Source organism: Moschus berezovskii, chromosome 20 (genome assembly GCF_049115385.1).
Source record: "Moschus berezovskii isolate FMDL1 chromosome 20, NW_MosBer_1.0, whole genome shotgun sequence".
Taxonomy (NCBI): Eukaryota; Metazoa; Chordata; class Mammalia; order Artiodactyla; family Moschidae; genus Moschus; species Moschus berezovskii.
In genome coordinates, this window is record NC_142479.1 from 31,488,020 (window position 1) to 31,560,108 (window position 72,089).

Sequence of the window (72,089 nt, forward strand, 5' to 3'; positions counted from 1 at the left end):
ACGTAGGCATCACTGGCGTCCCACCTCACATGGCCCTCCTGTCTCCAGCCAGGGTCCAGGCTGCCCACAGGGGCTCACAGGCAACCATACCATGGATCTTCTGTGACAGCTTCCAAAGCCACTCTGCGCCTACCTCAGGTGGCCTCGGCTTCGGCTGTCTGATGCCCCACCACTGCTCCCCATGAAGAGGGCCAGCCGTGTCTCTGGGGTGTTTGCTGCCACGCTCACATTGCTCTCCTTCACTTCACTCCTGTAGCCCGTTCAATCTGCGGCCACTCACTTCGTCCTCCCATCATTACTCCACTGTTCTCACTGAGAGAGGGCCCTCTCCTGACCAGAGGGTTGTTTTTTTTTCCAGCTTTATTGAGATATAACTGACATGTGACGACCTTGTGTAATAGTTTAAGGTGTACAATGTGTGGACTTGATGCACTTATATGTTGCAAAATGATAGATGCCATTAATGATTAAAAACTCCATCACCTCATAAAATTCCCACTTTTTTAAATGTTGAGAACATTTAAGATACATTCTCCTTGAAACTTTTAAGTTTATAATAAAGTATTACTAGCTGTAATCACCATGTTATACACTAGACCCCACAGGACATATTTATCTTATAATTGAAACTTTGTACTGTTTATCTCCCCTTTTAACCCACACCCCAGCCCCTGGTAACCACCACTCTACTATCTCTACGAATTCAGCGTTTTCAGATTTCTCAGGTAAGTGATATCATATATAGTTATTTGTCCTTCTCTGTCTGACTTACTTCACTTAGCATAATGCCCTCAAGGTCCACACATGCTGCTGCAAACGGCAGGATTTCTTTCTTTCCCATGACTGAATAATATTCCATTGTATATTTATATATATCTCATCGTCTTTAACTATTCATCCATTGACAAGACACTTAAGTCAATTCCATATCTTGCCTATTGCAAATAATGCTGCAGTGAACAAGGGAGTACAGGTATCTCTGCCATATCCTGATTTCAATTCCTTTGGATATATACCCAGAAGTGGGGTTGCTGGGGTCACATGATAACTCTAATTTTTTAAAACAAATCTCCACGCTGTTCTCCATGGTGGCTGTACCAGTTTACATTCCCATCCATCCTTGCTAACACTTAGCTCCTCTGACCAGAGTTGTAATTCTTTTATCAGAATCCTGAACAAGATGGCCTGGCTCTTGCAATGTCATGCTGCTGCTGCTAAATCGTGTCAGTTGTGTCCAACTCTGTGCGACCCCACAGTCGGCAGCCCACCGGCTCTGCCGTCCCTGGGATTCTCCAGGCAAGAACACTGTTGCATTTCCTTCTCCAATGCATGAAAGTGAAAAGTGAAAGTGAAGTCGTTCAGTCGTGTCCGACTCTTCACGACCCCATGGACTGCAGCCTACCAGGCTCCTCCATCCATGGGATTTTCTAGGCAAGAGTACTGGAATTGGTTGCCATTGCCTTCTCCACTTGGATTGTCATCAGTTCAGTTCAGTTCAGTCGCTCAGTTGTGTCCGACTCTTTGCGACCCCATGAATCACAGCACGCCAGGCCTCCCTGTCCATCACCAACTCCCGGAGTTCACTCAAACTCATGTCCATCGAGTCAGTGATACCATCCATCCATCTCATTCTCTGTCGTCCCCTTCTCCTCCTGCCTCCAATCCCTCCCAGCATCAGAGTCTTTTCCAATGAGTCAACTCTTCACGAGGTGGCAAAAGTATTGGAGTTTCAGCTTTAGCATCAGTCCTTCTAATGAACACCCAGGACTGATCTCCTTTAGAATGGACTGGTTGGATCTCCTTGCAGTCCAAGGGACTCTCAAGAGTCTTCTCCAGCACCACAGTTCAAAAGCATCAATTCTTCAGCAATCAGCTTTCTTCATAGTCCAACTCTCACATCCATACATGATCACGGGAAAAACCAGAGCCTTGACTAGATGGACCTTTGTTGGCAAAGTAATGTCTCTGACTTTTAATATACTATCTAGGTTGGTCATAACTTTCCTTCCAAGGAGTAAGCGTCTTTTAAGTTTATGGCTGCAATCAGCATCTGCAGTGATTTTGGAGCCCCAAAAAATAAAGTCTGACACTGTTTTCACTGTTTCCCCATCTATTTCCCATGAAGTGATGGGACCAGATGCCATGATCTTAGTTTTCTGAATGCTGAGCTTTAAGCCAACTTTTTCACTCTCCTCTTTCACTTTTCTCAAGAGGCTTTTGAGTTCTTCTTCAATTTCTGCCATAAGGGTGGTGTCATCTGCATATCTGAGGTTATTGATATTTCTCCCGGCAATCTTGATTCCAGCTTGTACTTCTTCCAGCCCAGCATTCCTCATGATGTACTCTGCATATAAGTTAAATAAGCAGGGTGACAATATACAGCCTTGACGTACTCCTTTTCTTATTTGGAACCAGTCTGTTGTTCCATGTCCAGTTCTAACTGTTGCTTCCTGACCTGCATACAGGTTTCTCAAGAGGCAGGTCAGGTGGTCTTGTATTCCCATCTCTTTCAGAATGTTCCACAGTTTATTGTGATCCACACAGTCAAAGGCTTTGGCATAGTCAATGAAGCAGAAATAGATGGTTTTCTGGAACTCTCTTGCTTTCTCCATGATCCAGCGGATATTGGCAATTTGATCTCTGGTTCCTCTGCCTTTTCTAAAACCAGCTTGAACATCTGGAAGTTCACGGTTCACATATTGCTGAAGCCTGACTTGAAGAATTTTGAGCATGACTTTACTAGCATGTGAGATGAGTGCAATTGTGCAGTAGTTTGAGCATTCTTTGGCATTGCCTTTCTTTGGGATTGGAATGAAGACTGACCTTTTCCAGTCCTGTGGCCACTGCTGAGTTTTCCAAATTTGCTGGCATATTGAGTGCAGCACTTTCACAGCATCATCTTTCAGGATTTGAAATAGCTCCACTGGAATTCCATCACCTCCACTAGCTTTGTTGGTAGTGATGCTTTCTAAGGCCCACTTGACTTCACATTCCAAGATGTCTGGCTCTAGGTGAGTGATCACGCCATCGTGATTATCTTGGTCATGAAGATCTTTTTTGTACAGTTCTTCTGTGAATTCTTGCCACCTCTTAATATCTTCTGCTTCTGTTAGGTCCATACCATTTCTGTCCTTTATCAAGCCCATCTTTGCATGAAATGTTCCCTTGGTATCTCTAATGTTCTTGAAGAGATCTCTTGTTTTTCCTATTCTGTTGTTTTCCTCTATTTCTTTGCATTGATCGCTGAGGAAGGCTTTCTTATCTCTCCTTGCTATTCTTTGGAACTCTGCATTCAGATGCTTGTATCTTTCCTTTTCTCCTTTGCTTTTCACTTCTCTTCTTTTCACAGCTGTTTGTAAGGCCTTCTCAGACAGCCATTTTGCTTTTTGCATTTCTTTTCCATGGGGATGGTCTTGGTCCCTGTCTCCTGTACAATGTCACGAACCTCCATCCATAGTTCATCAGGCACTCTATCTATCAGATCTAGTCCCTTAAATCTATTTCTCACTTCCACTGTATAATCATAAGGATTGTCATTCAGTTCAGTTCAGTTCAGTCGCTCAGTCGTGTCCAACTCTCCGCGACCCCATGAATCACAGCACGCCAGGCCTCCCTGTCCATCACCAACTCCCGGAGTTCACTCAAACTCATGTCCACAGAGTCAGTGATGCCATCCAGCCATCTCATTCTCCGTCGTCCCCTTCTCCTCCCGCCCCCAACCCTTCCCAGCATCAGAGTCTTTTCCAGTAAGTCAACTCATCGCATGAGGTGGCCAAAGTATTGCAGTTTCAGCTTTAGCATCAGTCCTTCCAATGAACAGTCATAGTGCACTCTAATTATCAAGTCTTTGATTTTTACTCTCAGTCTCTAAGACTGATGAGAATAGCTTGAGTTGAGTCAGGGGAACATTTACAGTGTTGCACCTCAGTGTTGCTTCCAAAATTGTCCTCCCTTCAACCAGGGTCTGCCTTAGAGCATTTTGTTTCTATCTTCCCCAAATTTAAATTTTCAGCTCACTGGGTGTGGTGGATGGTCTGCAAAGGTGGCCACCATCAATCTCTCTCTCCACTGTATGTGCATGCTCCTCCTTCCATCAAGATGTAAAGTCTAGAACTACGCTGGTGGCCCAGTGGTTAAGATTCCACTGTTCCAGTACCTTCATTGCAGCAGATCCCTGGTTGGGGACTATTGGTAAGATCCCACATGCTGCACATGGTGCAGCCAAAAAAAAAAAACAGACATAGAGTCGAGTTCCTCTTTCCCTGGATCAGGGCTAGCCCTGTGATGTGCTCGAACCATCAGAATGAGGCAGAAGTGTCACTCCAGTCCAGACTTTGAGGACATGATACAGGTGAAGCTCTCACGCTCTCTGAGGAAGGCAGCCACCACACAGTAAAGAAATGCATGGTCTTCTGAATGACAGACCATGTGGAGAGAAGCCACAAAGAGGAAGACCAGGGTGCCAGACGTGTAAGTGAAATCTTCCCAAACCTTTCAGCTCAGCCCAGCCATCATCCAAACACAGCACAGAGTGACCCAGCTGTCATTACTTGCCACCACCCAACCAAGCCCTGCCTGGATTCCTGACAGACAGAATAATGAGAAATAATAAAGTCATTGCCATTCTGAGCCACTAAATTTTGAGGTAACTTGTTACCCAGCGATAGATAAGAAAAACATGGAAAGATAATCCTTCAGGTATTCAAGAGGTGGCTTTTGCCCTTTTCCTTGCTTCAGCGTCTCAGCCCACAGCCAGACCTGTGTTTCAACTTGTCTTCATGCTTCCCAGAAGGGCTTGAAGATCTTTGTGCAAACAGAAGCCCTGGTCACTTCTGAAATGTGCCCTGACATGCCAGCCCCCACATGTGACATGAAAAGATGACTCCTTCTCTCTCCTTAGATTTCTTTTCTGTTATAAGTTTTTAGGAAGTTAAAATGAGTTTGCTTTCCCTAATCAGTGAAATAATGTATGTGTGTGCTAAGTTGCTTCAGTCGTGTCTGACTCTGTGCGACCCTGTGGACTATAGCTCACCAGGCTCCTCTGTCCATGGGATTCTCCAGGCAAGAATCCTGGAGTAGGTTGCCATGCCCTTCTCCAGGGGATCTTCTTAACCCAGGGATTGAACCCGTGTCTCTTACATCTTCTGCATTGGCAGGCAGGTTCTTTACCACTAGTGCCACCTGGGAAGCCCAGGAAATAATGTACAGAGAGAAATCAAACTGGCTCCAGACAACCTCCAGAGCAAGGAGACCCTATGCAATTAACAATCATACCAGCTACATTTACTTAGTGTTAGCCGTGTACCAGGCTCCAGGTTAAGTATGTTACATGCAGTATCTCACTGAATCCTCAGAACAACACTGGGAGACAGCTATTATTTTTGTCTCCATTATACAAATGAGAAAATCGTGGCTTAGTAACATTGAGTAACTTTCCTAAAGTCACATAGCTATTAGTCCATCTTTTAACAAGATCAGACGTCTTCTTCTGGGCTGTGGTAGCCATATACACATCACAGAGACACCTCAGCTCAGTCCTTTCAGGCACAGAAAATGCCAAGGACAAGACCTCAGCACTCCCCGATCCTTTTCATTCCCTGGCATATGTAAAAAGGGACACTATAAGTATGGCACGCTGGGATAATAGGTTGAGGTTGCTTCAAGTGAAGGTGACAAGCCTAGGGCACTCCAGCTGGGAAACTCAGTTAAACTTTTTGTAATCCAAAGTAACTTCATTTCCTCAAGTCTTTTTGTATCTCTTAGACTTCTAAGAGGGGATGAGAATTTTTTATAAAGTTTTTTAATATAACAATGTAGATAGGTTATCACCTCAGAGCCTTTGGAAGAGCAGCCTTCAGTCTCTAGAAAGGGCCCAACCTGGGAGATGTGAGTTCTTGAGATGTGACCCTTAGCCTCTGTAAGCTTGTTTCTCTCTGAAGAAAGGGGAGAACCATCTCACAGGATTATAAACTGAGCACAGTTGAGTGCAGAAGGCATGAGGACTGGCCCTTGTTCCCAGTAGAAAAATTTAGCTTTGGACACCACTGTAAAGAGAAGACAACTGTTTTCCTTCAACAGAAACTCATCAAGCAGGGTCAGTTCAGTTCACTTGCTCAGTCGTATCCGACTCTTTGCGACCCCATAAACCGCAGCACGCCAGGCCTCCCTGCCCATCACCAACTCCCAGAGTTCACTCAAACTCATGTCCATCAAGTCGGTGATGCCATCCAACCATCTCATCCTCTGTTGCCCCCTTTTCCTCCTGCCCTCAATCCCTCCCAGCATCAGGGTCTTTTCCAATGAGTCAGCTCTTCGCATGAGGTGGCCAAAGTATTGGAGTTTCAGCTTCAACATCAGTTCTTCCAAAGAACACCCAGGACTGATCTCCTTTAGGATGGGCTGGTTTGATTCCTTGCGGTCCAGGGGACTCTCGAGAGTCTTCTCCAGCACCACAGTTTAAAAGCATCAATTCTTCGGTGATCAGCTTTCTTTATAGTCCAACTCTCACATCCACACATGACCACTGGAAAAACCAGAGCCTTGACTAGATGGACCATTGTTGGCAAAGTAATGTCTCTGCTTTTTAATATGCTGTCTAGGTTGGTCATAACCTTCCTTCCAAGGAATAAGCATCTTTTAATTTCATGGCTGCAATCAGCATCTGCAGTGATTTTGGAGCCCAGAAAAATAAAGTCAGCCACTGTTTCCCCATCTATTTCCCATGAAGTGATGGGACCAGATGCCATGATCTTAGTTTTCTGAACGTTGAGCTTTAAGCTAACTTTTTCACTCTCCTCTTTCACTTTCAAGAGGCTCTTTAGTTCTTCTTCACTTTCTGCCATAAGGGTGGTGTCATACGCATATCTGAGGTTATTGATATTTCTCCCGGCAATCTTGATTCCAGCTTGTGCTTCCTCCAGCCCAGCGTTTCTCATGATGTACTCTGCATATAAGTTAAATAAGTAGGGTGGCAATATACAGCCTTGACGTACTCCTTTTCCTATTTGGAACCAGTCTGTTGTTCCATGTCCAGTTCTAACTGTTGCTTCCTGACCTGCATACAGATTTCTCAAGAGGCAGGTCAGATGGTCTGGTATTCCCATCTCTTTCAGAATTTTCCACAGTTTATTGTCATCCACAGTCAAAGGCTTTGGCATAGTCAATAAAGCAGAAATATGTGTTTTTCTGGAACTCTCTTGCTTTTTCGATGATCCAGCAGATGTTGGCAATTTGATCTCTGGTGTCTCTGCCTTTTCTAAAGCCAGCTTGAACATCTGGAAGTTCACGGTTCACGTATTGCTGAGGCCTGGCTTGAAGAATTTTAAGCATTACTTTACTAGCGTAAGGTATCAAGGAGGGTATCTTCTAGAAATTAATGATAGACTGGGTGGTACCTTTCAGATGCACTGGGATTTATTCAGTTTTCTCCTGGCATCTAATTTCATTTTCTTTTTAGGAGTTTTATTGAGATGTAATTCACACACCACAGAATTCACTCATTTAAAGTACACAATTCAGTGGTTTCTGACATACTTACAGAGTTGTACAATCATGGTCTAATTTTAAAATATTTTCATCACTCTATAAAGAAACCCCGTACCAATTAGCAGTCACTCTCGCTCCTCCCAACACCCATGTCCCAAGCCTCTAAGTTAATCTACTTTATGTCTCCATAGATTTGCCTATTATGAACATTTCACATGAATGGAATCATACAACTTTGCATTTTGTGACTAGCTTCTTTCATTTAGCATAGCATTTGCAAGGTTCACCCATGTTGCAGGGTGTATCTGGGCTTCATTCCTTATTACTATTGTATAACTACACTACATTTATTTATCTATTCATCAGTTGATGGATATTTGGGTTGTTTGCTTTTCTTTTTGCTATTATGAATAAAACCATGACCATTCATGTACATGAATGTGGATGTATGTCATTTCCCTTGGGTATATACAGAGGAGTAGAATCACTGAGTCATATGGTAACTGCACGTTTAACATTCTGGAAAACTTCTGAACTGTTTTCCAAAGCAGCTGCAATGTTTGACATTCCCACCAGCAGTATATTGAAGTTCCAAGCTCCTCAAACAGTGGTTTCTAACACAGCCAATTATGTACAAGGGCCCAGACCAAAGAGATGAAATCAACAGCATAGCTAAGATGAAAAATCAGGTAAGAATGTTTATTTACACACATGCCCAGAGGTTGGAGGTTGAGCCTAGAAAGACAGGTTGGCCCCCTGAACAAATCTTATCACTCCAATTCAAGAATTTTAAATATTTACGGTAACAGGAAGGTGCAAACATCAGAAAAACATATTTTAAAAGTGATTAACCATTTCTCAGCCAGCAAATGTTACGTGTTTGTAAATGCGGGCTAATGTCTACAAACAGGAAACTTATAGGGAAAAAAACTTACTTAGTTTAATTAACAACTAGATTCCTGTGGATAGTCACAGGTGCCCAAAATGAAATCTCTCCTTACATCTCCAGAAACCACACAGATCAATAAGAAGAGGAAATTAAACCACCCATAACCCAACCTTGATGGAATTACAGATGGAATTTTTGATATATAAAAGGTGCTTAATGTTTGTTGAACCAATGAATTAAATAAGTAAGAAAATGTGATTGGGATCCAGATTAAGGCCCTAAACGAAAGTACCCACCAACACCCGGCAAGGAAATTACAGCTTCCCTGGTGACTCAGATGGTCAAGAATCTACCTGCAATGCAGGAGACCTGGGTTGGATCCCTGGGTTGGGAAGATCCCCTGGAGAAGGGAACGGCTACCCACCCCAGTATTCTGACCTGGAGAATTCCATGGACAGAGGAGCCTGTCAGGCTACAGTCCATGGGGTGGCAAAGAGTTGGACATGCCTGAGTGACTTTCACTTTCACCAACGCCTTGCACAGTGTAGCGGCTTCACAGACATTTGTTGCATGCATTGAAGTCATGATCCTTGCCTCTGGAACTCATTGGTAGAGCAGCGAGGCCTTTAATTCCATAAATACCCAGTCTGAGTCCAGGGGTCTACATGGATAGCAGTGGGTACCAGAGGGGCATGCCCTTGAGAAGGCACTTAGCTCCATTCAAGGTCGTGCTCAGTTGCTTCAGTTGTGTCCAACTCTTTGCGACCCTATGGACTATAGTCCACCAGGCTTCCCTGTCCATTGGGACTCTCCAGGCAATACTGGAGTGGGTTGCCATGCCCTCCTCCAGGAGATCTTCCCAACCTAGGGACAGAACCCACATCTCTTATGTCTCCTGCATTGGCAAGCAGGGTCTTTACCACTAGTGCCATCAAGGTCAGGTTTCTCCAAATCATCAGAATCTATTTCTACCTCCTAACTGCTATCAATGGCTGTCAATACCATGGAGACACAGCATCTGTGGAGAGTGGATCCCTTCTCATTGACATTTGGGGAGGTAAGCTGTTCTCGTTCAGCTTTGAGCAATGAATGCACAAGAGAAGCTTCATTAGACCTCTGAAACTGACTAAGGCTCATAACCTTCTTGAGGTTGGCTGAGCCTCAGACCCCATGCCTGTTCATTTCAGCCACTGGACCAAAGCAGGCCTCTTGAATCACCAGTCTCACCTGCTCCCATTCCCAAACAAATGTGGGTTTTCTTACCCCCACTGCTGACCTCCCTCCTGCCCTGTTCATGCTGTTATGTGGTACCCTTGTCCCTTGCAATTAGATTCCTCACCCTCCTCAGCACCCTAACCTGTTCGTGCCACATATCCTTGCTCATACGTCTCATCCTATCTGGCATGCTCTTCCTGCCTCTCCTATTCACCTGAAAAAAACACTCTTTCCTCTATGAAGACTGAGCTTAAGCATGACGAAGGTGTTTTTTGCTTCCCCTCACATCATGTCTTCCAAGATTTTCTTCATGTTAAATGCTGAATGCAAAGCAATCAGATGACACTCGTTCTTTAAAAAAAAAACAGAATACAATCTTAGGCAAAGTAACAAAGCCATGGTATCAAGAAAGGAGGTAAAAATCCTCTTAGTATTCTGCTTTATTCAGATTACACACAGAGACAGTGATCTTCAAAGTGCAGTCCATGGACTCCACGTGCAGTCCAAAGAATCCCCAAAATCCTTTCAGGAGATTCTTGAAGTCAAAACTACTTCCACAGTAGTAATAAGACTTTATTTGAGCATCAGTGATAAGAACACACACACATACACACATACCAGTGGTTAGCCAAGAAATAATCACCACCTCCCAGCATCCCCCATTATTCAGTTCAGTTCAGTCGCTCAGTTGTGTCCAACTCTTTGGGACCCCATGAATCGCAGCACGCCAGGTCTCCCTGCCCATCACCAACTCCCGGAGTTCACTCAAACTCATGTTCATCGAGTTGGTGATGCCATCCAGCCATCTCATCCTCTGTTGTCCCCTTCTCCTCCTGCCTCCAATCCCTCCCAGCATCCGGGTCTTTTCCAATGAGTCAACTCTTTGCATGAGGCGGCCAAAGTATTGGAGTTTCAGCTTCAGCATCAGTCCTTCCAATGAACACCAGGACTGATCTCCTTTAGGATGGACTGGTTGGATCTCCTTGCAGTCCAAGGGACTCTTAAGAATCTTCTCCAACAGCACAGTTCAAAAGCATCAATTCTTCGGTGCTCCCCATTATTAGAAAGCAAGAAACACTCCCAACAAAAGAAGCACATCAGTTTGCCTGGATTATCATTCTTCCATTCAACAAATACTTAAAAGTTCACCACTTGGGCAGCAGGCACACAGCTGGCCCAGAAGATTTTGCACTGACCAGTGTATGGTCCCTGCCCTCAAGGGGTTCACTCTCAGACAGGAGACAATTACATAAAGAGATGGCTGCAGGACCATCTCTTCAGTCCACGATGTCTCAACCACACAGAACAGCATGGGACTTCCTCAGCAAGCGGTGCTATTCCGAGCCTTTGGTGAAACTGCCTGTCTGCCAGGCACCTCCTGCTACTCCCCCACCCCAAGCTAGAAAAGGTGGGCCGCCTCCTCTGACAGCGGGTTTCCCACTGGGGCAGATCCCACCTGGAAGAGAGATGCCTCAACCTTCATGCAAGTTCTGAAATTTTATCTTTACCTAGGACTGGACATTTCAATTAATGAATTAAAACATGAAAGAATGCTCCCTCCTGGCAGCTTCCTGTCTGCCTGCCTCTAACCCTTAATATCAAACATGACAGCACACAGCAAGGAACATGCACCAGGGATCTGATGCATTTCCTTCCTGATCTGCCACAAAAGCTGAGCACACACAAGCTTATCTGAGTCACTGTAAGTCACGTGACTGCAAGCTCATCCTCTGGCTGGGAGTCCTAGGGGGACACTCATCACTGGAGTGGTCTCTCCTTGCATCTTCTCGCTGCTCCGCCCACTCCAGCCGGTCACCCCAACGTTCCCTGCTTGCCCTCCCCACTTCCTCCCTCTCACCCTTCCTTCCCTCTCTCCTGCTGCTGTCCTTCCCCTCTTAAATCTAGAGGGTTTGGTACATTCACAGACCCCACTCAGTAATTCTATGACCTTGGAAAGGGCTCAATCTCTTGAAAAGGAGCTCTCTTCTCCCTGGCTCCCCAGGCCGGGCCCTGGGTGAAGCAATTGGCATACATTAGGGCTTATGACTCCTCACTGCAGCCCCGTGAGGTAGGAACGGTCATTACTGCCTGGACAGATGGGGAAACCGGGACTGAAGGAGGCGAGGGAAGTTACCCAAGAGCACTTTGTGTGGAGCTGGGACGTGACCCAGGTCTGCCTTCTCCATGGACTTCAGGCTCACGACCACCCTCACGACCGCTTGCGTGCTCCTCCTCCCTCGCCTTCTAAGATGGAGCCAAAGTAGGCAAGGGCTGGTCACACAGATCACAGGTTCACCGCAGCATGAACCCATTGGCGTCTACTGCAGCTGACCTGGCATCTTTTGTTTCGGCACTCTGAGACACGACAGATCCCACGAAGACAAGGACCAGGGTCTCTGTCTCTCCGGGCTGGGAGGGTCGGTGTCAAAAGAGCAGCTGCTGGGCGGACCGCCAGGCATAGTGTGACTGTGAGGGCTCAGGGCCTAGGGTGACAAGAAGAGACAGAAGAAGCCCACAGAGAACTAAGAGCTGGTGTGGAGGGAACCAGAGAGACGCGTGAGCACCGGGAGAGCATCAGAGGCTGGCTTCCTCAGAAGGACATTTACTGGTCCCACCACGTACCATGTCTTGTGTCAGACTCTTTGATTTCATCTTATCTAACCTGCCTCTTGAGAAACCTATATGCAAGTCAGGAAGCAACAGTTAGAACTGGACATGGAACAACAGACTGGTTCCAAATAAGAAAAGGAGTACGTCAAGGCTGTATATTGTCACCCTGCTTATTTAACTTAAATGCAGAGTACATCATGAGAAACGCTGGGCTGGAAGAAGCACAAGCTGGAATCAAGATTTCCAGGAGAAATATCAATAACCTCAGATATGCGTATGACACCACCGTTATGGCAGAAAGTGAAGAAGAACTCAAAAGCCTCTTGATGAAAGTGAAAGAGGAGAGTGAAAAAGTTGGCTTGAAGCTCAACATTCAGAAAACTAAGATCATGGTATCTGGTCCCATCACTTCATGGCAAATAGAAGAGGAAACAGTGGAAACAGTGTCAGACTTTATTTTCTTGGGCTCCAAAATCACTGCGGATGCTGATTGCAGCCATGATATTAAAAAACGCTTACTCCTTGGAAGGAAAGTTATGACCAACCTAGACAGCATATTAAAAAGCAGAGACATTACTTTGCCAACAAAGGTCCATCTAGTCAAGGCTCTGGTTTTTCCAGTGGTCATGTACAGATGTGAGAGTTGGACTGTAAAGAAAGCTGAGCGCCAAAGAATTGATGCTTTTGAACTGTGGTGTTGGAGAAGACTCTTGAGAGTCCCTTGGACTGCAAGGAGATCCAACCAGTCCATCCTAAAGGAGATCAGTCCTGGGTGTTCATTGGAAGGACTGATGCTGAAGCTGAAACTCCGATACTTTGGCCACCTCATGCGAAGAGCTGACTCACTGGAAATGACTCTGATGCTGGGAGGGATTGGGGGTGGGAGGAGAAGGGGACGGCTGAGGATGAGATGGCTGGATGGCATCACCGACTCGATGGACCTGAGTTGAGTGAACTCCGGGAGTTGGTGGTGGACAGGGAGGCCTGGTGTGCAGCGGTTCATGGGGTTGCAAAGAGTCAGACGCGACTGAGCAACTGAACTGAACTGAATCCTAACGAAGGAAGAAGTGGACTTGAAACCAATACCCTTGAAAAGCCACCGAGCTGAGCTTCAAATCCAGATCAGCCTGATTGTAAAGCCCACGCCCTGTCCTCTGCACAGGCTGCTGTGTGAGGGGACACCAGCTCTGCCTCTCAAAGGATGACGTCCAGAGTAAATGAATCACTTTCAGAGCAAAGTGAGAAAACACCTTCTCCCCAAAGCTCACCTCATCACCAGCTGGAAAAGCAAATGGGAAGGACGCTGGGGACACAAATGTGGCAGGAAGCGCAGTCTGAGCAAATGACAGCTTCTCCTATCGCTGATTTCCTCTCCCAGACAATCAGGCCAGCGGATATCCCAGTATGGCTGCTGCTGCTGCTAGAGCCAGGCAAAGCGAGGGCTCTCCACGTCAGCGTCTCCAAGGCAGCTGCACTCTTTATGCCCTGGAGTCTCAGTTTTGTTTTTTATACTGTAAGACAGAGAGATCATTAGGAGTGGGTGAGGGAAACCGGCAGGGAGGGGAGGACCGGGAAATCCTGAGAACTGTGGTCACTAGGCCTCAGCCGCCTCCTGCAGGGGCTTCACGGAGGCGGCAGGACCCTGTCAGCAGGCCCCAGATGGTCAAGTCTCTAGTTGGTACCAATGGAAAAGGAATCTGATGGAGTTGGGGAGAGAGGACAAGAATGACACCAGGAACACTGGAACTGAAAGCTGTAGTGGGTCTGGCCTTCTCTTGAAGCTGAGTCTTCTTCAGAGGGGCAAAAAAGAATCTCAGGCTCCACCAGAAGACAACACTCAGAAACCATCTGGTCTGATCCCTGAGTTTGAAAAACGAACCCTAGAGCCCACACCTGGAGGATCTGATTCAGAAGGACAGGAAGGCGGGGTGTGCTCCAGCTCTCAGGCTGTTTTAATACCAAAGTGTGAGGACCAGCAAGCCTGTCTATATTCTGACTCCCTTCCTGCCTCCACCAAAACAGATACTTGAATGTTTCCTCAGTAACCCGGCCTCACCCACCCAGCTTTCCTCTCTGAGACGTCACAAGGCTGCTGTAGGTTTTGGCACTATTGTTGCCCGGAGACACCTCTCTTCCGTCTTCCTGTAGCCCCATCTTAGCTTATTCAGCACTGTTAGGCAGAAGTTTGCCTTTAGGGACTGAGGATGTGCACCCCTTTGCAGAAACTGCAACGGGAAGGGCATCTGCCATCCCCTTTGGTCTTCTGGAGGAGGGGAGCTGCTGGTCGGGGGTGGGGGGTGGGGGGAAACACTCATCAGTCTCAACTGTGGGGCTGGGGCAACCCCTAGTGGTCACGTAGATTATAGCCCTCAACTCCCAACTTGTAGGTGGAAACAGGAGCCAAGGGCTTACCTTGTTCAGGATCCAGTTGGCATCTTCAATGGCTCTCTTAATAATCTGCTGGATCCTCTCAGGGTTGTCCTCATCCGAATGAACCCGGAAACTCTAGGGGTTTAAGTATAAGACACAATGACTTGGCAAAAATCAGGACTGGCAGCTTCGGAGCTGCAGTCGAGGGCCAGGCACACGGTGGGCATGGGGTACTCGGCATTGCTCTTACCCCTCCACACACAGTTATGACGATCCCGCCCTGAGGTGAGCAAACAGGCTCCAAAACTCTAACTCACCATTAGGCAACAGCAGCAGCATCTGAATCCTGGACTGTCTGACTACACAGCCTGTGCTCCTACCAGCAGGGCAGCCGTGAAAGGGAAGACTGGCCCTGAGTTACCCCCAAATCAAGCTAGGTCCAAAGGTTATCAGGCAGCAGGGGCCTAAGGGACACTTCCATCCCTCTGCTGCTCCCAGGAAGCCTGCTGTCAGCAGGCTGAGCTCACCGCATGCCTTCTCCCTGTGGAAGAACAGAGTTTCTCTGGTCCCCTGCTGGAAAGCCAGGCAGGGAAGGAAGAAGAGTGGGGAGAGGGGCTTTGGAAAATCCAGCCAGGCCCAAAGTGGCGCAATGTGGGTCTGCTGTTGGCTTTGGCCAGACGTTCACCTTTGAGGAGCAACACGAGACTCTGGTTCACTGGTGTGCACTCGTGGCCCTTCAAAAGAACTGGTTATTCCTCTGACCTGCCACTCTTGACCCCACATGTCCTACTTATCTTTGCTGCTGCTGCTGCTAAGTCACTTCAGTTGTGTCCGACTCTGTGTGACCCCATAGACGGAAGCCCACCAGGCTCCCCCATCCCTGGAATTCTCCAAGCAAGAACACTGGAGTGGGTTGCCATTTCCTTCTCCAATGTGTGAAAGTGAAAAGTGAAACTGAAGTCACTCGGTTGTGTCCGACCCTTAGCGACCCCACGGACTGCAGCCTACCAGGCTCCTCCATCCATGGGATTTTCTAGGCAAGAGTACTGGAGTGGCTTGCCATTGCCTTCTCCGCTACTTATCTTTAGGGGCAACTCAAATGCTCACCTCCAGGAAGTCCTCTCTGATTCCCTCAGACAGTTAATTGCTCCTTCTCCATATCTTCACAGCTCTCTGTTGCTACCTTTTTTTCTTTTTACTTTCCACATCATATTTCTATACATTTTAGTTTTTAACTTTTTATTTGGAAATAATTTCTAATCTAAAGAAAAGCTGTAAGAATAATATGAAAGAATTCCCTACTGGAAACACCCAACTGTTAATATTTTGCCACATCTGCTTTACTATTCTCTATATGGGTTTGTATAAAAAACTGAGAAAGCATTTAAAGGTTGCAGGTATCATGCCCTTCATCCTTGAATACTTCAGATGTATAAACACAGGCATTCTCTTACTTGACCACAGTAATCAAAATCAGAAACAGTGACATAATACTATTATCTAATCTACAGTCCATATTTCAACTTCATGAATTTCCCAGTAATCTTCTTTATCATCGTTTTTTCTGGTCCAGGATCCAATCTGGGATCACTCCTGAAACTTAGTTGTCAAGTCTCTTTCAGTTCAGTTCAGTTCAGTTCAATCGCTCAGTCATGTCCGACTCTTTCTGACCCCATGAATCACAGCACACCAGGCCTCCCTGTCCATCACCAACTCCCGGAGTTCACCCAAACTCATGTGCATTGAGTCAGTGATGCCATCCAGGTATCTCATCCTATCATCCCCTTCTCCTCCTGCCCCCAATCCCTCCCAGCATCAGGGTTTTTCCAATGAGTCAACTCGTCTCATGAGGTGGCCAAAGTACTGGAGTTTCAGCTTCAGTATCAGTCCTTTTGATGAACACCCAGGACAGGTCTCCTTTAGAATGGACTGGTTGGATCTCCTTAGTCCAAGGGACTCGCGAGAGTCTTCTCTAGCACCATAGTTCAAAAGTATCAGTTCTTCGGCTCTCAGCTTTCTTCACAGTCCAACTCTCACATCCATACATGACCACTGGAAAAACCAGAGCCTTGACTAGACGGACCTTTGTTGGCAAAGTAATGTCTCTGCTTTTTAATATGCTGTCTAGGTTTGTCATAACTTTCCTTCCAAAGAGTAAGCGTCTTTTAATTTCATGGCTGCAATCAGCATCTGCAGTGATTTTGCAGCCCCCCAAAATAAAGTCTGACACTGTTTCCCCATCTATTTCCCATGAAGTGATGTGACCGGATGCCATGATCTTAGTTTTCTGATGTCTCTTTAGTACCCTTTAAATCAGAGTAGCCGTCTGCCTTTGTGTTTCATGACACTGACGTATTTGGTGTGCACAGGCCGGTTAAGCGGTAGATGGTCACTTAGCCTGGGTTTACCTAATGTTTCCTCATGATTAAATTCAGGTGTGCATTATTGGCAGAAATGCCTGTCAAAATGATGTTATGTCTCACACTCAATCTTAATTATCCATTCAGCTGTCTTATTCAAGCCTTGGCACAGAGCTGGTGTGCCCAAATGATGCATTCTGTTTCCTAAACAGAAACCAGAGAGGAGCTGGGCTGGCCAGCACTGTTTTCCAGCAGCTCTTACTCAAATGCCACCACCCCACACCATCACCACTTGAAAGACCAGCCCTGCCCACTGCCGCTGGCCCCCAACCCTGTGACGGGCCCCCTATCACAGGAAGCCCCACCCCCACTCCAAGCCCAGTGTACCCTGCTCCCACCTGCCTGATGGCATGCTTATAATGCTCCTGGATGCCTTTGGTTGGCAGTTGCCGGCAACAGCGCAGCAGGTATCGGTAGAGCTGCAGTGGCGTCTGGACCAGCTCTGCCCCCGGTAGCGGGGCCATCCGCCAGACCTCAGTCCCTGGAAAACACAGAGCATCACTTCTAGTCATCCAGCCAATACTCTGCCCTGGCACCCAGCTTTCAGCACTCTGGGAAGCAGGCGTATTTGACCCAGTGTGGATGGAGGCCAGATCCCCACGGAACCAAGCCCCTGAGCTCAAGCTGGGCATCAGCCCTGCAGAAGGCGCATCCCCGAGCAGGTCCACAGGACAAAGGTGGGAGGCATGGCTGCACCCTGTGGTCTTTTTTCTGGAGACTGACAACAAGTGAGAAGATCCTGCATCGCAATCACAGAGAAACCAGTTGACTTCAGGAGAATGGAGCAGAGAGTGGAGAAGATGCCCAGAAGTCTGAGCCTTGCTATTCAAAGTGTGGTCTGGCAGCACTGACATCACCAGCAGCTAATTAGAAACACAATCTCACCCCAAAACAACCAGGCTTGCAATTTAACAAGATGCACACAGGATCCTGCCTGGACCTTGACCATAGCATCCTGCCTGATATCCCTGCCTGAAGCCTGTCACTCCCCAGCTGCCGCCACACTGACGCCAAGATGAGCTCTGGAACCAGTATGCTGGGCTCACCCCACTGTCAGATGCAAGGATCTTCTCTCAGATCCCGAGCCAGCAAGCAGGTCACCTCTTATGCCTATGCACACATGGCCCCCTTAGCCTGGAGCTCCCTTCCCCATCTTCTCCACCTGAGGAACCCATGCTTGTCCTTCCAGGGCCAGCTCAGTGTCACTTCCTCTGGGAAGCCCTTCGTAACTGTCCCTTGCTTGGTGTGTGGGGGTGTTGCAGTGCCCTGATTATGAAGCTGTTATAGCACTTCCCACACTGCCAGGGACTCACCTGCTGCCAGGCCTCCAGAGCCTGGCCCGGGCCCCAACACTTCACTTTGTGCCCTGTTTGTTGAACTGGACTGAACAGAATCTGTTATCTCCTCTGCACAGATTTCCCCTCTTAGAGAAAGGTTCACTGTGTTTCAAATGGAGGAGCTAAAAGACCAAGATTAAGTGGTTGGCCTTGGTTTAAAAGTAACATAAAAAGAAGACAGACAACTTATACCCCCTCTAAAAAATAAAGAACCAGGATACTAAATCTAATCTATCTTAAACTAGGAAAGGAAACTTACTAAGGAGCTAGTTTCAGAGGCTCTTTCATTCCATTTCCAGCGTATTATCCTCCTGGTAACAATGGCTATCTCCACAGCTAAATGTGCCAAGTGTTCCTTGCATTCTGTCCTCTCACTCTCACACTGTGGTGGGCTGGTGGCCGCTGGCCCCCACCATCCATCCTCCCACGTGACAACATCCTAGGATGAGCCACTGGGGATCCACCCTTCCAGGTCTCCACTCCCAAGGTCTGGATGGGGCTCCATTCCAGGCCTGACCATTCAGAGCTCTTCATCTACATGGTCGCTGGGATTGGCTCACAGATGGGCACGTGACAAGCTGGTCCAATCAGAGCAGATCTTACCGCCTCTGCAAGGGTGAATGAAAAGGCTCCACTCTAGACTTGATGCTGAGAGGACTTCACCCTCAAAGAAGACATCTTGCCTTCTCTTGAAGCCTGAGACTAAAGCCACATGGCAGATGGCAGAGCTGAGACCCTGAGTGACACCAAGTCTGAAGACGTCACCTGAGCCCAAATACCATGTACCTGAAGGTAGTCCCACCCCTAGATTTGGGTTTGTTGTTTTGTCACTTGCAACCAAGAGAGTCCTGACTGATGGAGAGATCCAGTCCTCCCACATTCTGTGTCCCCAGTGAGCTCCAATGGCTCCAGCTCTAAGGAAGAGTGCAAACAGGGCAGGGGGCAACCTGCCAGTCCAACTAGCCACACCTGAGCATAGCAGAGAGGGGAACCACATACGGTGGGGACAAAGACTTTCAAGGGCCACCCACAGAGAAGACATACCCTCGAAATTCCCAACCTGATGGGCACAGCAGACTCCCTGGGAAGGCTTCCCCAAACTATATAAAGTGCTAATCAAACATTGTAAAATGCTAGTCGTGTAACAGATGGTTACCATCTGCAGTCTTTAAAATTAACACTTGGAGAGAATGCAACTTTGTTATATTACTTAAAAACTCAATACTTAGAAACCAACCCAGCAAGTATGGGCGGGAGATTATTTTCAGCTCAATTATAATACTTAGTCATTCTCAGTAATAACAAGCAGAGAATGCCTGTGTGGGTCCACTCAGAAGAGTTTAAAATGCTTTAATTTAATTTAAAGCATGGGTTTGCTATTATTTAAGGCACAAGGAACTTCATATCACCATTGCTAAACCTGTCGTCAAACCCTGTGCCTAGGAACGCTTACTTCTCATATCCTGCTCTTTGAATTTGACCCTAGCCTCTACCTTGGCTCCCTGCCTCATCAGAGATACCTCTGACTTCCCAAAGCCGTCACAAAGACAGCCCACCTTCTCCTCAATCCTTACACCACTGGTCTGTGTGTGTGTGTGTGCATGTTAGTTGCTTAGTCGTATCCGACTCTTTGTGACCCCACCGACTGTAGCCAGCCAGGGTCTTCTGTCCATGGAATTCTCCGGGCAGGAATACTGAAGTGGGTAGTCATTCCCTTCTCCAGGGGATCTTTTTGACCTAGGGGTCGAACCCGGGTCTCCTGCATTGCAGGAAGATTCTTTACTACTGAGCCACCAGGGAAGCCCATCACTGGTCTCTGAATCCTAACAAATTCTATCTCTGGACACCCCCTCAAATCTGTCCCCTCCTATTTCCACTCCATACGCTTGGCTCAGACTCTTATCACAGCTCAGGCAGACACCTGCAAGAGAAATCTACTGTCTGCCAGTTTATTCTGCAATCAACAGCCAGGGTGAATCTTTCCAAAACACACATCACAGCAAGTCATGCTCCTGCTTAAAGCCCCTGATGTCCACTCCAGCCCCATCACTCACGACAACTTTTCCCAAAACATGGGATAAAGATGAAAATATTTTAAGCAGTATATAGACCAACATCTTTTTATTGTCATGCTTTGATATCTATTTTCATGTGTAATGAGAAAAAAATTCCATAATCTCATAGGTATCTCAGCTTAAAACAGTTTAAAAAATGAACGGGCCGAAAAGTGAATTTTTAAAATGCCATATGATCCAGCAGTTGCACTCCTGGGCATACACACCGAGGAAACCAGAATTGAAAGAGACACATGTACTCCAATGTTCATCGCAGCACTGTTTATAATAGCAAGGACATGGAAGCAACCTAGATGTCCATCAGCAGATGAATGGATAAGAAAGCTCTGGTACATATACACAATGGAGTATTACTCAGCCATTAAAAAGAATGCTTTTGAACCAGCTCTAATGAGGTGGATGAAACTGGAGCCTACTATACAGAGTGAAGTAAGCCAGAAAGAAAAACACCAATACAGTATACTAAAGCATATATATGGAATTTAGAAAGATGGAAATGATAACCCTGTATACGAGACAGCAAAAGAGACACAGGTGTTTAGAACAGTCTTTGGGACTGTGTGGCAGAAGGTGAGGGTGGGATGATATGGGAGAATGGCATTGAAACATGTATATCATCATATGTGAAACGAATCACCAGTCCAGATTCGACGCATGATACAGGATGCTCAGGGCTGGTACACGGGGATGACCCAGAGGGAGGATAAGGGGAGGAGTGAGATGGGGGGAGGGTACAGGAAGGGGAACTCATGTACACCCGGGGCAGATTCATGTCAATGTATGGCAAAACCAACCAATATAATATTGTAAAATAATTAGCCTCCAATAAAAAATTTTTTAAAAATTAAAAAATAATAATAATAAAATTATCATTAAAATGCAAAAAAAAAAATGTTATCAAGCAAGTGAGAATGCAGTTGAAATCTGGATATGCCAAGAGTCATGAAAGCAGTACTGAACTTTGGAAAAGCACTGGTCTACAGAATAAATTCCACACTGCCTTCCTCCAAAAATCCCCTCTTGATCTGGCCCCTTTCCACCATCCCTCAACACATCACCCACTACTCACTACTGAGTCCAGGCAAACTTGAGCTCTGATGGCATACTCCAGACAGCAAGTCACAGAGAGTCGGACAGGACTGAGCGACTGAGCAGAGGCCACCTGGGCACAGATCACGTGAGGATCTGCCACCTCTGCAAACAGGTTCTTGAGGGGAGTTACAAAGAGCCAGATCATGAGTTCACGCACCCCTACGTGGGTCTGAATCAGCCCCTTCCTGCTTTGAACTTTTCTGTAAGATCCTGTTGCCTGGCCTTCCAGAAATGTCTAGATCCTTGCCCAGTTCTCCAGGCTTTTCCCTTGATTCTGTGAGCTTCTAACACTTTCAATCATTTCCTTTTGGTTAATTCCTCCTACCCCTCTTACCCCCACATGGAATGAGACTCACCTCCTTATCTGTTTGCCCACAGCCTGCAGTACGTGCAGGAATCACCCTCTGCTTTCTGGTCCATCTCCCTGCCCAGCCAAACCCCACAAGGGCAAAGACGCGTCAGGCCCTCCACCTCGGCGTCTCGGTGCCAGGAGAGCCCTAGGCACCCAGTGGACTCCTCCATCAGTGCTTGCTGACTGAAGAACCTCAAAATCCAAGCACTCCCCGAGCTTGAGAAAACAAAAGTTCAGCCCCCTCCCTGCCTCCTCGGTCCAAAGGTAACCGACAGTCCTGTGCTCCTGCCCACTGTAAGGTGAGGACCACTGCCTTCCGCACGACCCTCCATGCCTCAGTACTTCTGGGCATCACCTCTGGCAGAAACACCCTACTTTCCCACCCAGATACTCCAGGCTTCTTCCAGCTTCCAGCTCATCCACAGGAACTCTCGCAGGTCATCAATGCCTCCTACTTCACAGAGTCTAGAGAGGCCCTCAGACCAGAGTATCCTTAAATCCCCTCCACCACAAAAATCCATCTTCACCTGAGAGCCAATCAAGACACTAAGCATGGTGCAGTCTGTTTTACAACAACCCTCTGATGAAAAGGATTATTATTCCACTTTGCAGATGTGGAAACAGGCTGAAAAGTGGGCTGATGTGCCCACGAACACACAACCAGTGAGTGGTGGAGCTGGGTTGTGGGCTCTGGCTCCAGCTCCAGTCCCCTGACCTCCCTACGTTCTTGGAGAAAAGGGGGCCTTTCCTTTTCCAAGGACTCCTTAGGCCTGGATTAACCCAACACCCTTCTCAACCACTGCCTCTTCAATCCCTCCCTATGCTCAGCCAGACTGAGCCTCTGAAAACAAAACTCTTATCTTTGAGCCCATTGCTTGATATCCTTACATGGCATCCACAGAACAAACCCAAGGGTCTCGAGTGTTTGTGTATTTGTGATGGAGTGGGGTGTTGAAGACGCTCCCCAATCAACCCCCAATGTCTACACCATCTGCAACCAAATCCCCACACACTCTCCACTCTTCCCAGCTCTGCCTCCTCTCCCTCCCACAGTGCCTGGCATGCAGTGGCCACTCAACAGAGGGGTGTCAAGACTGAATCCTCCCTCTCCCCAACAACAGGCCACTTTTCTGCCCCAGAGTACTAACTGACTAGAACTGTGAAGCACGCGGGCCCCACACCATGGCAAGGCTGGTGTGAGGATTAAGTAAGAGACACGCGTGCCTGGTTTATGGCGGCAGCACATGGGGTATGACCTCCCTCTCCCGGGCCCTGCTCTGACCCTGGAGGAGCAGCAAAAGAAAAAACAGTAAGTCAAGATGCCCTTTTCACGCTTCTATGTGAAAGAACCTGCCTGCCAATACAGGAGACATGAGAGATGCAGGTTCAATCCCTGGACTGGGAAGATCCCCTAGAGGACGAAACGGCAACCCACTCCAGTCTTCTTGTCTGAAAAATTCAATGGATAAGAGGAGCCTGGTGGACCACAGTCCATGAGGTCGCCAGGAGTTGGACACGCCTGAGCACACGTCCACGATAGGAATGGCCCTCTAAAGGAAGCCTTTGGTGCAAACTGCAATCAAGAGAGGTCTGTGGGTTTCATAGACTCAGTAAGCTCTCTATACAGCAGAGAGGAAGAAGAAAATAGATCTTTTTTCCCTTTAAAATCAAACTACAGATCAGGTGAAATTTATTTAGCTTTATCCCAAATCAGAAGTGAGTTCTGGTTACTCATCGTGCAGCCTTTAATGAATTAGAAACTTACAGAAACACCCGAAGTAGCAGGCTCGTGGGAAAAGGTGTTAACTTAAATGAACAGAAATAGTGCAAAGTAGGTCACCCTTCAAACCCAGGATGCCAAAGCCCTGAAAGCGACCTCCACACACACGGGTGTCAAAAAATCTCTTCTAATTGGTGGGGAGTCACCCAGTTTTTTCTCCCTCAACTCCTTCCCTCTCAGCAGTCCACTGAAGTCCTTTCACTTCAGAGCTAAGATCTGCTCTGGAAAATTTTACTCACTGTTCTGAGCTCTGCCTTTTGGAGCTGCTGCTGCTAAGTCACTTCAGTCGTGTCCGACTCTGTGTGACCCCATAGACGGAAGCCCACCAGGCTCCCCCTTCCCTGGGATTCTCCAGGCAAGAACACTGGAGTGGATTGCCATTTCCTTCTCCAATGTGTGAAAGTGAAACGTGAAAGTGAAGTCGCTCAGTCGTGTCCGACCGTTAGCGACCCCACGGACTGCAGCCTACCAGGCTCCTCCATCCACGGGATTTTCTAGGCAAGAGTACTGGAGTGGCTTGCCATTGCCTTCTGCCTTTTGGAGCTAAAGTCTCCCTAACCTACTGCCAAGTCCAGACTGTCAGTATTCATCCCAGACCCCCAGCCTTATCTTTTCCGAGATAAGCACGCTGAAAGTGCTGTAACCCCCATCTCACCCACCCTCCTCTCTCTGGACACACCCCCTCATTATCCCTCTCACTCTGAAACATACTCCAGAGGGAAAAACCACAGTTTGCTTGTGTTCTGATCAGCTCCATGGGCACTGGAGCTCATGGGGCAATTCTCAGCTCCTCTACCTGGGAATCCAAGGAATGCAACCCAGACTGCCTTCTCTGCTCCAGCCCTCATATGGCCCTGGCATTTGACTCTAAAAAACTTTTTTCCCATGAACAATGCTTAAGTCTGTTTCCCCATCTTGTATTTTATTATTTCAGTCCAGAGTCACAATCTGCCACATTCTCTGGGCTACCAGATCCTGTTATTCAATTCACCACAACAAAAGCACAGAAGCAATCACATACGAGGCACAAATGGGGTACAAAGAGACAGTAACTTCAGCAAGCTCTGTCAGCCACCCCTGCAAGGCCATTCAGAGCATCTAGCCCATGTGAGACTCTGGACTCAGCCCTAGGAGCACAGAGATGAACACCTAACGGGTTACCTGGCTCTCCTACCCCGAGCCTCTGCACAACTGCTGGCGCATCTACCATTCAAGGAGTGGTGAGCGCGTGCCAGGGAGGTGCTGAGAGCTTTACGTGTGTCATCTCTTGAGTCCTCAGAACGGTCTATGGACTGGGTATCATTAGCCCCACTTTACAGACAAGGAAACTGCAACTCGAGAGGTAAGCAACTTGCCAGAGGCCACATAGCTAGTACACGGTCAGGTGAGAAATCAAACCTAGGCCTATTTTATTCCAAAGTCCATGCCCTTACCTGCTCCTAACACCACCTGTGTCCATATCTGAGACACTCACAAATGTCCAGATCAGGGCTAAGGACCCCAGCTGAGAACTCTCCCCAGGGCTTGTCACGACCAGCTCCCAGGATCCACGGACACACTTGACTATGCTATGTCCAGTTCCTATCTTTCGACCTTCTCCATAAACCCTTGTTCCATGCTTTTCAGAAGCCCAAGAACCTCATCTATGGCTTCCCCCTGCATACAGACGAAAACACAAGTCCCATGACTAATGTCACTTACACAACCAAAGGAGTAACCAGAGAAATGCCAAAACAAAACAAACAAAAAAGCTCCTAGGAAACTCTGAAGAGTTTATGGACTCTTCAAAAGAGGATGACAGAATACAGGAGAATGAGACAGAATAAAGAAAAAGGATGAAAGTAAAGTCACAAAGGGAATTTCCTGGGAGCTGCACAGTATCACCGTCAGAGATACTGAGAAACAGGGCTTTGGCCCCATTTAACCCCACTGTCTCTTTCCCTAACCTGTGCCCTGACAAAAGACCTAAAAATAAATGGGGGAAAAAGTCATACATTAAAAAAGAAAGAATGGAACTACAGAAAATAATCAGAAATTATGCCCCACTGAGCATCGATACAAGCTAAATTAAGCCTGAACAGCCTATTGTTTAAACATGCAATTATTCTTCGGGGTGAGGAAAGTCACATACAGGAACAGAATGGTTCTGCTCCCCCCAACTCCAGGGCTCCAGCTTGCATGCACGTTCTCTTAAGTTAGAAACGGAACAACCCTTGCTCCTCCAGTCTCTCTTCACATGGTTAAGGCTCCAGCCCCATGTCCCACCCTTGAGGCTTGCAGCCTCCGTAGACACTACCTCTGTTCCCAGCTTTGGAACGATGCCTCCTAATCAGACTCTCTCCTTCCAGTCCGGCCCCCACAGTGCCGCCCACGGACACATCCTACAAAAAACATACCCTTCACCAGCCTCTGTGGAATGTTCTTTATCCAAGTCTGGTTGGATGAAGTCTGTTTCCCTCTTCTCTCTAGAAACTCACTTTCTCTGGCCTTCTGCCTCCTCCTCTGTAACCTGGACAATGGAATATGTATCTCATGGGGCTGGAGGTGGGGCGTGTTTGCAAAAATCACACAAACTCACAACAGTATGGTGCCTAGGCCACAGTCTGGCACCGTTGGGTACTTGGACGTCTTACCCTTTCCTGCTCTACCCGGCTACCTGTGATCCTAGATGTCTGTGAGCTTCTGGGGGACAGAGACTCTACTGTATTGGTTACCCCTCCATAGTCAACAGTGCCCGGGAACATAAAATCTCAATTCAGTTCAGTTCAGTGCAGTCGCTCAGTCGTATCCAACTCTTTGCAACCCCATGAATCACAGCACGCCAGGCCTCCCTGTCCATCATCAACTCCCGAAGTTCACTCAAACTCATGTCCATCGAGTCGGTGATGCCATCCAGCCATCTCATTCTGTCGTCCCCTTCACCCCCTGCCCCCAATCTTTCCCAGCATCAGTCTTTTCCAGTGAGTCAACTCGTCGCATGAGGTGGCCAAAGTATTGGAGTGTCAGCTTTAGCGTCAGTCCTTCCAATGAAGACCCAGGATTGATCTCAATAAATGTTTACTAATGGAGTCTCACTTACCAGAGAGGAACTAAAGGCAGGAGGGGACTGTCCTGAAGACATGAAGCCAGCAGGTGGCAGAGCCGGGTCTTAAACTCAGGTCCTCGCGCTCTGAATCCACAGCTGCATCACATGTGCTGTCTCAAAGGATCTCAAACATCACATTTGTAGGCCCAAACCACCCTGGGCCTTCACCTGTTAGAGGTGAACCTGGTGAGGTTATCCCCCAAAAGCAAACCAGAAACATCATCCAAAAGGTAAACACGCTGGTTGCAGAGCAGAGCAACCAGCAACCTGAGTTGAATCTAGTGATATTAGACTGCTTTGTGCCAATGGCTTTGCCCACACAGGCCACCACAGTCTATTCGAGGGTCAAAGAAGGGAACTGGCACAGCCACCAGATGTCAGATACTGGCTGGGTATTTCAAAGGGGCTACTTAAACTGAGGCTCAAGTTCACATAGAAGAATCTGGTAAGAGCCACAGCTGGGCTTCTCTCTTCTTAACTCAAGCTCTTTCTACACACACCAGGGCTTGTCTCCAAGGGCCCTTGAGCCAAAGGCTCCTAGTTTACCATTTTCCTCTCCTGCTCCTCCTCCTTCTGGCCTCCTTGCTGGCCTTCACATACCTAACCACTCTTCAGGAAACCCACGTGGCTCACCCACCTGTGTGTCCAAGTCTCACTTGAGACCTTCTCTGACCACATTACAGTCCCGCCTACTTTGCTTCACAGTATTTTTCACCACTGTATATATTTAATTATTTCTCTTTGTATTCATTCCCCCTCTGGAATGTAAGCTCCACAAGAGCAGGGAGTTAATTTTGTTCATGGCTGTATCCTGAGCACAGTGTCTGACACACAGAAGGCACGTGTGTGTGCTGAAACAGTCATCAAGCACCGATAAAGTGCGAGATGCTGGAGTTACAGAAACAAGCAAGGTGACCCTTCACCCCAAGAAATTTACACATTAACAGAGAATAATAAAAAAAAAACAAAACGCAAGTATTAGCTAAATACTACAGACGGTGCAGGCTGCCCCAGTGGCTCAGACAGTAAAGAATCTACCCGTAATACAGGACGTCCAGGTTTGATCCCTGGATTGGGAAGAGGGCATGGCAACCCACTCCAGTATTCTTGCCTGGAGAATCCCATGGACAGAGGGGCTAGGGATAGAGTCCACGGGGTCACAAAGAACTGGACACACTGAGTGAAGCAACTGGGCATGCACAGGTGGTGCAGTGGTCAAGAACTCCCCTGCCAATGCTGCAGACGCAGGAGATGTGGCGCAGACCTCCGCGTTGCGCAGACCCGACTGCAGAAGGAAATGGCAACCCACTCCAGTACGCTTGCCTGGAAAATTCCATGGACAGAGTCGCCTGGTGGGCTACAGTCCATGAGGTCGCAAAGAGTGGGACACGACTGAGCACGCGCACGCACACACCACAAAGTGGAATTCAGGTCCCGAGAGACTGGCACACGGGGTCCCTCACCCCGTCAAGGGTCAGAGAAGGTTTCTTGAGAAAGGGACATGGACATTAAATCTGAGGGACAAGGAGAGTGTGGCTGGGTGAAGGCAGGAGGCCTGAGTCCTGTGACTAAACTAAAAAGACACTGTGCTGTGCCCTTTAAGGGGGTAAACAGTATGCCGTGTAAAAACAAACAAAAGGAAAGATTAAGGCCTAAGGGCTCAGGACTCGATCTGTTAGGCAGAAGAGTAGATGAAGGTGACTCGAGGTAAGCGCGCTCACAGGGTGCGGCGAGCACTCGGGCCGCGCGGGGGCCATGACTGCTTTTAAAAATTGGCAAACCGAGGCCCGACAGGTACGTTTCACCAGCAGGCCCGGCGCCCGCAGACCCCTGGGCTCCTCGTGGCGCCCCCAAGCCCCCTCCCCGAAGTCCGGGGCCTTCTCCCCCGACGGCCGGCCCTCAGCCAGCCCCTGCCGCGAGGCCTGCGGCGTGGACGGGGAGCCGCACCCCGCACGACACGGCTCTCCGGAGGCCAGAGGGTCGAGAGAGCGGCGCTGAGTCTTCCACAGGCCGCGCCAGGTCGGGGACGCCCCGAGGCCTCCCAGCTGCAGTCCATGCCTGCCGCCCCGGGTGTCTCAGGTCCCCACGCGCCCGCCCTCCGCCTGCGCCGAGCGGCTCACCCGCCTCCGCTGGGGAACATCCGCCTCCAACGCGGTGGCCACGAGTGCGCCTGCGCCCCCCGGCCGCCGAAGCCCCGCCCCCGCCAGGCGACTGTGCGCCGAGCGCCCTCTTCCGGCCGCGCGTGGGACTCGGCGTCTGTTAACGAGGGAACTGTATTGGGTGCCGTTTTCCCTGATCGGAGCCCACCCTGTGAAAAAAGAAAACTGCCCAACTAACAGACTTCTTCTCCGAGAAGGAAATAGCAACCCACTCCAGGATTCTTGCCTGGGAGAGCCCTTGGACAGAGGAGCCTGGCGGGCTACCGTCCATGGGGTCTCAAAGAGCTGGACATGACCGAGTTGACCGAGCAACAGCCTTCTTGAAACAGCCACTCTTCCTTTTGGGTTTTGCCACCTCAGAGACAGGGCTCCCCCCCATTTTCCTGAATATGAAATGCTGCTAAAATATGAGTGTTCAAGATCTGCAAAAAGGCTTGCAGGAGGATTTTTCCTAAGCCACTCGTGTTGATGACGGAATTATATTTGGATGGGAAGCTGCGTATTGAGTCATTTCATCAAATTACAGTCCCATAACACCTGTCAAAAGAATAAATATGACAGTAATAGTCATGCTTCCTTTCAGACCCATCTATAATTATAATTGAGGAAAAGAATACAGAATTTAAACTCATAGCGACTGCCAGTATCTTTCTTTGAAAATGAAATAATGCTGTTTTATTAAATCGGCTCTCCCTGCTCTCTAATGTTTAGAGCTAAAGTGCTTCTCTGAATTGATTTAAATACAAGTTTTATATCCTGAAAGAAATAAAGATGAGTCTTTCTCTTAAGACAAACCCGCTGTTCAATGCTGCTGCTGATCCTCTCTCAGCTGATGCCGAAAAGGGAGTCAGGTTGTTAGTGGGTAATATCGCTTCTGTTCACATCTCCCTTCTCTAGGGCTTTTTAAACCTGTTTGTAACGAAAAGGCTGATTTCCTTACACATACAGACTCCATGTGTAGCTGATTTAACAAGACAACTTTTTATTTTAACTTTTTCTTTCTCCCTCTTTCTTTAGTTTATTTTTGAAGGGAAACATTCCTCCCTAATGGCACCTGGGAATCTCTTTTTCTTCTTTTAGGATGAGAAAAGTAGGAGATATTTCTTAACGGAAGTGTTGTTTTAAAGTTTTTTCTTTTTTCCTAATTACCTTTAGTCTCCTTCCTTCCTCCCTCCCTTCCTTTTTTCCCTCCCTCCCTCCTTACCTCCTCCTTTCTTTTGTATTCCTCTTCGCCTAATATACTAGCCTCCCTCCAAATCAGGTGGGGGTTGCTCCCCTGAAATATTCAGATAATGACCTCAATCCTTCAACTTATTTTCAATATGTAGACTTGAACCAAATATATCTGAAAGATACAATTGTACCCTCATAAATCAGCCCTTTATTTACATACACAGAGTCAAGGGCACATCAGTGTGGATCCAATTGATATATCATGAAGCTTTTAAAGCTCTTATTAGGAGCAATCTGCAGTTTCATTCTTAAGGTTGCCCAATATTTTGATGACACATTACAGTCTGTTCTTTGGCCCTATCTCCCTTTTGTTCCTAGATCGCTGTGTTCCTGCATCACAAACATTGTTCTAATACCTAGATCTTATAAAATATTCAAGATGCAAGCTGTTCACTTTACCTCAGAAAGACTCCACCTTCAGAATCATTGGTGCCTCTTCTGTCTTCACGAACAATTTTAACGTTTCACAAAAATTTCGTTATAAGCATCCAGGAAAAAAAAATCCAAAGTAAAGTAGGCTTGGATAATAATGTCCAGTGTTTTCCAAATTGTGATGGAAACCTAGATTTTGAACTAATTGGATTATAATACTTTTAACATGACAGCAACCTTTAGGTTCTTACAACTTCAGTAGTAAAACCTAAGAATTCTTACAATCTAAACAGTTACTAAAATGACACCAGGCACACAGTCTAATGAAAATCCAACCATTCTTCCCATGTCATCTTCCTTTACACTGACATTTTAGCAGATGAACGCCCTCATGTCCGACGGTATGTGAGTGATATTTAGAGACAAACAGAATTGAAAGTCTTTTTACTTAAGAACTTTGTCACCTAAGAATTGGTGATCCAGGGGACATGTTCTCCCAGGGGCATTTATCGACTTTCCTAAGAAATACATCATTCTATTCTCTTGACTTCTGACAATATGTCATTTAACCTGACAACTGCAGGTTTGTAATCATATTTGTGGGAGAAGTTACATGTCCTGAAGCTTTTTCTAGTTTAAACCTGTTTTTGGATTTCAAAGAGACATGATACATTTGCATCCTCTGATTAAATCAGGTTATTGTCTCAAAAGCTGACCATGTAAATAATTCAGATCCATTCATCACTGTACAATAGATTTAATAAGCATAATAAACACTGTGAAGAAAACACTCAGGACCCTCGGTCTGCCCTTGTTCTCATTCCCCATTATCTCAGATTTCCCTGTGAACAGAAAGAGTAGTCCTACGCGGTTCTCTTCTATTCAAAATATGCAAAGTTGCTGTTGACCAGTTTGCCATTTGCATGTCTCAAATCCCACCAGAACACAGGGTGAGGGCCTGGGGTGACTGGTGAATGTGCCAAAAGAGGACACCAGGGTGAAAATGGAAACCCCTATGAGCAGATCTTCTCCACCCTGGGGTGTTGCAAAACAACCCTCACTGACTACTAAAGATTTAGTTAAAGACAACGAACATATTGGGTATACAAGGTTATGTGAAATCTCGGAAGACTCGTGTCTTTTTTCTTTAACTGCTGGGTTGCACAAGGGGATGAGCAAGGATTTAAAAACACACAAAAAGAGTAAAAGAGGAGGAAGGGTACAACTGTGACTGTTCAAACCAGGAGGGTAACTCACCGCCTGGGTGTTAGCCTTTCTGGGCCTCTGTCTTGCGTTTCTTTCTGCAGCTCTGTGAATCTAAACTTGCTGACCAGTATAAACTGCTCTATATTCTCAGTGTGTTCTGTAGTCGTATATCTACAGTGGGCACACGTGAGACCACACTGATGGTCAGATGCGTGTCGTCTCTGAATACGGAGTCTTTTTCTATTTGAAAATCTGCCTAACGTCTCATGATTTCAAATTATAAATAACATGCACACAGGCATGCAATTTTTTGTATTAATCAGTTTTGGAATGGAATTTTTTCCATAAAAAGTGTAAATGCCTGCCGGGTGTGTATATGGAGATATTCACAAAGGATCATGTTGATGGCATTTTATTCACCATCCGCTTTAAAATCACCTTGTTCACAAAGTGTAATCCTGTTTCTACTGACTACATCTGCAGAGCATTAAGCTGGCCACAAAGAAGAATTGAATGCCATGGTTAATAGAAGTGGAGACTGTATGAAATGATCCTCTTTATTTAAAAGTATAATTTGGAGGAAGATAAGAGACAAAGTGTAGAGAGGAAGGTGGGAGAGAGAAGAGGGGGATTAAACAAAAAGGAAGGAAGTGGAGAATGAGGAAAAATTAAAGGAAGTTATCTTTTCCTCCCCCAAAGCCTGATAAAGTGAAGTAGCCCTGAACAAAAGGGCATCATCAATTAAGGGAAACCATTATTCATTCTGGTCCAGAAGTAAGGCATTCTGATCAATCAACTAGGGTTAGTGTTAGCTGGGCTTCCTTGGGGACTCAGACAGTGAAAAATCTGCCTACAAGGCAGGAGACCTGGGTTCGATCCCTGGGTTAGGAAGATCCCCTGGAGAAGGGAATGGCAACCCACTCCAGCATTCTTGCCTGGAGAATTCCATGGACAGAGGGGCCTGACAGGCTACAGTCCATGGAGTCACAGAGTCAGATACTAACTCAGCAACTGACACACACAGACTACAGTTAGTTGCCTTCCACTTCAGCAAATATTTGTTGAGACTCCTCCATGCAAAGCCCAGGGTCTTAGCAGAAGCCTCTGAGCTCCATCTCTTCCAGTCTGTTCTCCCGTCCTTCTCCACTTTTTGTTAGAAGCACATCTGATCTTGACACTGTCCTCTTTAGCTCCTGTAACGGCTTCTCAACGTTCTCCGAACAGATATGCTGGATGCCTTACCACATCCAGCAAGACCCTGCAGGATCTTCCTTCTTAGGCTTTACCTAGTGTCCCTAGTTCCCTGCTGGGCCCATCGTGGCCATTCAGACCTTCAAAAGCCCCATGTTCCTTCCATCCTGTGCCTCCGATGCCCCCACTCCCACTAGACACTGGGGCAGATACCCCTCTCCTCCCAAATAGTAGCCTGGATTGTCTCTAAAGTATGCATCACAGTTTATAATTATATACCCCTTAGTTCGTCTTCCCCCAGAAGAAGACGACTTTGCGACTTTGAAACAAGGATTCAGGAGCAAGTACTCTCTTTAGGAGATGAGCCTAGAAAATATCCATTATGGGCAGTGAGACAGGGAAGGCAACCCATAAAGAGAATCTTGCTCAGCAAGTTACCACCAAGGGCACTAAGTTTCATCCTGCTGAGGAACCAAAATAGAACACACACATCAGTTATCCCACTGGACGGTTGTGGGAGCCAGGGTATTTATACATCGGTTCCTGTTAGTTACTATTTGCCTGACGCTCTCAGCAGCACGGATCCCCTGGTACTACTTCTGGCTTGCAATGCTCTCAGGCAGAGATGCAGATGCTGGCAGCTGCAAGTCAGGCAGATATATGTGATGGAAGGCTCAAGGAATTATGGGTGAGGCATTGACAGTTCTGCTGGTTACATACATACGTACCAAAGAATTGATGCTTTCTAACTGTGGTGCTGGAGAAGACTCTTGAGAGTCTCTTGGACTGCAAGGAGATCAAACCAGTCAAGCCTAAAGGAAATCAACCCTGAATATTCATTGGAAAGACTGATGCTGAAGCTGAAGCTTCAATACTTTGACCACCTGGTATGAAGAGACAACTCACTGGGAAAGACCTTGAAGCTGGGAAAGATTGAAGGCAAAAGGAGAAGGGCAGCAGAGGATGAGATGGTTAGATAGTATCATCAACTCAGAGGACATGAATTTAAGCAAACTCCAGGAGACAGTGGAGAGTACAGAGGAGATGGGCATGCTGCAGTCCATGGGGTCACAAAGAGTCAGACGTGACTTAGCGACTGAATAGCAACAACCATAGATATGTATGTTGTCTTCCCCACTAGAGCCCCATGAGAGCAGGACAGAGTAGCAGTGTCTCAGTGTCCCAGTGTCTGTGCCCCACTTCCTGTGTTCCATCATTAAAATCACTCCCCCTTACCAACACCCGCAACTCCCTGGTTCCTCTTGCCCTCTGTCACGCTCCCTCTGGATGACCCTCCCATCCTCTTTCTCCAATCTGCACCCAAGCAGATTACAGTTGGGAAAAATGACACAAGAGAGCTGATGTTTCGCTTTAAATTTTTGATGCAAACTCAGTCATACTGGAAGATACCTGAAAGAAAATGACTGTTTCTGGGAACACCCACAGCCCGCCTCCACCCTCTCTCTCCGATGATGACCTCATTGAAAACTTAGGCACCCTCAGTCAAGAATTTCCTCCTCTCCTCACCTCTTCTGCTTTTTTCCTATTAAACAGGGGGAAGTTTCCTTTTGCCTTTGACAAACCAACCCCTCCTCCGGCTGGGTCTCTGCACTCTGTCCCCTCTGCCTTCTCCCTCTTTTCCCAACCTGTTCACTCTGAGTGATGTACCAAAGTAGCCCAGGGTACTCACTACTCAAAATGGGATTCACAGACCAGAAGCACTGGCCTCACTTGGGAGCTTGTTAGAAATGTAGACTCTCCCACCCATACCTACAGAATCAGAGTCTGCATTTTAACAAGATCCCCAGGCACACTAAAGCGTGAGAAGCTCTGGGCTATACTGCTCCACCCTCCACTACAGCCAAACTTTCATCCATTCATTCAACAAATGCTCACAGAATACCTACAGGAACCAAGCAATCTTCTAGGTTCTGGAGATATACAAAAATAAAACGTGATATGATTATTGTGCATATATGGTGTCCTGGTGGCAGAGAACAGCAAAGAAAGAAAGAAGACACTATCAGGTCATAGATAAGTGCTTTGGTGAGAAATATAGCCTTGTGACAGTCACCAGACGGTAAAGAATCCACCTGCAATGTGGGAGACCTGGGTTCGATACCTTGGAGAAGGAAATGGCAACCCACTCCAGTATTCTTGCCTGGAGAATCCCATGGACAGAGGAGCCTGGTGGGCTACAGTCCATGGGGTTGCAAAGAGTTGGACACGACTGAGTGACTAAGCACAGACAGTCATCAAATGGCTACTTCAGATCACTCCAAAGAGGCGACATTTAAACTGAGATCTAAGTGACGAAGCCATCATTAGTTGTCTACACAGGCTATCTCACTTCTTCACTCATTCCCCCGTCCACCCGTTCAGGGATACAGGTGGCTTCCATCGTCATGCCACCAAAATTGCTCTTAACAAGGTTTTCAATGGCTTCCGCGTTATGATAAGCTTCCTTCCACTCTGTCTTTAGCTTCCTTCCTCTGCTCCCAGCAGGCTTTGGGTCAGTCGACCATACCCTCCTTCTTGACACATTGCTAGTTACCTAATAAACCTTTTGGAGAAGGCAATGGCAACCCACTCCAGTACTCTTGCCTGGAAAATCCCATGGGCGGAGGAGACTGGTAGGCTGCAGTCCATGGGGTCGCAAAGAGTCAGACACGACTGAAGTGACTTAGCAGCAGCAGCAGCAATAAACCTTTTCTTCACCGTATATTGTTCAACATTCATTTTTGTTAGAAAAAAATTTAAAGACATTTCTGAGTAAGAGAGGGCAGAGAAGATAAAACAGGAAATAAACACAATACATCCTATTCAAGCATAAACATGTAATTGCAAATCAGAAAAAAATACATTTTATGGTTTTAGAAAATTCTATGTCATGTCGGTTGTAATTAGAAGTGAGAGACAACTACTTTGATCCAGATCACAAAAGAAAAGCCTGGTTCAGCATTCCTTCTGTACCTGCCTCTGTGAGCCCTACATTAATTCTCAGGGAATCTGGGCAGGAAGGAAAGCTGGAGGGGGCTAGGAGGCTTCCCGCAGTCTAAATTCCCACCCCCGTCCTGGAGGGCAGGTTGGTGCAGTCAGGGGCAGGGGGATTGGGTAGAAGGAAAACTATTTTCTGAAAGTTACAGAATCATGGGGTTTCTCAGGTGGCTCAGAGGTAAAGAATCTACCTGCCAATACAAGAGATGCAGGAGATGCAGTTTCCATCTCTGAGTCAGGAAGATCCCCTGGAGGAGGAGATGGCAACCCACTCCAGCATTCTTGGCCAGGAGAAGCCCATGGACAGAGGAACCTGGCAGGCTGCAGTCCATGGGGTCACTAAGAGTCAGACAGGACTGAGCACACACGCACGCACAGAACCTTACCCAGGAGATAGATGGAAGTTATTAGCCTGCTCATGTACAGAAAGACTTAATTCAATACAGGGAAATTGGTTTAGGAATGTCAGTGTATAGTGTAACAGAATGTGGGTTCATAAAAGTAGAGGATGGTCTGCGTATTACATTTACCACACAGGGATTGTCAAAACTCTTGACCTAGGTATTTCTTTTTTAACTACCAAGTACCATTAAGCCTATTGGGAGCACTGCCCTCACGCTACATGCTGAAGCTTGGTCCCGGCCAACAGCGTGATAGAACCACAGCCACCAGTGCACACATGTGCCATCACCATCACTTGAGGCCCTGACTCTGTGGTTCTCTGCCGCCCTGGATCCAAACTCATCAGCACTTGGTTCTCTGTGATTATGGGAATATGTTCCAAAGTAAAGAAAAACGCAGAGCTTAGGAGATGGTTACGGCTTCATACCCCTGCCTACCCCAGTGCACTTCCCAGGTGTTGCTAGTGGTAAAAAAAACAAAACACCTGCCAGTGCAGGAGACATAAGAGATGCAGGTTCGATGCCTGGGTTGGGACGATCCCCTGGAGAAGGAAATGGCAACCCACTTCAGTATTTTTGCCTGGAGAATCCCATGGACAGAGGAGCCTGGCAGGCTACAGTCCATAGAGTTGCAAAGAGTCAGACGCGACTGTAGTGACCTAGCATGCACACAAAACTTCATGCCTCTGCCTACCCCAATAGCAGAGGAGAGTAGTATTGATAAAATCATAAGAGGAATATATTGTAACGCATGAAAATTCACATTTCAATGTCCATAAGTAAAGTTTTATTGAAACATTGTGACGCCCATTCATGTACATGTTGCCTCTGACTGATTTCATGTTCCAATGGCAGAGCTGAGCAGTTGTGACAGAGATCACATATCCTGCAAAGCCGAAAATATACTCTCTGGCCCTCTACCAAAAAAAATAAGCCAATCTGTGATCTGCAAAAATCGGTGCAGGGACTTCCCTGGTTGTCCAAGGGCTAAGAATCCACCTTGTGATGCAGGGGACACAGGTTCCATCCCAGGTTAGGGAACTAAGATCCCACATGCCTCTGGGCAAGTAAGCCAGGGCACTGCACCTACGGAGCCACGACACAATGAAAATCCCGTGTGCGATGCCTAAGACCCGATGCAGCCATATAAATAAAGATATATTTTAAAAAATCAATGCAGATGTTTTGGCTTTGGATGCTAGATTCTGCACCAGGGAGCCCCGACCTACCTTTGCAACATTCCCTCCAGTGCTTCCCTTCGCATCCCTCCTGTAAAGGCCATGGTAAACATCTTGTTCCTCATTTAAATTTCATGCTGTCCCACCACTGTATTTTCTTCCTGCTGTTCCCCTCATCTGGAAACCACACCCTATACTCTCAGTCTGCTTTTAGCCGGTTTGCCCCGACCTTCAAGCAGGCCTTCCTAAATCCCTCAACTATAATTTATTCCTCCACCCTCTTTTTTGGCCATAATTCTTTCTTCGCTGTCTCATGACCACCAGTTCTCTACTTTGCATTATAATTATTTATGCACATGTTTTATTCCCCCTCTAGACTATAAACTCTTGAAGAATGCATTGGCTCATTACAAAATTAGCATTCTGAGAGTCCTGATTTGCATCACACATGAGATCTCTTGTCTTCAGTGAAAAGCAGTATACTTATGACACGTATAATTGGCACTTATCACACAAATCAATGATAATGGGGAACAAGGGCAAGATGGTTAATTAAAACCCACAGCAAATTCCTCCAAAATTCATGTTTGCCTTCCCTACCATTTTTCCAATATACTATGCACTGGTTTGTATTAAACCCCCTTTCTGCACATTGTGTAGATATGTAACTGTATTGGTCACCAGCAAGTGAGTGGGAGCAGAAAGATCAGAAGTGGATCATTCCCCAGGTGAGATCATCAAGCCTCCAGGAATGGAAAGCTTAGTGGGCATTCTTTCCAGGGAGGATTATGAGCCTCTGAACTTTCCACCCCCAGGGCTGCATTAAGATTTGAATTTGTTTGTATGCCATTGGGAATTTAGACATGGAACAATAATCTTTCGGTATGGCCCTGATACTCAAAAGAAGAGGTGAATTGAAAGTTTAAAAAAAAATCAAACAATAAGTTGTCTGCACATATGTTTGATAAGGAAGGCCAAAATTTCTATTGCAAACATTAATTCAACAAGACATGATAAGGAAATAAAATAAAGATGAAGAGTAACCCTGCTTGCCAAAACGCCATATGCGCTTGGGATGATTCCCTGCACCCATGACTAGTGTACACAAATATTGTGTTAAACCTCTCCTCCTAATAGCCTCATTTCTCACATGCTCTTCAGAGGGAAAAATGTGATGCTAATTTAAGATGACTTATCCTGCTAAGCACATAAATAAAAAATAGTTCAGAATCCAGAACATGACAGAACTCCCCTTTCACGTCTAATTAAGTACTTTTAATTGGCAATTCAATTGGCAGACTGTAGATTTCAGGCTGAAGAGAGGAAGGCAGAACAGACAGACCCCTAGTAATATCCAAAAGAGGAGACGGCAGGGTGTGGACAATTGTTTTATCTTATAATATGCAGCAATGGGATGTTAGGCGGCTGGCTATCTGTACATCTGGGAAGGAATTAAGCAGTGAACAGGGCAAACGCTAGAGGGTCTGATCATGATTATAAAATGTCATTTAGGAAGATATTTACATTGTTAATTAAGCAATGAAGCTGATAACTGCTCCGCTGTAAATTGTGCTAATTACCCCCGTGCCTTGGAAGGTTTTCTAATCAGCCCGATCAATAGGTTCCTGGTTTATGGTAATAATGCCGTGTCATCTTCCTTCTAAAGTGCTTCGCTTACAGCAGTCTGAACCCAGCTCCCGCCCACTGACTGTCCCATGCTACAGGCAGTCAGCATTCATCTGTCTGCCCACATCACAGTGGTGAGGCTGATGCCTGCTCACCCCGAGGCCCACAGCGAGGAAACAAGAATCCCACCATGCACTGCGTCTCCATCAGTTGTTCAGGAGAGAGGCCTGAGCCTTTGTGCTCGGTGAGACATTTATGTGACCGCTGCCCTGTATCTTTCTGATCACTGGGAAGATCACGTAGTCCTGAGGGATAAGGGCTACGGAGGAAGACCTTGATTCAAGTCTCTGCTCTGCCATTAACTTTGATGAGATGGCTCTGAAACAGGACACACCAATTGTTCTTCCATGAGGCTATGAGTGTAGACCAAGTGAGAGGGTCAATTCAGTTCAACTACTGGGTGGACGTTTAGGTTTTTATGGTTGTTTAATCACTGAATTAAGTGATTGTTAGTATGAACAGACTGGTCTTTTGAGCCAGAAGAACCCGAATGGCTTCCAACACACCATCAGCCTCTCTGGGACCCAGCATGACAATCAGAGATCTGAAATATGTGATAAACCTCTGAAACAGTCTAATGCCATGTGCTCTCCTGGGTTCACCTGACTTCTGGTCATACACAGGCGTGACAGAGTGTACAGAAAGGAGACCTGGAAATAATTCCTTTACTGCATTGCAGTCTAGAGTTTCTATCTCTTTCCTCCATTAGTTTTCCAACAAGAAATCATCAGTTGGTAACCAAGTGGCTGGTTTGAAGATGAATTTTGTTTCTCTCTCCTTCCTTGGTAGGTATCCTAATGAACAGTCCAAATCCCACTTGGAGGGTAAACAGGGTAAAAACTAGCAAAGGGCTTGGGTAACTCATAGGTTGATCATCTGTCTCCAAAGTATCAAGAGCCTACACACACGAACTTTAAGCGGCAGCTGGGAGAGAGCCAGGAGGCGGAAAGTCAAGGTGAGGGAGATGGAGAGGCACAATCAGGGCTGGAAACAGCTGGGATGCATTTCTTCTATTCAGAAATAGAACTCCTTCTGTGCGCCCCTGCCTAGGGCTCCTGAGCTTTCATCACCACCTCCATGGCCCCCATAGGCAGAGCCTCTGAGTTCAAGGCCAGCTCCCGCGCTGGGCTTTGGGATGGGGCCAATTTGTCAAGTTGTTTCAGTGCTTTGATGTGTAAACTAATCATCCGTCATTGTGCTCTAATTAAACCTAAGTGGTGCAATGGATTTGCTGTCATAGAGGCCAGGGCCCTTCCTGGATTGGGGGAGGGAGGGATAGCGTCTGTCTGCCAAAAGCAGTCCTGTCCCCAGGAGAGCAGAGAGCGAGGAAATGCCAGACAGGAATCTGAAAGGAGCTGGAAATCCTGTTTGGGGTTTCCAGGAGGCTGGAGGGAAATGTGACAAACCAGAAATGAGGGCAGGCCTATGAGTCTGATTTCCTGGGTGATGTCGCCCTCAGCATGAGTGTCTAGACATAACAAGCTCGGGTCAAGTGGGTAATCCTTATGTGACCTTACTGTTTGCCATGGTAACAGACTCTTGGGGGCCAGCTGGCCCTGACATTGCCAAAATGTTATCCAGTTTCATAAAGCTGGGGTTTCCCTCGTGGCTCAGATGGTAAAGAATCTGCCTGCAATGCAGGAGACCCAGGTTCCATCCCTGGGTTGGGAAGATTGCCTAGAGAAGGGAATGGCTACCCACTCCAGTATCCTTGCCTGGAGAAGTCCATGAGCAGAGAAGCCTGGCAAAAAGCCAAAGCCACTGATTAAAACGTGCAGAGAGGGCGGTATCAGGACTCTTTAGAAAATGGAAATCCTCAGGATTATTTATTTACCCTGGACTACTTTGGCCACCTCACGCAAAGAGTTGACTCACTGGAAAAGACTCTGATGCTGGGAGGGATTGGGGGCAGGAGGAGATGGGGATGACAGAATGAAATGGCTGGATGGCATCACTGACTCAATGGACGTGAGTTTGAGTGAACTCTGGGAGTTGGTGATGGATAGGGAAGCCTGGCGTGCTGTGATTCATGGGGTCGCAAAGAGTCGGACACGACTGAGCAACTGAACTGAACTGAACTGAACTGAGCAACTAAGCACGCACACACAACTCCTTGGTATTTGCATTCTAACTTAAAAGAAGTGTTTCTAGAACTGCGGAGTGGAGACAGGGTCCTTCTTCTGAAGCAGAACTAGAGGAAAGAGGGAGAAGATGGTGGTGGTACAGTTGACCTCGTGATGTGTCTGGGAGTAAAGTCACTGGTCCTCAGTTTGACTCTTGTGGCTCAAGAGCATCACCAGAGGGCAGGGAAGATGATGTTGATGTCCCTCAGTGCTTCCATATTTTGTAATAACTCAACACAGACAATACTGATTTATTTGTACTGTTGACCTAATGTGATTGATAAATCCAGCTCCATAGAGACAGGTAACGGCGGAATAACAAAGCTCTTCTCTTTTTCACCCATGTATCCATTCGGCAACTATTGATTCAGTAACTAAGTACCAGGCATGCGATAAGATCAAGGCTGTGCAAGATACAGATGAAAGACTTCATGCTCTCAGAGGACACATGAGATGACTATGCATGATTGGTGAGTAATTCAATTGAAAATGCACCTTAGAAATAAAAAAATAGGTCAAGGATATCATATGGAACTGTCTGGATATTTACAATACGCCAGTATAAGAATGGAGTGTGAACAACAAGGTCCTACTCTATAGCACAGGGACCTATATTCAACATCCTGTAATAAACCATGATGAAAAAGAATCTGTATATATATATAACAGAATCACTTGGGTGTACACCAGAAACTAACATGACATTGTAAATCAATAATATTTCAATAAAATAAATTTTTCTAGAAAAGAAAGAGAGGCAGACAGACACTGCTACTTCTTCCTGCCCTCCCCACACTCCCATATCTATTCTTTCCTTCTCTGGTAATGGAAATTATAGCCTTAGATGGTTGCCCAGATGAAAACTACTTTTCCAGTCTCCTTTGTAGCCATCTCTAGTCACATGACCAGGTCCTGAAAATGGGATGTGAAGAGATGGGAGAGGTGCACCTTTAAAAAGGAAGCAGCAGGACTTCCCGGTGGTCCAGTGGCTAAGACTCCACATTCCCAATGCAGGGGGTCTGAGTTCCTTCCTGGTCAGGGAACTATATCCCACGTGGTGGTGGTGGTTTAGTCACTAAGTTGTGTCTGATTCTTACTGTAGAGTAGCCCGCCAGGCTCTTCTGTCCACGGGATTTCTCAGGCAAGAATACTGGAGTGGGTTGCCATTGCCTTCTCCAGATGGGGTGGTGAGCCACCTCCAGTCGTGCAAATAAATGAAGGCGACATCTGAGGGATGACAGAGCTACTGGCCAGCAGGATCCTGGGTACCCCACCCCGCAAAGGCACCATATCAGTATGGCCTGCTGCTACTCTGACTCTTACATGGAAGCAGTACATTATCTTGTTTAAATCACTGATATATCCCAACTAACGTGGAGTGGAACAAACCAACTAACATAACAGTACAGAGGGAAGGAAAATCATCATGAAAAAATATTCAATTCTTAAAAAAAATTTTTTTTTTTATCAAGAGCTTATTATGTACTGCTGCTGCTAAGTCACTTCAGTCATGTCCGACTCTGTGTGATCCCAAAGACGGCAGCCCACCCGGCTCTGCTGTCCCTGGGATTCTCCAGGCAAGAACACTAGAGTAGATTGCCATCTCCTTCCCCAATGCATGAAAGTGAAAAGCGAAAGTGAAGTCGCTCAGTCATGTCCGACTCTTCGTGACCCCATGGACTGCAGCCTACCAGGCTCCTCCGCCCATGGGATTCTCCAGGCAAGAGTACTAGGCATTGTTTTGTCTCTGGGGGTTCGAAAATATATGAAATCCTTGACCTCAAGAAGGGAACACAAAACACAATCATTTTTAATTTTTAAAAAAATTTTATTGGAGTATAGTTGATTTTATAATTTGTGTTAGTTTCAGGTGTACAAAAAGTGATTCAGCTATATGGGTAAATATACTCACTCCTTTTTAGATTCTTTTCCCATATACACCATTACAGAGTATTGAGTAGAGCTCCCTGTGCTGTACAGTAGGGTCCTTATTCATTACCTATTTTATATATAGTTGAATGCAGAATCATTTAATAAGGAAGTAGTGGTGATAGAAATAATCACAGGGTGTCATGAATGAATAGGAAATGGACACCTGTTTCAGCCTAAAGGCATCAAGCATTTAACCTGGGCCAGGGGAAACCCGGATGGATGTTGGTAGGGAAGATGGGAGTGGAAGAAAGCCTGTGAGCAGAGGCTGCCAGCATGCCCGGCTTGCGTTTAGTCTCATGACCTGGAATTGCTACCTGGGAGGGTCCCCTGTCTTTCCAGGTCCTTGCCATTCTTGAAAGCATGGTGTAAAGTGCTGCCTTCTCTAGAACACTCTTTTGAGCCTCCCTCATCCTGACTCTGAAAGAACACCTCCAAAGGCACTGGTGTTGGGCTGCACCTCACAGGCCTGCAAGCCCTGTGCTTGCCCAGCCTCAAGACTAAAGCCTGGAGTCAGTAACAGAGACATCGATAGTTTAATGGAGGGAGGATCTTACATGACTGAAGCAAGCTCCTGGAGCAACACCCCAACATGTGCAGCAGACAGCAGGCAGAACGTGGCAGTAGTCTTTGCTGCCAGAGGGAAAAGGAGGTGACCAGTTATAGGGTTAATTAATATCAGATTGGCTCATCAGTTGCGAGAGAAACCAGCCTCTCATTGCCCCTTTGATAAACTATCATAGTGGAGATGGCTCTGATCTAAAGATTAGATCACTAGCTGGGGCTGGGGAAGTACATAGCATTTTACTGGTTAGGCTCTATGATTAAGAGGGAAAGTCAGTCAGGGTGTAGGTGAGCCAGGCACTGGTCGAGCAGGGAGAGCAAGAGAATAGCCATCTTGGGTGGCCTAATCATACAACTGGGATTTAACTAGCAACTAGAAAACTAAACTAGTTTCCCCTGGAAACTGGGGAGCCCAGAGCAGTGTAAAAAGAACTTGCACTTTGGACCAAGGCTGACAGAGGTTCAGCCCTTCCATTCGCTGACTGTGTGGGACCTTGAACAAGGTACTTGTCCCTCTGAGCCCAGTTTCCTCATTTGTGCAAAGGGGAATAACAGATGTTGTTCTGCCCCTCAGTCGTGTCTGTCTCTTTAAGATCCCATGAACTGCAGAACACCAGGCTTCCCTGTCCTTCACTATGTCCCAGAGTTTGCTCAAACTCATGTCCAATGAGTCAGTGATGCCATCCAACCATCTCATCCTCTGTCGCCCCCTCATGCCCCAGATCTTTCCTAGCATCAGGGTCTTTTCCAACTTTCCTCATCTGTGAAAAGAGAAATAACAGTACCTACCTGGAAAAATTGTTGAAGCGACTGAAGTGGATGATGTGTGTAAAAGTACCTATCAGAGTGCCTGACACAAAGATAACTTCTTTTCCTTTTTAAAGAAATACTTGTCCAAAAAGAATCCTTAACTCTGCACATGTTATATCACTGATTAGAAACTGCAATGCACAAGCAGTCTGCTCATTCAAATTGATTGCATGTGGAGCAGTTTGGAAGATCCTTGTAGATAGAGCCTAAATTAAACTGATTTGTGTTCTGGTCATAGCCAGTATTAAGCAAGGGAAGCGTGTATTGAAGGTGTGAGGGGCAGATAGGAGGAGTTTGCTGGTCATTTCTGGACCTCATTTACAAAGCTGGCTATTTATTAAGCTTTTAAGACTTGCCAGATTGGACCTACAAAGCAAAGATTGTTGTCAGCAACCCAAGCTGGGAAAACAGATCATTCATATCCTGGATGCCTCTTAGTAACATTTTTCTGGGAAAGCAGATAAGGCATGGTATTTGCAGTTGCTGGCCTTGAGTTTTTGATCCTCCCAAACACAGTACCCTTCCCCCCGCCAAAAAAATAAAAAGAAGCCTGTTCTTGCCCTGGTCTTCCCTATATCAATAAATGGCACCACCATCACTCAGTTACCAAAGCCAGAAACCCAACCTTGGGTTCCCCTGATTCCCTTTCCCTCCGTCCACATCTGTCCTTCAGTATCACTTCTGTCCCTTTCTATCCTTCAGTAGCAGTTCTCCCCCAACCTACCTTTTGAATCCATCTTCCTCTGTCTCTCTCATCACCAGCCTAGTCCAAGCCACCATTGTCTGTTACATAGAGACTGGCCATTCAGAGAATGGTTTGGAGACCAGCAGCATTGACAGCAGGCTTTCCAGGTGGTGCAGTGATAAAGAATCCACCTGTCATTGCAGGAGATACAAGAGACATGGGTTCAATTCCTGAGTCAGGAAGATCCCCTGGAGAAGGAAACGGCAACCCACTTCAGTATTCTTGTCTAGAAAATCCCATGGACAGAGGAGCCTGGTGGGCTGCAGTCCACGGGGTTGAAAAGAGTCAGACATGACTGAGCACACAAATACACACAGCAGTGGCATGACCTAGGAGCTTGTTAGAGATGCAGAGTCTCACACCCCACCTAGACCCAGGGAATCATAATCTGCATTTTAATAAAATCCCCAACCAGGGATTGAACCCAAGCCTCCTGAATTGGAAGCTCAGAATCAACCTCTGGACCACCAGGTAAGTCCCACATTTGTACTTTAAAGATCAAGAACCCCAGAAAATAATACAAGAGCCTCCTAATATGGTCTCCCTCTCCTATCCTACCTAATTCTAACCCATTGGTCTGGGGCCAATTTGTAAATTCCCACACCACTAAGGTGGCAAAGAGTCGGACACAACTGATCGACTGAACAACAAGAGCAACACTCAGGGGCTTCCCTGATGGCTCAGCTGGTAAAGAATCCACCTGCAGTGCAGGAGACACCGGTTCCATCCCTGAGTTAGGAAGGTCCCCTGGAGACAGAAATGGCAGCCCACACCAGTATTCTTGTCTGAAGAATCCATGGACAGAGGAGCTTGGCAGGCTGCAATCCAAAGGGTCGCCAAGAGTAAGACACGACTGAGAGACTAAGCACATACCACTCGGATAGTGTAATTTTTTTTTTTAATCTACCCTGCCACATGGCACAGGATTGCAGTTCTAATTTCTTACAGATTCTTTTTTCCACAAGACAAAGACATGAATTTTTGCTCCTTCCCTGAGCTAATGAGGGACAGTATCTTGAGCCATTTCACTGGAGGCTTTTTGTTGTTGTTATTTAGTCACTAAGTTGTGTCCTACTCTTTTGTGACCCCATTGACTGGGGCCCACCAAGTTCCTCTGTCCATGGGATTTCCCAGGCAAGAACACTGGAGCAGGTTGCCATTTCCTTTTCCAGGGGATCTTCCCCACCCAGAGATCAAACCTGTATCTCCTGCATTGCAGGCGGATTCTTTGACTGCTAAGCTACCAGGAAACCTCTTTCAGAGGCCTGCATTTATGAAGGGGTTTCATTCTGAGTTCCCTTTTCAAAAGAGCTCAAGGCTTGTCTCCTGCCCAGCACAAGCATGAAAACTCCAGCCACCATCTGTTAGGGTTTGTATTCTGGAACTTTCTCTTGGCCCCTCTCCCATACCCCCCACCCCCAGCAGCCAGAGTCCACTTGGAATCTTCCTGCTCTGTGTTTAACTTCCCTCTTAGTCTCTGATCCAGGGTTATTTGTCTCTTTCTATCAAACTCAGATATATAGTTCAGTTTAATTTTGTTGTCATTTTTGTCTTAATATATATTTTATTAAAATATAGTTGACTTACAATGTTTCAGCACAGCAAGGTGATTCAGTTATATGTACACACATATATTATTTTTGAAGTTATTTTCTATTATAGATTATTATAGGATATTGATTATAGTTTCTGGGTTTTTTTCTTTTTTTAATGAAAGGCATTTCTAGGTATGGGGAGTAAAGGGGGTCTCTAATGGCCCAACTTATCTTGAACCTATCCAGTCTTTTTTTTTTCCCAGCCACATCACTCGACATGAAGGATCTTAGTTCCCCGACCAGGGATCAAACCCACATCCCCTGCATTGGAAACACGCGTCTTAACCACTGGACCATCAGGGGAAGTCCCCAGAACATCTTTTTTAAAACTGAGATCAGACTCCACCACTCCCCAGTTTAAAGCAGGTCAGTGGTTTCTCCTCTTGTCTAGAACAAAATCCCAAACCCTGAAGAGCACTCTGGTCCTTGCCTCAACTCAACTGTTTAGCTACTTGTGCCCAACCACACAGCTGTTCTGCCTGCAGCTCCTGAGCCAAGGACTTTCCTGCCCTTGCCTTTGCCTCACCTGGAAGTCTCTGCCTCCGTCTTCACCCTGGTTCCTTCTGTCCTTCAGGTTCCAGCTGGGATGTCCCTTCGAGAGAAGGCGCCCCACCACCTCATCCCTACCCACCACACCCAAATGCCCTCCCAACTCACTATGAGGTAGCTGCTCATCACAATCAATAATTATTTGTATGCTTGTTTACTACATCATCCACTCTAAAATGTAAATTCTACAAGGTCTCAGACCAGGTAGGCACCTACCTTGAAGGTGCTCATATCTGAGGAATGAAGCTGTTGAAAAAATTACATTCTGAACTTCCTTTCCAACACGGCAGCTATTAGCCACTAGCCATGTGGGGCTTCTGGGCACTTGAACTGTAGCTGGTACAAACTGAGCTGTGTGCTCAGTGCAAAATACACAATGGATTTCAAGGGCTTAATGTGAAAATGCCTCATTAATACATTTTTAAAATACATTTTTCGGGAGGATATGGGGAAGAGGGAGGTGGGAGGGGGGTTCAAGAAAGGGAACACATGTACACCAGGGGCGGATTCATGTCAATGTATGGCAAAACCAACCAATATATTAATGTAAGGTAATTTGCCTCCAATAAAATAAATTTAAAAAATAAAATAAAAAGAAAAAAAAGAAAAAAAATACATTTTTCTATCCATGACATGCTGAAATGGTCATATTTTGTATTTTAAAATACATTTTAAAAAGTTAATTTCCCCTTAAATACATGGCTACTAGAGAATTTCGAACAACGTGTGTAGCCCATGTTATATTTTTACTGGATATCACTGGTCTAAAAGTGAAATCCATGGAACCAGAAGTGGTGGCCAACTTCACTTAAACTTGTATTTCATTTCCGTCTGCTCAGGAGAAGGAAATAACAACCCACTCCAGTATTCTTGCCTGGAGAATCCCATGGACAGAAGAACCTGGTGGGCTACAGTCCATAGCATCTCAAAGAGTTGGACTGAAGGGACTTGGCACACACGCACGCACTGGTCTTACTGGGTACCTTGGGGAAGCTCAATGATTTGGGAAGATTCATTCGGTGACATCTAAGCTCATTCCTGACTGTGCTGAGGAATGGGGCCCCCTCACAGGGGAAAAACAAACAGCCCCATCAGGCTTTGTTCTTAATGCTGCTCCTGAGTGCTGACGATACCCCTGCTGGGCCCAGCCTCAGGGGAAACAGTGGGGAACTGATTGACAGCCATTAAGAAAATGGAATTGAACGTCTCAGATCAGACATCAGGGCAGAGTCTTTATCAAGCAAGCATCAGACCCTGTCAGCTCTCCAGCTAGGAGGAAGGCTTGCCTGGAGGACCTGAGCTACTTGTGATTATCTGTCAGCTGCCTCTGCAGCTTAATATTTCAGGATTACAATTGTAAAGAGACACTATTATGTCCTGCTTGCCACTCATTAGCTGTGTGGGCAAGTTAGTTAACCTCCATATCCCTTGGTTTTCCCACATGTAAGGTGATGATGATAATGTACATACTTCAGTATTGTTGTAAAGACGAGATGAACAGCAAACGGTGTACTTAGAACTCTGGCCAGCACACAGTAAGTGTTTGATGGAGGTTAGTTTCTATTCTTATTATTGTTATTTATGTTTAACATGAACTTTTACCCCAAGAGCCTTTTCCTAGACCCCAAAATCTTCCCTGATGGCTCAGCGGTAAAGAATCTGCCTGCAATGCAGGAGCCATGAGAGACGTGTGCTCGATCCCTAGATTGGGAAGATCCCCTGGAGGAGGGCATGGCAACCCACTTCAGTATTCTTGTCTGGAAAATCCCATGGACAGAGGGGCCTGACAGACTACAGTCCATGGGGTCACACAGAGTTGGACATGACTGAAGCCACTTAGCACGCATGCAAAGCCTAGAGATGTGATCCTTATTATTTCACAAACCTAAGAGCCATTTCTGGACACTGGTGAAGGACTCATCTTAAAATATTTTTCTTCTTATAAAATTAATTTGTATTGAAGTATAGCTGCTTTACAGTGTTGTGCATCCTGAAATATTTTAAAAATATTTATTTATTTGACTATGCCTGGTCCTACTCAGGATCCTCAATCTTTGTTTCGGTGGCATTCAAATTCTTAGTTGCAACATGTGGGATCCAGTTAGCTGAGCAGGGTTCAAACCCAAGCCCCCTGCATTGGGAAGCACGGAGTCTCAGCCACTGGACCAGCAGGGAAGTCCCTATCCTGAAATATTTTTAATCTAAGATTCTTTTGAGAGTCCCTTAAACAGCAAGGAGAGCCAACCTGTCAATCCTAAAGGAAATCGACCCTGGCTATTCACTGGAAGGACTGATGCTGAAGCTGAAGCTCCAATACTTGGGCCACCTGATACGAAGAGCCACCTCATTGGAAAAGACCCTGATGCTGGGAAAGATTGAGGGCAGGAGGAGAAGGGGGCGACAGAGGATGAGATAGTTGGATGGCATCACCGACTCAATGGACGTGAGTTTGAGCAAGCTCTGGAAGATAGAAAAGGACAAGGAAGCCTGGCGTGCTGCAGTCCACGGGGTCGCAAAGATTGAACACGACCAAGTGACTGAATAACAAGCTATATTTTGGCTGTCAAGCAATGCAGCTATATCTGTTTTTCCTAGGACCTCGATTTTCTTTAGGGAAATAGAGCCTCCCTTATTTTCTGTGGATGGGAATTCCTAGCACCCCTCCCTGTCTAAGCCCAGCTCCTGCTTCTGGGTCCAGGTACAGACTGGGGCAAGTATGACCTAAGCTGCACAGCTGGACAGATGTCCTCTTGAGCACATCATCCACGGAAGGAAGAGCAGATTCCAGGTGAGTCTCTGAGGCCATGGTGGGCTCACCAGGCTGTCCCTGCGGTGAGACTGTTGCCAGGGCTCTCGTGGTCTGGCCTGCATGGCACATTTTCCTGTGAAAAGTCCCCTCAACAATATTCTTCTAATCCTTTCCTTTTTGTGCAACTTGGGGGAAATTGGTTTCTGGTGCTTGCAACCGAAAACCCCAGTGATGAAAATCTTTATCCCTCCTTTTTCTTTCTTCCCTGCTCCCAGCTCCACATGCAACCAGAATATAGAACAGCCCAAATGGATGGAGGAATTGCACTCCTCTAGATTCTTTCTTCAGAGCTGGAGGGTAAGACAACATTCCATTCTTCACTGTGTATGTGGCCATTCAGTCGTGTCCAACTGTTTGCAACCCCATGGACTGTTCTACCCCATCCCGCCCCCCTCACACCCAGGCTCCTCTGTCCATGGAATTTTCCAGGCAAGAATACTGGAGTAGGTTGCCATTTACTCCTCCATCCATTCTTCATTAAATGACCTGAAATCACAAGTCCTCTAACCCTCAATATTATGACCCAATAGACAACATCCTATAGTGGAAAGTAAGCTTCATAGTGTGAGGGACCTGGATTCAAATCCTGCCACTTCCTGGCTATGTGACCTTGTACAATTACTTAATTTCTCTGATCATTAGTTTTCTCATATGTGTACACACACACACATATGCTCACACAATTGTGGGGCTGGTAAGTCTGAAATCTGTAGGGCAGGCTACCAACTCAGGCAGAAGATGATTCTACAGTCTTTTTTTTTTTTTCCCAGTATTTATTTGACTGAATCAGGTCTTAGTTTCAGCTCATGGGTTTAGTTGCTCTGTGGCATGTGGGATATTAGTTCCCCACCAGGGATGGAACCCACGTCCCCTGCATTGGAAGGTAGGTTCTTAACCACTGGACCACCAGGGGAGTCCCAATTCTGCAGTCTTGAGGCAGAATTTCTTCTCCAAGAAAGCTCTGTGCTAAGTCACTTCAGTCACATCCAACTCTTTGGAACCCTATGGATTCCTCTGTCCATGGAATTCTCCAGGCAAGAATACCAGAGTGGGTTGCCAGGCCCTCCTCTAGGGGATCTTCCAGACCCAGGAATTGAACCCATGTCTTTTACGTCTCCTGCATTGCAGGCAGGTTCTTTACCACTAGCGCCACCTGGGAAGCCCAGGAAAGCTCAGATTTTGCAATTTGTGCTATCAATTGATTGGATGAGGCCCACCCACATTATTGTTAGTCATTTACTTTAGTGAAAATCAACTGATTGTAGATGTTAGCTTTATGTACAAAATACTTTCACATCAATGCCTCAATGAATGTCTGAGTAAATAACTAGGTCCTACACGATAACCAAGCCGACATGTAAAACTATCACAGAAATCATAATACTACTCTGTGTCCTTAAGGATTAAACAAGGTAAATGAATATAAAGTTCTTAGCACAGTGCCTGACATTCAGTAGGTATTCTATAGATGGAAGACTCTACTCTTAGAGGCAAAAAAAGATAATATAATTCATGGGATGTCCTGTACACTGGGCTCTATTCTAAATGTTTTACAAATATTAATTCATTTAATTTTAGCTCCCAACTACCATAGGAGTTTGGTGTGTGTCTGTCTGTGCACTTCAATCATGTCCGACTCTTTGCAACACTATGGACTGTAGCCCACCAGGCTCCTCTGTCCACGGGATTCTCCAGGCAAGAATTCTGGAGTGGGTTGCCATGCCCTCCTCTAGGGAATCTTCCTGACCCAGAGATCGAACCTGAGTCTCTTACATCTCCTGCATTGGCAGGCAGGTTCTTAACCACTAGTGCCACCAGGGAAACTCAGGAGTTTGGTAGTATTGTTTAAATGACAAAACAAAGGTCCAGAGAGATTAGGTAAGTTGCCCAAAGTCACACACAGTTAGCATGCAGTAAGACAGGATGCACACAGCTGCCTCTATGAATCAGACTGTCGCTTAGTGGTCTCTTTAGCTTGCATAACTCAATTTCAGTTAAAATTCTGAGATAATGCACAGCCTGCCTTGTCCCTTTAAGTAAAACTCCACCCAATCCCACAGACATGGCCAAATTCAGCTGCCAAAATGTTTTAGAAAAATATTTTCGGGTAAAATATCACACCACCACTACACACCCCTCCACTATCACCCCCTACCCACGATGATAAAAAGTCAACACCTTTCCTTTAAGAAAACTTGGCAGAGGTCCCCCCACCCATAAGGAGTGGCTCCTTCTACCCATTTCTACTAGGAGCATCACACAACAGATGAATTTTCCAAACAAAGAAATGTTGAGTCAGAAATAAAATCACTTGTTAATTGTGGTCTTTCTGGAATGGATGACTATATAATATCCTAATCAAAAAGTTGGAATCACATTAGCATTTAGATAAAGGCTTATTAGAAAGGAGATGAGGATATAACAACGCTCTGAGACGATGGGTGCTTCCCCAAGGCCAGTCATTACCGACCAGGGCAGGCAGCCAGCAAGTCTCAGAATTGTCAGATTTGGGTCAAGTCTAGGAGCAACTCCGGGGATGCTCCTTCATGTCCAAAAGGTTTCTCAGGGAGCCCCCCAGTTCTGCTCCCACTACGACCATTAAAGGCATTCAAGCCAGCTCCTCTACCAATTTGAAGTTAGCTGGAATCCTCTCATAGTAGGTGTTTTTTCACTTTTCAAGAATGTGCTGGAGGTGGGACAAATTGAGAAAGTAGACTGGACATACATACACTATCATGTGTAAAATAACAAGTGAGAAGATGCTGTATAGCACAGGGAGCTCAGTTCGGTGCTCTGTGATGACCTAGAGGGGTGGGGAGGATTGTGGGTGGGAAGGAGGATAGAGAGGGAGGGGATGCATGTTTACATATAGCTGATTCACATTATTGTACAGCAGAAACTAACATTATAAAGCAAATATACTCCAATTAAAAAAAATTTTTTTTAAAGAGTAACAAAGGGACAGATGATTGGCAGGGGGCGGAGGGTGGATGTGTTGGAAATGTAATATTCAGTAAAACAGAATGCCAAAATAAAGATGTTAAGATCAAGGGCCAAGGAGTTCTTAACTGTGACTGCTTTTGGAGGGGCAGAAGACAACCCCATATGTCTCGGTATAGAGTTGTATGTAAGGCAGGGTGAAGTGAAAGTTGCTCAGTCGTGTCCAGCTCTTCACGACCCCATGGACTATACAGTCCATGGAATTCTCCAGGCCAGAATACTGGAGTGGGTAGCCTTTCCCTTCTCCAGGGGATCTTCCCAATCCAGGGATCAAACCCAGGTCTCCTGCGTTGCAGGCAGATTCCTTACTAGCTGAGCCACCAGGGAAGCCCCAAATGCCATGTGGCAGGGATGGGATAGTAAATACAGTGGAAGACATTCCCAGGTGCTACTACCCTTTGGAATGAGAAAGATCTGACATGGACTGAGGGCTATGCTTGGCCACAACCGTGACATACAGACATCTTAATTCTGCAGAGCTTCACATTTTCTGTCTCTTCTCATTCCTCCCTGATGTCAAGATTCTTTTCTCTCCTCTCCAGAAACAAGGCTCTGGGAGCCCGCACTCTAGAGATCGGGGTTGTCTGGTTTGGCGAATGGCTCTTCCACACGTCAGTTCCAGAAGTCTCTCTGCACTTCCATTCCACGTGGTGGAGATTCACAAGGCAGGCCGATGTGATCCTGAATCCCGAGGATTAATTTGGTGGCGCTTGAATGATATTGGCTATGCCCTGGCATTTGGCTGCTCCCTTGTCTTTATCTGTCAATGTCAGTGTCAAATTAGGGAGAGAAATGAAATAGGACAAGCCAAGGGCAGCCTTTCTGGGAGTTATGCCAGGCTGGCAAGATGAGGCAGTGTGTTAGCAGGAGGTCGTGACCGGGTCAGATGACAGAGAAAGAGGCGTGTGTGGGGACGGAGGTGGTGCTTTGAGTCCAGAGGACCGAGCTGAGGTCAGAGGTTGGGGAGGTAAACACGTTCAGCATTCAGAAAGGTAAACCAGGCAGGAGAGGCGTGGTCTGAACTTGAGATCCAGGCCAGTCACAGAGAAAAACAGACTCCAAATACAACTTCTTTTCCTGGGCCTGGGGCTAGAGAAAGAATGAAGTGCATGAAACATAATGGAGCATGGTTCACTGGTTCTCTTCCCTGTCAGCAACTTCAGAGCCACGGGGCCACTGAAAGACAGGCCTCGTGCATCTTCCAGTCATTTCCAGGAGTTCCAAGGAGTTCGCAAGGGGTGTTCTTCAAGTAGGCGACTACCATGAGGTTTCCCTTTCCAGGCTCCTTTCTGCAAGATTCCCTGTGGGAATCTCCACCCCCTCACAAAGCAAGCTGCCACATCCATACCATCCGTCTCCCATGTGTCCGGATCACACAGTGCTCAGCATCTCTGCTGGGCCTCCCCACTGCTGCCACACCTGCATCTCTTTGCCCGAGGGCTTTCTCAGGTAGGGGGACCCCTGCTCCCCACACAGCAGCATGGGGCAGAGAATCAACACCCCTGCCAGCCCCTCCAGCAGCTGCCCCAACTGCTGACTGCAGGGAGCTGGTATGAACACCCACCTTCTTCATCCCCAGGACAAGATAACTTGAGGGTGGATACTCTGCACTGGCCCCCAGAGCTCCTTGGACACACAAGCTCTGGTTATCCACAGTGGTAACTCAATGCATCTTCCATTGATCCTTTCTCTCCCCTGTCCCACTTCCCTATTCTCCACTGGCATTTTCTGGGATTCTCGCCCCAAAAGTGTGTAAATTTTGCACACTTAATGCTTGACGCAGTGTTTCTGGGTGAACTGGATTTAAGGCACCTCACAGCCTATCTCCCTGTCCTCTTACTGTTGGCTCTGTTTTTAAAAGATTTTTTAGATTTTTTTTTTAATGGGAACCATTTTTAAAGTCTTTATTGAATTTGTTACAATATTGTTTCTGTTTTATGTTTTGGTTTGTTGGCCGCAAGTCATGTGGGATCTTAACACCCTAACTAGAGATTGAACTTGCACTCCCTGCACTGGAAAGCGATGTTGTAACCACTGGACCCCCAGGAAAGTCCCTGTTGACACACAGCAGCCTGAATGGCCTTCGACAACATCAGTCAGAGCAGATCACTGCCCTGCTCAAAACCTTCCAATGGCCACCCATTATGTCTAGAATAAAAATGCAAGACTTTTTACTATGGGCTGTATGTCAGTCCAACAGGCTGCTGTAACAAAATGCTGTTCACTGAGTTAACTCATAAAGAGCAAATGTTTATATTTTATGGTTCTGGAGGGTGGGAAGTCCAAGATCATTACACCACAGGATTCAGTGTCTGGTAAGGCCCACTTTCTGGTTCCAGGTGGTGCCTTCTCTTAATACCTGTAACCTTACAAGATGCATGAGGCAAGGGAGATTTTTCAGGCTTCTTTTCAGTTCAGCTCCAATCACTCAGTCATGTTTGACTTTTTGCAACCCCATGGACTGCAGCACGCCAGGCTTCCCTGTCCATCACCAACTCCTGGATCTTGTTCAAACTCATGTCCATCGAGCCGGTGATGCCATCCAACCATCTCATCCTCTTTCATCCCCTTCTCCTGCCTTCAATCTTTCCCAGGATCTTTTCCACTGACTCAGTTCTTCGCATCAGGTGGCCAAAGTATTGGAGCTTCAGTTTCAGCATCAGTCTGTCCAATGAATATTCAGGGCTGATTTCCTTTAGGATTGACTGGTTTGATATCCTTGCTGTCCAAGGGACTCTCAAGAATTTTCTCCAACACCACAGTTCAAAAGCATCAGTTCTTCGGCGCTCAGCTTTCTTTATGTTCCAACTCTCACATCCATACATCCGTTCCGTTCCGTCGCTCAGTCGTGTCCGACTCCTTGCGACCCCGTGGACTGTAGCCTACCAGGCTTCTCAGTCCATGGGATTCTCCAGGCAAGAATACTGGAGTGGGTTACCGTTTCCTTATCCAGGGGATCTTCCCAACCCAGGGATCGAACCCGGGTCTCCCGCATTGGAGGCAGACACTTTAACCTCTGAGCCACCAGGGAAGCACATCCATACATGACTACTAGAAAAACCACAGCTTTGACTCAACAGGCCTTTGTCAGCAAAGTAATGTCTCTGTTTTTTAATATGCTGTCTAGGTTGGTCATAGCTTCTTTTGTAAGGGCACTAATTCCATTTGTGAGGGCTCCTCCCTCATAGCCTAATCACCTGACAAAGGTCCCACTTCCAAACACCATCACCTTGGGCATTAGCTTTTTCAACATATGAATCTGGGAGCAACACAAACATTCAGTCCACAGCAGAGCGCAAGGTCCTGTATTATCTGGTCCCTGCTTTACCTCTCCATTCAGTCACTCTGCCCCAACCCCAATAGCAATCTTCCTGTCTCTCAGACACTGAGTTTTTCCTGTCTTCTGTCTCAAGCATTTGCTTCCCCTCTGCTTGAAGAACTCTGTACCCAGATTTCTGTGTTGTGTCACTCACTTCTTATCAGTGTTAGTCAGGTGTCAGCTCAAAAATCACCCCTTCCAGGAAGTCTTCTGTGAATCCAATTTCAGGTAGCCTTACCCACACACCCACCACCCCAGTCATTCTTCATAATATTGATAACCACCTAAAGCTTTCTAGGGGATGTATTTTTTAACTTGTTAATTTTGTGCTTCCTGCTTTGACCTCAGGGCTTGGAACATTGATCAACTCTTAGTAGGCATTTGATAAATATTTGCAGAATCAGAAATGATCTAGACAAAAGAAGACGACGCAAGTAGCATTGGAAAGGAGGACGCTTTCAGAAAAGTATTTAAAAGGAGGAATCAATGGTATTAGACAACCAAAGAGATGTGGAAGGTGAGGGACAGGAAGGAGGTGTCCAAGGTGACACCAAGCTCAGAACCCTGCAGGAATCATGGTGCCATTCACCATGAGTAAAGGGAAGGGGAGGGCCTGGTGGGAAAGAGGATAGGTTTGCGTGGACATACTGAGTGTGAGGAGCCTGTGGGATGTCTAAATGGAGACATCTAACAAAGGACTAAAAACATGAGTCTGGAGCGTCAGAGGGGTGAAAACTCAAGATTTGGAGCATGTGCAGTTGAAATTATGGAAGAAGATAACATCTCTCAAGGAAAACATTAAAGGTGGTAGTGGTGGTCATTTAGTCACTAAGTTGTGTCTGAATCTTGCAAACCCATGGACGTAGCCCATTAGGCTCCTCTGTCCATGGGATTTCCTGGGCAAGAATACTGGAGTAGGTTGCCATGTCCTTCTCCAGGGGATCTTCCTGACCCAGGGATCAAGCCTGTGTGTCCTGCATTGCAAGCAGATTCTTTATCACTGAGCCACCAGGGAAACCCAAACATTAGAGGAAGAGTTGTAGATTCTAATGCTTTCAGAGGCTAGGAAAATAGCGTAGATGTATGAACTAGCTCAGATCAAAACCATAAAATGCAGTGGTTACTGCAGTGAGAATTGAAGGTAATATTTCCTATGTCTAAAGACATTCGTGGTAAACATTATTAAAACATTGAGGGGGCCACTCAAAACAGGTCTTGGGTGGTCCACTAATTTGAGACCCCTAATGGAGAATGAGAAGATGGGTTTTCCTGTGTCACTGCTGCTGCTAAGTCACTTCAGTTGTGTCCGACTCTGTGCGACCCCATAGACGGCAGTCCACCAGGCTCCGCCATCCCTGGGACTCTCCAGGCAAGAACACTGGAGTGGATTGCCATTTCCTTCTTCAATGCATGAAAGTGAAAAGTGAAAGTGAAGTTGCTCAGTCAGGTCCAACTCTTCACGACCCCATGGACTGCAGCCTACCAGGCTCCTCCGTCCATGGGATTTTCCAGGCAAGAGTACTGGAGTGGGTTGCCATTGCCTTCTCCTCCTGTGTCACTAGACCCTAGGAAAAAACAGCACTTAAGGGGCAGGCATGGAATGAAGAGTCATATGAACAAGACTGAGGAGGAGCAACAAGAGAGGTGGGAAGAAACCAAGAGAAAGTCATGCGCAGAAGTCAAAGAAAAAGCAGTCAATGTCATCAAGTGCTGCAGATAGGTCAGGTGGAGGAGAAGCCAAAAGGGACATTGGATTTAGCCAGTGGGAGTTCACTGCTGGCCTGATCAGGAGTAACTCCAATAGGAAAGGCAGAAGCCAGGCACAGTTCAATGAGACATTAATGGAAAATGAGGATGTGGCAACAGCAAGAGGACAGATCAACCTTTAGAGAAGTTCATCAGTGAAGGAAAGTAAATAAAGAGGACCTAGAAATTTTACTCCTGGATATGCAACAAAAACAAGTTAAGAAAAAAGTGTTTATATGCATTTTAAAACATACAACTGGGGACTTCTCCGGTGGTCCAGTGGTTACGAATCTGCCTTCCAATGGTGGGAATTTAGATTCAGTCCCTGGTCAGGGAACTAAGATCCCACGTGCCAAGGGACAACTAAGCTCACACATTACAACTAGAGAGCCCACTCACCACAGAGAATATCCTGTGTACTACAATTAAGATCTGATGCAGCCAATAAATAAATATTTTAAAATAAAATTTACAAACATTTATAGTGCTTTTTATTAATAATAGAAATGAGAAAGTACTCAAATGTCCAACAATAGTAGAACAAATAACTTATGGTCATACTGTGGAATATTACACAGCAATGAAAAAGACTAAATTACTGCTACACGCTCTACATGATGAATCCCACAGGAATAATGCTGAGTGAAAGAAACCAGGCCAAAAGTACATCTGAATTATTTTGTTAAATGAAGTTCAACAACAAACACATCTGTGAAACACAGCAAAAGACATCTATAATGGTAGAGGTTAAAAATGGTGCCTACTACTCACAGATATAAGGAACAAACTTGAAGTTATCAGGTAGAGAGAGAATGGGGGAGGGGAAATACAGGAGTGAGGGAGGGGAAATACAGGAGTGGGGGCTGGGGGAAAGGAGGTTATTATGGAATTATATTAAATCATCTGTGTGAAACCTTTGAAAATTGTGAAGCACTATAGAATTTAAAGAATCTTTCACTCAAGAAAATAATAAAATGGTGATTGCCTTTGTGGAAAGAGAATTACCTAGTAAGGGGCACGAAGAACTTAGCCAGCAAGTTGGCAGGCAATATTCTGTATTTTGTGGTGGTGGATATATTGGCACAAACATATGTAAAAATGCTGGTCAGGAAGCTAATTTCTCACATGTCTTGCAGCCAAAAAGTCAAAACAGAAGCAATGCCATAACAAATTCAATAAGACTTTAAAAATGATTCACATCAAACAAAATCTTAAAAAAAATTTTTTTAAAGATATAAATTAGACCTCAATCAAAAAGTAAGAGAAAAAGGAGAGCAAGAGGACAATAGACTGAGAAGACTGGGACTACCTTCTAGAAGAAGCTCGGTCCCCACTTCAGACCTCGTATCAGGGCTGCTGTAGACATTTTGGCAAAGAAAAAACTGAAACTATGAAAGGCTATTTTTGTTGTTACCTATTAATTCCAAAGGGAAAATGGTAACTGTTTACTAAAGAAAAACAAAATAATTGAAGTTCAGTTCAGTTCAGTTCAGTCGCTCAGTCGTGTCCGACACTTTGTGATCCTCCCCCTGCTCCATGAATCACAGCACGCCAGGCCTCCCTGTCCATCACCAACTCCCGGAGTTCACTCAAACTCACGTCCATCGAGTCGGCGATGCCATCCAGCCATCTCATTCTCTGTCGTCCCCGTCTCCTCCCACCCCCAATCCTTCCCAGCATCAGACTCTTTTCCAGTGAGTCAACTCGTCGCATGAGATGGCCAAAGTATTAGAGTTTCAGCTTTAGCATCAGTCCTTCCAATGAACACCCAGGACTGATCTCCTTTAGAATGGACTGGTTGGATCTCCTTGCAGTCCAAGGGACTCTCAAGAGTCTTCTCCAGCACCACAGTTCAAAAGCATCAATTCTTCGGCGACCAGCTTTCTTCACAGAAGTTAGTATTCCCAATAATAGAAAAAAAGCCAGCATCATGTACCCACTGATACGATGTACCAGAGAGAACAGGATATTACTTCAGTGATGGTTCTGCTGCACATGTATAACCTGAATCAAATGGTGAGAAAACAGCACATGAGTACAAACTCAGGTACCTTTTGCCACATTGCTGGCCTTTGATCTTCAAAAGTTTCGAAGTAAAAACACACAAAGAAGGACTGAGGAACTGACCAAGATTATTTGATCATTGAACACACTATGGAATCCTGAAGTGGATTAAAGACCTGGCAAGATATTTGTAAGTAAAAGACTTTATTTTGATAATATCAAAAAATTGGGGTATAATTTATTGATTAGATAATGCTCTTATATGAATGTAAAATGTCTTGATTTTAGTAACTGCTGTAGTTACGTGATTATTCTCAGGAAACATTTGCTGAAGCTTTTAGGAGTAAAAGGGACCTGACATTTAAGCATATTTATTTATGGTTTAGGAAAACATGCAGAAAAAGAAAACAAATGGGACAAAACATGAGTAGCTGGTGAATTTGAGTGAAGGTTATATGTGAATTTCTTGTACTACTCTTGCAACATTGAAATGATATCAAACCAAAAGCTATTCCAAAAATACAAAGCAAAGCATGACAATTTCATAAACTAACATCTCATTTGTGCAAATCTTTTTAAAAAGTGGGGAGGGAAGAGTGTGAAGTATCTGTCCCTTTCCTTGTACCTTTGCCAAGAAAGAAGAGAGCCAAGGCTAGTTTTGAGAAAAATTAAGGAAACGGGACACCTTTTTTACCCAAGGTAACATGCCTTTTCTGGCTTGAATCAGAAAATGAGAGAGTTACTCATGTCCCAGCATAGCTGGACAAACAAGCTAGAAGACCACAACCCCAGCTTTGGGGATTTTCTGGTTAAACTAATGAAACATTACAGAATTTTCTTCAGTTCAGTTCAGTTCAATTCAGTCGCTCACTTGTGTCCGACTCTTTGCAACCCCATGAATCAAAGCACGCCAGGCCTCCCTGTCCATCACCAACTCCCGGAGTTCACTCAAACTCACGTCCATCGAGTCAGTGATGCCATCCTGCCATCTCATCCTCTGTGGTCCCCTTCTCCTCCTGCCCCCAATCCTTCCCAGCATCAGAGTCTTTTCCAGTGAGTCAACTCGTCACATGAGGTGGCCAAAATATTGGAGTTTCAGCTTTAGCATCAGTCCTTCCAATGAACACCCAGGACTGATCTCCTTTAGAATGGGCTGGTTGGATCTCCTTGCAGTCCAAGGGACTCTCAAGAGTCTTCTCCAACACCACAGTTCAAAAGCATCAATTCTTCGGCGCTCAGCTTTCTTCACAGTCCAACTCTCACATTCATACATGACCAATGGAAAAACCATGGCCTTGACTAGACGGACCTTTGTTGACAAAGTAATGTCTCTGCTTTTTAATATGCTGTCTAGGTTGGTTATAACTTTCCTTCCAAGGAGTAAGCGTCTTTTAATTTCATGGCTGCAATCAGCATCTGCAGTGATTTTGGAGCCCCCCAAAATAAAGTCTGACACTGTTTCCACTGTTTCCCCATCTATTTCCCATGAAGTGATGGGACCAGATGCCATGATCTTAGTTTTCTGAATGTTGAGTTTTAAGTCAACTTTTTCACTCTCCTCTTTCACTTTCATCAAGAGGCTCTTTACTTCTTCACTTTCTGCCATAAGGGTGGTGTCATCTGCATATCTGAGGTTATTGATATTTCTCCCGGAAATCTTGATTCCAGCTTGTGCTTTTTCCAGACCAGCATTCCTCATGATGTACTCTGCACATAAGTTAAATAAGCAGGGTGACAATATGCAGCCTTGACATACTCCTTTTCCTTCAGTTATGTAGTCAAAAAAAAAAAAACAAACCACCAACCCTCCCAGGACTTCCCTGGCAGTCCTGTGATTAAGAATTTGCCTTGCAATGCAGGGAACTGGAGTTTGATCCATGCTTGGAGAACAAAGAGCCCACACGCCATTCACCAACTAAGACTGTGTGCCCCCACGCTGCAACTACTGAACCAGTGAACCACAGCTAGAGAGTCTGTGCACTGCAAGGGAAGATCCCTCACAAGGCAACAAAGATCCAGCATGCCACAACTAAGACCTGAGGCAGCCGAATAAATAAATATCTTTTTAAAAAGTCAACCTTCAAACAAAAAGCCTTATAGCAAGGGACTAGCTTGAGACCAAGTTGTGTTTAGCCTAGAGTGACAATATATCAAAGCACGTAACTGTCACAAAGCTTGAAGTTTATTTGTTCTGGATTCAAATCTTGGCTCCATCGCTTACTAAACAGATGGTTTGGGGAAAGCCCATGTGATCTCTAAGGGCCTCAATTTACTCAGCCTTAAACCAAAACTTTCAATAGTACCTGCCTCCAAAGGCTGTCTTGAGAAATACACAAGACAATGAATGATAATACCGAGCTTGGCACATGGAAAGAGCTTAATGAAAACGCAAATGGAAAAAATAATAAAAGTAACCTGAGGAGACAAATGTATTCAGAAAACTGGTTTGGGCTGAAGGGTTCTCTAAGAGTAACTTACCATAATGCTATTGAATATCTACTCCACGCCTGGTGTGTGAAATACTTGATTTCATTTAATCTTCACAACCACCCAATGAGATAAGTATTTTTTCCATTTCAAAACTGAGAACACAAGACCTAGAATGGTTACTCTGCTTACTGAAAGTCACACAGCTAACAGAAATTGAATCTACTACAGAGAGTTAAGGCAACCCAATTTGGTTCAAAGACAAAGAGATTAGAGGGGTGATGTGAGTAATCAAGTGACTGTCTTCAAGGTTGTCCTTCATCTGGTTACCTGGAAGGGTCAGCCCATTTATATGGGGATCAAGTAAGTTCGAAGGTCAAGGGACTTCTAATGACTTTTTAAGGAAGTCAGCAAAAGCTGTTGCCTTTTGCTGGGTTCTCGAAGCTTAGATGACAACCAGCAATGACTCAGAAATGGATCTGACTGCCACAGGAAACAGCAGCCTTGGCACAGATACAACAGCTTTCAACACGGGACACTGGCAACCTCAGCATAGATGCTGGCAGGCCTGAGCAGCCATGTATCTTGTGTTGGTATCAGCAGGAAACACCCGCGACAAGCTGGAGTCTTAGAGTAGGAATATGGAACTGAGGTGGGGGGAGTTGGACAAGGGAATTAGACCCAAGAACACATATTAATACCCTGCCAGGAACGACCAGCCAGAGGTTGGACCTACCCAGTGAAAGTCCAAGCAGAAAAAGAATATTACTTCTTGATAAGAGGGCTGTGTTTTTTATGCCCAGGCTGAAGAGGCTGGAGGATTGATTATAGCTCACATTTCATGAAGAATTCTGATGCTCACATGATGCCAGCCAGACAGTAGACAATACCTAGATAATTTATATCCTTATATCTTATGTTAGGCTTCTCTGGTAGCTCAGACAGTAAAGAATCGGCCTGCAATGAAGGAGACCTGAGTTCAGTCCCTGAATCAGGAATATCCCCTGGAGAAGGAAATGGCAACCCACTCCAATATTCTTGCCTGGAGAATCCCATGAACAGAGGAACCTGGTGAGCTACACAGTCCATGGGTTGCAAAAAGTCGGACATGACTGAGCGGCTAACACACTCGTCTTATGTTAGTGAAAGGTTTGCAATTTGTTTTTCTAATAACCACCTTCCTTTAGATCTTTGCAAACAGCTTGGAATGAGAAATGTCCTTGCCTGTCTGATAACACATGGGACTCAGAAGGAAATTTCTAAGGATAAGACTCACCCATCCAACTTCAAACACACTAATCCTCCCATTTCCTTGGAAATGTCCTGCACAGAAAATTGGCCTGCACTGACCGCATTGCCACTCTCCTGTATTTTTTCTTTATTTTTTTTGGCCTCACTGGCATGTGGGAATCTTAGTTCCCCAATCAGGGATCGAACTCACATGCCCTGTATTGGAAGTGCAGAGACTTAACCACTGGATGCCCAGGGAATTCCCTCCAGTATGTTATCCGCTGGTTGGTTGATTGGTTGATTGGTTTTATTGGCTGGTAGGTTTTGGAGACAGTGATATAATTAAGAATATTAGTCAAGAATGAGGCACAGGTCCCAAGTGGGCCCTACGACATTAGGGTATTAATTTTTCTGGGCTTTAATTTACTTATTTGTAAAATAAAAAGGACTTGAATAGATGACTGAGAAGGCCCAATCCGACTCTGAAATTCTAAATCTATGTAAGCACATCAGACCTCTCTAGAGACCGAAGATTTTATTTAATTTCACATAGATTCTTGAGTTTCTGCTACTCATGTTCCACGTTTTAAATTCTCCCATAAACTTTATACAGGTCCTCATACAATTATTAAAGGTTTGATAAAATAACAGAATCAATTATAAAAGCTCAGGCAACAGGAAAGAAAACGATGCTTTATAACCTAAGAAATCTGTCCAAATGCCAGAATTTTTCTTCAAAGTGCATCACAAGTATGAATAGTCTCTTCCTTCCTGGACTGAAACTCAGTATTTCTTTCACTTCTACCCTATTTACACCATTCCTAAGTGTTATTTGCCAAATTTCTGAGCTGGTGAGATGGACTCACCACTTGACTTGTGATTGTTTCTATATACTTGGTGGAAGAAGTGTACCAGAACAGTTCTTCTATCAGCTCTGCCAAACCATCCAGCATCACCCTCGCACCTGTCACTTTGATAGGATGACTGATACCACCTTGTTTCTGTTGATCACATTTCTGTCTTTCCAATTATAAGTGGTCACTTTAATTGGATACTAATAAAGTGGCTCAATGGTAAAGAATCCAGTTGCCAATGCAAGAGACGCAGGTTTGATCCCTGGTTTGGGAAGGTCCCCTGGAGAAGGAAACGGCAACCCACTCCAGTATTCTTGCCTGGAAGTCCCCTTGGACAGAGAAGACTGGCAGGCTACAGTCCGTGGGGGTGCAGAGAGCTGGACACGGCTTAGCAACTAAACAAAACAACAACTGAGTATGAGGCAGTGCCTCAACTGAATAGGCAGATGCCCTATCCAGGCTTTTCCCATGACAGAGCAGCCTCTGGTGTCCAAAATTCTACCTTTGGACCTCGTATCAGTTCATGTTCTTAATTGCATCTCTGTGTGATTTAAGCAGAAAATGAATTTATTAAAGGATATTGGTAGTTCACGGCATCTCTGCAGGGGCGAGGAAACCGGGCTTGAAGGGTGTATAGAAAGTGTGCAGATCACACTTGCAACTGACCTGAGATGACCAGCCAAGCTGGTATTTTTGGCTTCCAGAGGTAGGTAAACTAAAACTCGTTAGGTGGAAAGTGCCCTAAACACTGGAGAAGGGCAGAAGCTGGAAGGCCAAAGAGAATGTTAAATGTTCTCTATAGTTTCATCCTTTGGTTTATATAATAGCCCTGAAACTATTTTTTTCTCCAGGAGTCTCAAAATTGCAATGTAGCAAATAGTCAGGTAGAAGGAAACTGGTGTCTATCACTAACCTTGTGCCTAGAAGGTTCACTTGCAATATCTTAGAACAACTCTGCAACGTGGGTCTCATTATCAGCATCCTTATTATGTGGTGTATTATTAGCCTCCAAGGATAGATTAAGTAATTTACATGCTGAATTGCTGTTAGGTCGCTCAGTCATGTCTGACTCTTTGCAACCCCGTGGACTGCAGCATGCCAGGCATCGCTGTCTTTCACCATCTCCCGGAGCTTGCTCAAACTCATGTACATTGAGATAGTGATGACATCAAACCATCTCATCCTCTGTTGTTCCCTTCTCCTCCTGCCTTCAATTTTTCCCAGCATTGGGGTTTTTTCTATTGAATCGACACTATGCATCAGATGGCCAAAGTATTGGAACTTAAGCTTCAGCATCAGACCTTCCAATGAATATTCAGGACTGATTTCCTTGAGAATTGACTGCTTTGATCTCCTTGCTGTCCAAGGGACTCTTAAGAGTCTTCTCCAACACCACAGTTCAAAAGCATCAATTCTTCAGGGCTCAGCCCTCTTTATGGTCCTACTCTCACATCCATACATGACTCTGGAAAAACCATAGTTTGACTAGACAGATCTTTGTCAGCAAAGTAATGTCTCTGCTTTTTAATACACTGTCTAGGTTGTCATCGTTTTTCTTCGAAGGAGCAAATATTTTAATTTCATGGCTGCACTCACCATCTGCAGTGATTTTGTACCCCCCTAAATTGCATGTTAAAGTTCTAATCCTCAGAGTGTGACTTTATTTGGAGATTGGGTCTTTACAAAGGTAATCAAGTTAAAATCATCCAAAATGACTGGTGTCTTCATTAAAAAAGAGAAAACTGGAGATCTATGCACCCAAGGCGAATGGCTTGTGAAGATGAAGGCAGAGATTGGGATGGTACTTCTACAAGCTAAGAACACCAAAAATTGCCAGCAAACAATACAGATTCTCCTTCAAAACCCTTGAAAAAGCCAATCCTTGACCTAGGACCTCTGGCCTTTAGAAATGTGAGATAATACATTTTTGTTGCTTAAGCCACCCAGTTTGTGGTACTTTGTACAGCAGCCCTACTGAACAGATAGAGTAATTTACTCAAATTCTTAAAGCCAATGAGAAGCAGAGCTAGGTTTGAATCCAGGTCTGACCAATTCCAACATCCCAGTTTTCTTCACTATGACTGTCACAATTCCTCTCTATAGAAAACCCTGGGATGATCTATAACCTAGGCTTAATGGTGATCATATATTTTAAGCTGAAGGACCTAAGTTGCATGGAAAAAATGTCAGTTTGAGTTCGAGGTGCACGAGGATATCCAAGTATCCAGTGAATAGTTGGATATATAAAAATTTAAAGTTCAGGGAGATAGTCAGGGTCAAGAGAGATGATGGAAGTCATTAATATATAGGTAAAAACTGAAACCTTGAGTGTGAGTGAGATGAACCAGGAAGAATACACTGAGTAAGAACCAGTTGGCTGGTTATGGAACACTGCTGCAGCAGAGACTTCTACCCATCTGCATTCTTTCCATCTCCAATACACAGCAATAGAAATTTTGGCTGAGCACATGGCCTCCCCAAATAAAGACTACATTTCCCAGGCTCCTTTGCATCAGGGTGTGGCCATATTCTGGCCAATGGGATGCCAGATGTCAGCTTCCTGAAAACTTTCCTAAGAGACAGTTTATGCCCTTTCTACTTTTTGTCGACTTCTTTCCCCTGTCCTGCTCCCTGGAACTTGGATGCTGCCTTGAATCACAAAGCTGAGGATCAATCCCAGGGAATTGTAGGTCAGTAATTGAAAGAGGACTTCCTGAAATAGAGATGCTGTACCAACTCTGGACTGCAAATATTTGGACATTTGTATGGGAGTTAGTTAAATTGATATTTTGTTCAAGTCAGTGTTGTTTTTTCTAGTTATTCACTGCTATACCAAATCCCAACTAACATACTTGGTGAACGCTGGCATTGAGGGGGTGGTACCAGAAGATGAAAATGAGATTAAAAAAATAACAATATAATGGACATCTAGCACCCTACTTGCTCATAGGAGCATCATTCTTCTGGAAATAATTCTTCTAACCAGGTGCTTCCATTACAAATAGCCATCTTTTTATAAACCCTGCCTTCCTGACTACAGTGATTAATCTACTGCAGTGATTGGTCCAGGGGTAGGTGTTTGATTCAAGGTAAGTAAAGCAGAGGCCCTCCTTGAGATTTTTACCTTGAGGTCAAAGAAAGTGATTTTCAGACTCTCTAAGACTTTTGAATCCAGGAACCATTGATGGCCATGTCTCTTATCACATGCAGAGAACTGGTCTGAGAGAATGAAGCCACCATGGAGGAAGGAGAAGCAGTGAAGGGCCTGGGGAGTCCTGCCACCATGGTCCCTGGTTCAGTCACTCCTGAGTTCCATCCATACATCTTTCTTTCAAACCCATACATCTTGGGCTTCTGTCATCTGTGAGCAAAAGGATCCTGAGCAATACAGTCAAGGAGTTAGGAAGAGAATCAAGAGAGCTTACTGTCACAGAAGAGGATGCTGATCAACAGCATCAAGGAACCAGTTACAGACCAAAAACTGTCTGATGGATTCGTCAATTAAGGTGGTCACCACCTTAGAGCTGAGCTGGAACCCCAATGAGTTTCAGTGAGTTCAAGAGTGAACAGAAAGTTAAGAAGAGGCAAGGGGTAAACAGACCTCTTCTGAGGAACCGGAAGGGCAAAGAAAGGAGAAACTTTGAAGATTGGTTACAGAGGACCTTGGGTCAGGGAGAGTTTTGTTAAAAAGCAAAAATCTTGTTTTAAAAATAGACTTTCATTAATTTAATTGAAGATATTTCTTCCACCCTAATATATACATTAATGGCTTCTGAATGCAAGGGAAATAAGATTGGAGAAGAAAAATGGAGACTGCTTTGGTGGTCCAGTGGTTAAGACTGGGAGCTTCCACTGCAGGGGTCATGGGTTCCATCCCTGCTCAGGGAACTAAGATCCAACACTCACACGCAAAATAAGGCAAAAATCTTCACCATATTTGTAGGTTGAGCAGCAGGAGCGGTTGGAGACACGGGAAATGGGAGGGGTGTAAAAAGTGATCAAAGTGAAAGTGTTAGTTGTTCAGTTGTGTCTGAGTCTTTGGGACCCCATGGACTATAGCCCGCCAGCCTCCTCTATCCATGAAATTCTCCAGGCAAGAATACTGGAGTGGGTAGCCATTCCCTTCTCCTTCCTGACCCAGGGATCAAACTCAGGCCTCCCACATTCCAGGCAGATTCTCTATTGTCTGAGCCACCAAGGAAGCCCCCCAAAATTGATAAGACTATGACCCAAATTTGGATGGGAGGGGATATAATTGAGAATAAAGGGCAGGCATTGAACTGGAGGAAAGATCTTCCTAGGAAAGGAGGAAAGGATGGGGTGCAGTGGGCAAAGCTGGAGTCTCTTACCTTTGAAAGTCTCAATTTTCTCATAAAGAAAGACAGACTCACGAGGTGAGATAGAGGGGGACAAAAGTAAGAAGGCAACTTGAGGCAAGTAGAGAAACTTTCTTCTTTGATTTTTGAAGGGAATTGACCGATAAGGGAAAGGAGGCTGCTCTGGGGCAGCCCTGATGCTTGGGCTAGAACTAAGGGCCAAGAAGGGCCCTTCTGGGCCACTCTCCAATTTTCTCCAACAGTGGCCCTCTATCTTGGTCAATCAATGAGGGAAGCAACAGTCACACTATCTCAAGTTTTCCAGACAGATGAAGAGCAAGGTGATGGGGAGAGAGTGTTCTGATGCTGGAACACAGGGCTTATGTTAGGTAATGGAAAGAAGGAGAAGCTGAACGCCTGGCATCAGGAGATGGGCACAGATGCAGGGGGGGAGTGGGAACATGGAGGCTTACAAAACACAGAAGCACCTCTGGGTAAGGAAAAATAATCCATGGACTCTAAATTTTAAAACAGGACTTTGCTGTTTTTAAGACCCGCCTTACAGAGAGGGAGGAATAGAGTCCCTGCCAGCCAGGGCCTGGGAACCATCCCTTTATCATTTTATTTACTTATTTTTGGCTGTGCTGGGTCTTCGTTGCTGCGTAGGCTTTCTCTTGTTTCTAGTTGTGGTGCTTGGGCTTCTGCAGCAGCTTCTCTTATTTTGGAGCACAGTCTCTAAAGTACATGGGCTTAGGAGTTGCAGCTCCCGGGCTCTAGAGCACAGGCTCAGTAGCTGTGGCATACGGGCTTAGTTGCTCCATGGCATGTGGGATCTTCCCAGATCAGGGATTTAACCCATGTCTCCTGCATTGGCAGGCAGATTATTTACCACTGAGCCACCAGGGAAACCCTTGTAGCAGCTTCTTAACATGCTTATTTACATATAGGCTCTCTGATGCACCTATGTATACCCAAGACACAGCCTTACACACACGCGTGCTTCCAGAAATTTCTTTGTGGTTCACAGGGGAGAGAGGTCAAATGCTGGCAAAAAAAAAAAAAACCTCCAAAAGAGAAAACAATAATTTGCATTTGCAAGTAGGTCAAATATGTATTTGAAAACAAGGGGAGTCAGAGTAGTCCAAAGAAGCCAGGGGAGTATGAGGTTGAAATTCTGTAAAGTGTTCATGACAGTGAAAGTCACTCAGTCTGTCCAACTCTTTGTGACCCCCATGGACTATATAGTCCATGAAATTCTCCAGGTGAGAATACTAGAGTGGGTAGCCTTTCACTTCTTCAGGGGATCCTCCCAACCCAGGGATTGAACCCAAGTCTCCCGCATCGCAGGCAGATTCTTTACCAGCTGAGCCACAAGGGAAGCCCAAGAATACTGGAGTGGGTAGCCTATCCCTTCTCCAGCAGATCTTCCCAATCCAGGAATTGAACCGGGGTCTCCTGCATTGCAGGCAGATCCTTTACCAACTGAGCTATCAGGGAAGTGTTCATGACAGTAAATTAGTGGAGTAAAACATTAAATATCATTTCTGCTGATTTAGCTTCATATTTTAACTGAATATGTGACACAAACTTCTGATTTTGAGGAGGTTAGTTTTCTTACCACCTTCCATCATTCTGCATAAACAAGTTTGGTTTTCAGAGAATGACTTCTGGAGGAGATTGGGCTGTAAAATTCCGTCTCCCTTCTCCCAACGACTACAATGCAGATGAAGGCAAACAAGGAGTCCTTCAGTTAGGTGCAGAGTAATGAGATTCAAGGGGTCGCAAAGAGTCGGACACGACTGAGCGACTGAACTGCACTGCACTGAATGCAAACCCCACAGCCCCAGCTCAGGGCTGCACAGAGAGGAACAGTCTTGCACAGACAAGGACGGAGAGCAGCCCAGCTCTATCAGTCTGAGCATTGGCCAAGTAAAGAGTTAGATGCTTGGGCCTTCCCTGGTGGTCCAGTGGCTAAGACTCTGAGCTCCAGATGCAGGGGGCCTCGATTCGATCCCTGGTCAGAGAACTGGATCTTGCTTGCCACACTAGGAGTTCGAATGTCGCAACTAAAGATCCCTCACGCTGCAATGAAGACCTGGCACAGACTAATAAATAATTAAAAAGAAAAAAGAACTGAATGTTTGATTTTAATAACAAAGATCTGGAGAGTAGAGGCAGGCTGGCCCTGAGCTAGCAGGAACCCAGGCAGAGGATCCTGGCTGACCAGGAATCCCCCTTGCAGCCATATCAGGCCAGGAGGACCACTCTTCCTTAGTGATCAGGGAACCACTGCAGGAACCACTGTGAGGCTTGATCACTTATAGCTTCTAAATATGTATCACACTCTGGGCTTCCCTGGTGCCTCCGTGGTAAAGAATCCACCTGCCAACGCAGGAGACGCAGGTTAGATCCCTGGGTTGGGAAGATCCCCTGGAGAAGGAAATGGCAACCCATTCCAGTATCCTTGCCTGGGAATCCCATGGACAGAGGAGCCTGGCGGGCTACAGTTCATGGGGTCACAAAGAGTCGGACACGACTGAAGCGACTGAGCACACATGTATCACACTCTCCATCTAGGTCTCATTTCAGAGTATGGGCTCACTTACTTTGAAAAATCCTGTTGTCACTTTCAAAAAGTCCCAGCTTAGAGAAACCCATAAATTGGCAGCCAATCCCAAGACAGAAACCCAATTTAAATTGGCTTATAAATAAAGGGATTTTAGTTCATGTAGTCAACAAATATTTATTGAGAGCTTACTATGTGTGAGGCAACTAAAAGTTTGGAGGTAACTTAACCAGCTTCAGGCACAGCCTGATCCAGCAGCTTAAACATTTTTACTGAGGACTTGATTTGTCTCTTTGTTTCTCTGCTCTGCCTTCCACACGCTCATTCTTAAACTCCACACGGTTGTTCTATTCTCACTTCCTCTTATCCA

At 45.8% G+C, this 72,089-nt stretch overlaps 1 protein-coding gene across 3 annotated transcripts; it reads right to left on the reverse strand.

The window, feature by feature from the left end:
* Nucleotides 1–10,011: 10,011 nt before the first annotated feature.
* Nucleotides 10,012–28,911, reverse strand: LYRM9 (LYR motif containing 9). 3 transcript variants are annotated; one of them, XM_055401688.2, is made up of 5 exons: nucleotides 28,831–28,911; nucleotides 17,328–17,470; nucleotides 14,612–14,704; nucleotides 13,468–13,710; nucleotides 10,012–12,072 (listed from the first exon to the last, which is right to left on the reverse strand). In XM_055401688.2, the coding sequence occupies exons 2-4, from the start codon at nucleotides 17,451–17,453 to the stop codon at nucleotides 13,693–13,695; spliced, it is 237 nt and encodes a 78-aa protein (XP_055257663.1). In that variant the 5' UTR covers nucleotides 17,454–17,470; nucleotides 28,831–28,911; the 3' UTR covers nucleotides 10,012–12,072; nucleotides 13,468–13,692. The 3 variants fall into 3 exon arrangements, with proteins under 3 accessions (XP_055257663.1, XP_055257653.2, XP_055257674.1); XM_055401678.2 differs by lacking the exon at nucleotides 28,831–28,911 and adding an exon at nucleotides 28,658–28,759; XM_055401699.2 differs by lacking the exon at nucleotides 28,831–28,911 and adding an exon at nucleotides 26,705–27,735.
* Between the last annotated feature and the right edge of the window lie 43,178 nt (nucleotides 28,912–72,089).

Coding starts and splice junctions, on each gene's coding strand:
- LYRM9 (XM_055401688.2), bottom strand. CDS start 17,453: ATGGCCCCGCTACCGGGGGCAGAGCTGGTCCAGACGCCACTGCAGCTC. Junction 14,705..17,327: donor ATAAGCATGCCATCAGGCAG/GTGGGAGCAGGG, acceptor TTAAACCCCTAG/AGTTTCCGGGTTCATTCGGA.